The sequence below is a fragment of the Aythya ferina genome (assembly GCF_964211825.1).
Source record: "Aythya ferina genome assembly, chromosome: 33".
In the NCBI taxonomy this organism is placed as follows: Eukaryota; Metazoa; Chordata; class Aves; order Anseriformes; family Anatidae; genus Aythya; species Aythya ferina.
Window position 1 is genome coordinate 245334 of NC_140330.1, and position 70686 is coordinate 316019.

The following is a 70686-nucleotide window of genomic DNA, read 5'->3' on the forward strand; positions in this document are numbered from 1 at the left end:
TGATTAGCATGAGAAACGAGGGAAGGTGGGGATAGGTGATGAATATGTATAGGCGCTTGTAGAATATTAATAGATTGATTGTATAAATTCAAGACTGCTTTCTGCTTTGGGTATGCATGATAGGTGGAGAGATCCCCCATGCATCCAGCGCTGCAATAAAGAATATACCACTTCAAGGAATTTCGGCTTCAATCTTTGAATCACCTTTGAGGGAGGTACTCCTTGGGGGGAACCAGGGGGAAATAGGGTTTGTAGTGGTTCCTTTGAACACGTCAGATGTAAGAAATTTTAAGAAGGAAATGGGAAACCTTTTAGATGACCCTTTAGGAGTTGCCGAAATATTGGACCAGTTCCTAGGTCCAAACACGTATACCTGGGAAGAAATGCAGTCCATATTAGGAATCCTCTTCACTCTAGAAGAAAGAGGAATGATCAGTCAAGCAGGAATGAGACTGTGGGAAAGACAAAATCAGGGAGGTCCTCCAGGGGATGTGAAATGGCCAAATACCAACCCTAAGTGGGATCATCAGGCTGCTCAGGGGAGGCAAAATATGAGGGATCTTAGGACCATAATGATACAAGGGATAAAGGAATCGGTTCCAAGGGGACAAAATACAAATAAAGCTTTTAACGAGTGTCAGTGCAGAGATGAATCTCCAACTGAAGGGTTAGACAGGCTGAGAAAAAGCCTTCAGATGTATTCGGGGACAGATCCTGATTCCCCTGCAGGAGGGGCACTGTTGAGAACCCAGTTGGTAGCAAAATCCTGGGAAGACATCCGAAAGAAATTGGAGAAACTTGACGATGGGCATGAAAAAGGATTAGAAGAATTATTGAGGGAAGCACAAAAGGTCTATGTGAGGAGAGATGGGGAAAAACAGAAGGCAAAAGCAAATGTTTTTGTGGCAGCAATAAGGGAAAGTCAAAAACCAAGTGGACAGGAAAGCAGGAAAGGATCAGGAAAAAAAACAGGGTGAAAGAGAACCCATGGATAAATGGAAAGGACAAGATGGAATCCTTATCTGTTACTATTGTGGCAAAAAGGGGCATCTTCAGAGGAACTGTAGAAAAAAGAAACAGGATGAAGAAATGTTGAAGGAAGACTAGGGGTGTCAGGGGCTATATCTTTTGGGGACCCGAACATCGAATGAGCCCTTGATAAAATTATTAATAGGTCCCCAGAGGGAAGAGGTGTAGTTTTTGGTAGATACTGGAGCGGAGAAATCACCTATGAGTAAATTACCCAAAGGGGTTAAGGAAGGAAAGGGGTTAAGGAAGGAAAGGGGAATTACCCAAAGGGGTTAAGGAAGGAAAGGGGAAAGGGCCATGGTAGTAGGAGCAAAAGGTGAGCCCTTTAAGGTTCCTATATTGGAAAATATAGAAATAGAATCAGAAAAGAAACTATGTCTCAATGACCTATTGCTGGTGCCTGAGGCTGAGCACAATCTATTAGGAAGGGACTTAATAATAAGATTAGGGTTGGAAATCAAGAGCCGGGGGGAGAATTTAAAATTCAGCTATATACCCTAACCCAAGAAGATGAGGGAGAAATAGACCCACAGGTATGGTACCAAGAGGGAGATTCAGAAAAATTAGATATGAAACCCTTGGTAGTAGAAATAGTGGATCCACAACAGCCAATAAGGATTAGGTAATATCCTATCCCATTGGAGGGGAAAAGAGGACTCAAACCAGTGTGAGGAATGTTTTAACAATTCTTGTCAATATAGAGCTTGAAGGAAAATGTATTTGTAAGTTTTTTCCTTGAAGTCTCTGATATCCAGGAGTTTCAGAACAACTGCTAACTATTATGACTTTTGCATGGGACACTATGCAAGCCACTGATATCTGGCCAGGAGATGAAGGAGAAGGGAAAAGCTGAAGGACGGCTAAAAGACAAAGCTTGCAGGGAACGCTGTGCAAGCTTTTGACATGCACCCAAGAAGTACAAAGAAGAAGGACAAGAAAAAAAGCCTGAGAGGAAGACTATGAGCCTTCAGCATGGGAGACCCCCAGAGACCCCCAGAAGGACCACCAGAGACTGATACGCATGCTCCAGTAGGGGGGTTCAGATTCTGGAACTAATTATAATAACCCTGTTTTTTTTAGAAGTAGTAATGAATATGTATTAGTCTAGGAGCAAAAAAAAATCATCATCTTGATGTGACGGGTGTGCATCTAGGTGGAGCGGATACTCCCAGCACACTCAGCACTGTTTGCTTACCTCTATTCCTTTAATAAATTGTAAACGTTGATTATAATCCTATTTTGGGATTTAGCCATTTATAACACCAGTTATAGACAGGTTGCTCCAAAAGGGGATGCTGGAACCATGTATGTCCCCACATAATACCCCCATTTTGCCAGTAAAAAAGGCTGATGGATCATACAGGTTGGTTCAGGATCTTACGGCTGTGAATCAGCGAACCATAACCAAATTTCCAGTGGCGGCTAACCCATATACTTTATTAAACCACCTAACACCTCTGCATAAATGATATAGTGTAATAGATTTGAAGGATGCTTTCTGGGCCTGCCCATTAAGTGAAGGGTCTTGGAATTACTTCGCCTTTGAATGGGAAGACCCCGAAACAGGAAGGCGGCAACAGCTTAGATGGACTGTACTTCTTCAGGGATTTACTGAATCCCCAAATTTATTTGGCCAAACGTTAGAAAAATTATTACAACTTTTTGAGGTAAAGGGGGAAGTGAAATTGTTGCAATATGTGGATGACCTATTAATAGCTGGGGAGACTGAAAAAGAGACACGGAGAACCACTATCGAATTACTTAATTTCTTAGGGAAAAAGGGTTGAAGGTCTCAAAATCTAAATTACAATTTGTGGAAAAAGAAGTAAGGTACTTAGGACATGGGCTTAGCCAAGGAAAGAAAAAATCGGATGCTGACATGGTATCTGGGATTTTAGCCCTATCATCACCCAAAATGAAGAAGGAAGTGAGGCAACTGCTCGGGCTCTTGGGATATTGTAGACCCTGGATTGAAGGGTTTAGTGAAAAGGCAAAGTTTTTATATGAAAAATTGACTGGAGAAAAAATTAAGTGGAACGAGGAAGATGAGGAAAAGTTGAGGTTGATCAAGAAAATGTTAATAGAAGCTCCAGTGCTGAGCCTCCCAGATTTACAAAGACCCTTTTATTTATTTGTAAATGTTTCTAACCAAACTGCATATGTTAGTTGCAATTACAGCTAACTCAAGAATGGGCAGGAATCAAGAAACCTGTGGGATATTGTTCCAAACTATTAGACCCTGTGAGGAGGGAGTGGCCAGTGTGCTTCCAGGCAATTGTGGCTACTGCCTTACTGATTGAGGAAGCTAGAAAAGTCACTTGTAGGGCACCTCTGAAGATATATACTCCACATAATGTTAGGGGAGTACTCCAGCAGAAGGCTGAAAAATGGTTAACTGATAGTAGGATGCTGAAGGATGAGGCCATCCTGATCGACTCCCCTGATTTAGAATGAAAAATAACTGCTGCACAGAGCCCTGCACAATTTCGATATGGGGAACCCCTAAGAGAACTACAACATAACTGCGTGGAAGTGATTGAATTGCAAACCAAAATCCGACCCGATCTCGAGGAGACAGAATTAGAAACAGGGGAAAAATTATTTATTGATGGATCATCCAAAGTAGTAGGTGGAAAAAGAAGATCAGGGTATGCCATCGTAAATGGGGATATGGTCCTAATAGAGTCAGGACCACTCAGCGCTGCCTGGTCCGCTCAAGCACGTGAACTTTATGAATTATTACGAGCCCTAGAACTATTGAAAGGAAAAAGTGGCACTATTTATACAGACTCTAAATATGCTTATGGAATAGTCCACCCATTTGGGAAAATTTGGGAAGAAAGGGGACTCATAGGCACACAGGGAAAAGGGCTGATTCACCAAACTTTAATTACTCAAATATTGCAGGCACTGAGAGGACCTAGGGAGATTGCTGTGGTACATGTCAGAGGACATCAAAAGGGAACTGCCTTCCACATAAGAGGGAATAACCTAGTGGATAGAGAAGCTAGGGAAGCAGCTCTTAGGAAGCATGATGTAGTCCTAACCCTACAAGAAACGGATAACGGAAAAGGGCACAAGAGAAAAAGTATACAGAAGCAGAAATAAAAATTATAAAGACCATAGGAGCAGAACGGAAAGAAGGAAAATTGATTCTGCCTGATGGAAGAGAAATACTGCCAAAGGAACAAACTAGGTGTCTACTTTTACAGCTACACCTACAAACCCACTGGGGAACAAAAGCGTTGAGTGATCAATTTCTAAAATTTTATGGGTCTGTAGGAATATATGAGATAGACAAACAAACCGTCCAAGGATGCTTAACATGTCAAAAGGTGAATAAGAAGGTGATTAGGCAAGCACCTGCTGGAGGAAGACGAATTGCATATCGACCATTTGAGAGAATACAGGTGGACTTTACTGAACTACGAAAGAGACGGCTATAAGAACGGTGGAAAAGGGGTGGACACATGCATCACGACTAAAGGGACCCGTAACAGGAACCTGGAAGGTTGAGTCTACTTCTGGAGATCTGAAAGTTAAGCTTAAAAGAACTTGAAGCATATCAGGGCATAGCTACCCTTTGGATGCTAATTGTATGTATATTAAATCTTGTACTGATGAGAATATTAGCAATCATTGGAAACTCATATAAAGGCCCTAATAGAAGGATTTGGGGACCCCAAAATCCCATAGGGGGAGTGCCACCTCCAGTAGAGATACCCACAACATCTTGAATTACCTGAAAATTTTAAAATAATAGGTGGGAAAATTTACCTAGATGATTGGTTATCTGCTTTGAATCGAGCCCCCACTAACTCGTGGAAAAGGTGAACGCAAATAGAAGAACCATTGCGCGTGTAAGTCTGGACCATTTCCTAAGAAGCATCAGGGAGAGGGCAAGACTGGAGAAGGGACCTGTACTGCGGCTCAAGAAGGTTTACCAAGGGCTGCAACCCCTTAGGGTAATAACCACTGGGTAACATGGCCTTTACCAGACCTCTCCTGATTACATGCTATTGGTCTCAGAATTGTAGTGAATGTATTGTTAACACCCGGAGGGGAAGAATTCAGGAACAAACACTACTATGCCTGTTAAACGTATGCTATGGAAACCAGAGTATGCTCGATGTAATGAAAGCAATAAGATAACCAGTTACGAGCCAAAAGAGGTCCCCTATCAATGGCGGATAAAGGTAAGAGCTAATAATGAAGGAGGGTTATTTGGGAAAAGTACAATTATTATACACCCTGCGGAATCATGAAATTGAAACACGAGCTAACTATGGGATTCCAACCATTGCTAAAAACTTGTTTATAAATCTTACCGAGAATCTTGTGAAAGCATTCTTTTATGGTTCAATTGGCCTTGGCCAAATTCAAAGACAAGACACGAATTAATGACATTCAAAAGAAGAGGAGGGATTGTTATATATGGAGTGGTAATTTGTGTCAGAAAAATGGCTGATATTAATAAAGAAGGGGGAGATTTGGGAACGTGGCGATGGGGGCCGGAAAGCCTCCTGGTTGGTGATAACATCAGACTCTTAATGGTGAGGTCATCAGGAATGTAAAGAGGTTAGAGGAAATAAAGAAGGGGGATTGAGGCAACGCCCTGCTGTCTGGGGTTGCTTGTTTTCCTCTCTGTTAAGGCACAAGGCACGGAAGTTGCTGGGGGGGTTGCTGGTTAGAACTGTTAACATGTATTGTTTTATGTTATATGATAATACTATTATTAGTGTGGTTTCAAGGGTTAATGAAACGCGGGAAAAGCAATCCCGTTTTGTTGCTTTTGGGAACCTTGTGGTGGGCAGAGCATGTGCAGAAGAAGAGGGAGACAGTCGAAGCCGCTCCTGCAGTCTGGAACAAAAGGTTGCTAATGGTGATGGGGAAACCGTGAGCCTTTCACCCGCAAGGACCACCACAAAGAGAATTCTAATATGAAGCGGGGATAGGATATCCATATGTATAGGCGTACTTGGGTTTCTTGTAAATATGTAACAGCAATGCCCTCTATATATTTGGAAAGTTTGACGGTTGGGTGCGCGTGGTGGTAGAGCACAGACTCCCCACACACCCAGCGCTGTTTACTTGCCTTTTATAAATATTCTTATATGTTACTAAATTCAGAGGGAGTTGAGACTTCATTTAGAACATGATGAGGTTGCATCATCGGTTGTGAAGGTAAAAGGCAGTCAGTTTTGACTGTAAAAGGCAGTCGGTTTTGACGGTAAGAAGACGTTGGGATTGACGGTAAGAAATTGTAAGAAGTTATTGGGTTTTTGATGGTAAGAAGTCGTAAGACGTTGTTGGGTTTGACGGTAAGAAGTTGTTGCGTTTCGATGGTAAAAAGGTTGTCGGATTTGATGGTAGATTTAGTCTGAGTATTGAAGGCTTCCAGCAGTAAGCTCTGCATCTGAAAGACAAAGGGAAGAAATGTCATTCCCTGCTGTGATAGTCTACATGGAACTGTCTGACTCACTGGTTTTCTTTCCAAAGAGAGAAGTCACAACCCCGTACACGGATTGATCTGCTCTCTGACTACAGGGCTGAACTGACTGGAGAAGGTGGCTTCCAAAGCCCTCCCATTAAACGGACTACATTTGAATTCTATGCTAAAATTGGTGAGCTGTACAGAATATTAGGACAAAGCTACCTGCTTTGATAGCAAATGGTTGACCTTAGGTAAGTTACAGTCATTTGAAGGTTTGACTGGATGGCATCCTTGTTTTACTAGTGATCAAAGCTGACCAAATCCTAGACACAGAACAGAAGCGTTCAGAAACTTGATAGAGTGACCACTTAGGAATGCAGGAATTTAACTGCTTTAATGCTGCTCTTTCTCTCATGTATCTGGAATTTCCTTAAATCACAAATTGTCACTAGCTATCCTTGTTCATTTATTCAAAGGAACATGATTCTGGTTGAAAAGTCACTCTAACAAGTCCTCCGTTGTTCCTAGTCTGTCCCTAGCTTCTTTGAGAGGTTCAATACAGTAGAAAATCAAAAATAATAAACTAGCAAATAATTAACGTGTGGAAGTGGTCTTTTTTCAGATTAGATTCCATCATTCAGAAAATCCTGCTTAAGAGACATTTTTTCTTTGCTTTGAAAGACTGACCTTCCCCAAAAGGAAACTAATTAGTATCTTTAGGCTTGACGAAATACTTGAATTCCTCAATTTACCAGAATTGCTTTGCACAGCCCTCCTATCCTGCTTACGTTGCAAGCAGCGTAACCAAGTGAGGTACTGCTGTATTTATCAACGAACATCTTAGCCCAGGGATCCCCATGCCCTGCACCTGTGTAATGCATGCAAGACGTTTACTTTCTTCCTATACTTTGGACTGGTTTAGGAAGAACGAGTTTGCCATCTGCTGGCCAGAGAATTCACTGAAGCCCGAAGAGCGGTAGAGCAGAGGCATTTTCGTCTGTGCTGTTCCTGATTTTTCAGCTAGAAGAGATACTTCCAGTCTAGTACAATCAGGATTCTTTTGACATTAGTATCGTAAAAAGTCTATTTTTGCAACACTGGTATTTGAAAGACCTACGTTCAGTCCCTAATTTTGTTCTTGATAATGGGACAGATTGCATGAATGTTGGCAAGAATGTGTGAACAACCAGCCTCCCCTCCATGTCATATTTTAAGATGACAACTTCTGGTGCTCCCTGTCTCAGAAAAGAAAAATGCTTGGAAACAATTGCACTCGCTCTTAAGCTTAAAGAAACTTGTCAGTGCCAGAATCTACTGACTCTGGCAATTTACTTCATCATCCAAACAAGGCAAAAGTTTTGAAACACCCTTCCAAGATTTCACTTCTCCAAACATTACGTAAAAGGCATTCAGATGTACAGCAAGAAGCTGAAATAGCTGAAGGTAGTATGTTATTCACATGAATTATTCAGGCAGGTTTTTTTTAGGAAGGCTGTGATTCACTAGAACACTACGAGTCTGTAATCCTCATGGCATCACCTTCCATCTTGACTGCTAAACCTCCTTGCTACCTACTATCTTCTTTGCCAGGATACAGCTGTCCACATTTACTTTTCCTACTTGGCTGGACTGAATTTAATGAGGTATCTTGCAACTCTTCCTCTTGTTTGCCACTTAATCATCAAATCAAATGAAAACTATATGCCTTTAACCTCTTTATTTCAGGGCTTCTTTCCTAGTGGTCATTCAAAACTGGGAAAAAAGATAGTCTACCAAGTTTTGTTTGTCTCTTTGTTTGTTTTGACTTGATAATAAATCTGCAGACTGTTAAGTCATCAAGCACTTCAAGATTGTTTGAAATAATCTCTACATTAATATAAAAGGAGTACTACACACTTCTGCTCAGGAAGAAAACCACGGAAAATGTAACCTTTGATTTTAGATGTTGAATTTGTTGCAGTGACATCTTCCTCATCGCATGATTCTATTTGGATTTAAACCATATTATCACAGAATCACAGAATCACAGAATTTCTAGGTTGGAAGAGACCTCAAGATCATCGAGTCCAACCTCTGACCTAACGCTAACAGTCCCCACTAAACCATATCCCTAAGCTCTACATCTAAACGTCTTTTGAAGACTTCCAGGGATGGTGACTCCACCACCTCCCTGGGCAGCATGTTCCAGTGCCTCACAACCCTTTCAGTAAAGAAGTTCTTCCTAACATCTAACCTAAAACTCCCCTGGCGCAACTTAAGCCCATTCCCCCTTGTCCTGTCACCAGGCACGTGGGAGAACAGACCAACCCCCACCTCGCTACAGCCTCCCTTGAGGTACCCATAGAGAGCAATAAGGTCGCCCCTGAGCCTCCTCTTCTCCAGGCTGAACAAGCCCAGCTCCTTCAGCCGCTCCTCGTAGGACTTGTTCTCCAGGCCCCTCACCAGCTTCGTCGCCCTTCTCTGCACCTGCTCAAGCACCTCAATGTCCTTCTTGTAGCGAGGGGCCCAAAACTGAACACAGTACTCGAGGTGTGGCCTCACCAGAGCCAAGTCCAGGGGGACGATCACCTCCCTAGCCCTGCTGGCCACACTGTTCCTGATACAAGCCAGGATGCCGTTGGCCTTCTTGGCCACCTGAGCACACTGCTGGCTCATATTCAGCCGACTATCCACCATCACTCCCAGGTCCTTCTCTGCCAGGCAGCTCTCCAACCATTCCTCTCCCAGCCTGTAGCTCTGCTTGGGGTTATTGCGCCCCAGGTGCAGGACCCGGCACTTGGCCTTGTTGATCTTCATGCAGTTGACCTCAGCCCATCGGTCCAGCCTATACAGATCCTCCTGCAGAGCTTTCCTACCCTCAAGCAGATCAACACACGCACCTAACTTGGTGTCATCTGCGAACTTACTGAGGGTGCACTCGATGCCCTCGTCCAGATCATCGATGAAGATATTAAAGAGGACCGGCCCCAGCACTGAGCCCTGGGGGACGCCACTAGTGACTGGCCTCCAACTGGACTTGGCTCCATTCACCACGACTCTTTGGGCCCGGCTATCCAGCCAGTTTCTAACCCAACGAAGCGTGCGCCAGTCCAAGCCAAGAACAGCCAGTTTCTTGAGGAGAATGCTGTGGGAGACGGTGTCAAAAGCCTTGCTGAAGTCAAGGTAGACCACATCCACAGCCTTTCCCTCGTCCACCCAGCGCGTCACTTTGTCATAGAAGGAGATCAGGTTCGTCAAGCAGGATCTGCCTTTCATAAACCCATGCTGACTGGGCCTGATCGCCTGCTTCCCCTGCAAGTGCTGCGTGATGACTTGACTCTCAGGCGGATCTGCTCCATGAGCTTCCCCGGCACTGACGTCAAACTGACAGGCCTGTAATTTCCTGGGTCTGCCCTCCGGCCCTTCTTGTAGATGGGCGTCACATTTGCTAGCCGCCAGTCAACTGGGACCTCCCCCGATAGCCAGGACTGTTGATAAATGATGGATAGTGGCTTGGCCAGCTCCTCTGCCGGTTCTCTCAGTACCCTTGGGTGGATCCCATCCGGCCACATCGACTTGTGCACATCCAAGTGCCGTAGCAGGTCACCAACCAGTTCTTCGTGGATAGTGAGGGCCACATCCTGCTCCCCATCCCCTTCCACCAGCTCAGGGTACTGAGTATCCAGAGAACAACCGGTATTGCCGCTAAAGACTGAGGCAAAGAAGGCATTGAGCACCTCCGCCTTTTCCTCATCTCTTGTAACTAAGTTTCCCCTCGCATCCAGGAAAGGATGGAGATTCTCCTTAGTCCTCCTTTTTGTGTTGATGTATTTATAGAAACATTTTTTGTTATCTTTAACGGCAGTAGCCAGATTGAGCTCCAGATGAGCTTTGGCCTTCCTAATTTTGTCCCTGCACAGCCTCGCTACATCCTTAAAGTCCTCCCTAGTGGCCTGCCCACTTTTCCAAAGATTATAAACCCTCTTTTTTCTCCTAAGATCAAGCCACAATTCTCTGTTGAGCCAGGCTGGTCTTCTTCCCCGCCAGCTCTTCTTTGGGCACGTGGGGACAGACCATTCCTGTGCCATTAAGATTTCCCTCTTGAAGAGCGCCCAGCCTTCCTGGACCCCTCTGCCCTTCAGAACCACCTCCCAAGGGACTCCACCAACCAGTGTCCTGAGCAGCTCAAAGTCAGCCCTCCGAAAGTCCAATACAGCGGTTTTACTGGTCCCCTTCCTGGCCTCGCCAAGAATAGTGAACTCCACCATTTCGTGGTCACTTTGCCCAAGACAGCTCCCAACAATCACATCCTCCACCAGTCCTTCTCTGTTTGTGAAGAGAAGGTCTAGCGGGGCACCACCCCTGGTAGGTTCACTAACCAGCTGCGTCAGGAAGCTATCTTCCACGCTCTCCAGAAACCTCCTAGACTGCTTTCTCAGGGCTGTGTTGTGCTTCCAGGATATGTCAGGGAAGTTGACGTCCCCCACGAGTACAAGAGCTGACGATTTTGCAACCTCTGTCAGCTGCCTGTAGAATTCCTCATCCGTCTCCTCATCCTGGTTCGGCGGTCTATAACAGACCCCGACCAGGACACTAGCCTTGTTGTCCCTGCCGATCCTAACCCAAAGGGACTCGACCTTGTCATTCCCAGCCTCGAGTTCTACAACCTCGAAAGACTCTCTAATATAGAGAGCCACACCACCACCCCTTCTGTGCCGCCTGTCCCTTCTATAGAGCTTATAGCCAGGCATTGCAGCACTCCAGTCATGAGACTGGTCCCACCACGTCTCCATGATGGCAACCAAGTCGTAGCCTGCCTGCCGCACGATGGCTTCCAGCTCCTCCTGTTTGTTACCCATGCTGCGTGCATTGGTGTAGATGCACTTCAGCTGGGCCATTGCCTTATCCTCCGGCCTTGCCATTGTTCCCCCTGGCACAGCCCCAACAATCCTAGCTTCAGCCCCATCCCCCTTCCTACCTAGTTTAAAGCCCTCTCAATGAGCCCTGCCAGCTCCTGGCCCAGGATCCTTTTTCCCCTAAAAGATAGGGACCCGTCCGCGGCCATCAGGCCAGGTGCTGAGTAAAGTGCCCCATGATCAAAAAACCCAAGATTTCTGCGTTGGCACCAGCCCCGGAGCCACGTGTTTAACAGGTGGGCTTTCCGTGTCCTCTCTGAACCCCTCCCTGCCACCGTAGGGATGGATGAAAACACCACCTGCACTCCCGCTCCATCCACTAACTGACCCAGTCCCCTAAAGTCTCTTTTGATAGCCTTGAGGCTTCTCTCTTCGATGTTGTCACTGCCCGCCTGGACTATCAAAAGAGGGTAATAGTCAGAGGGGCGTACCAGGTTGGGAAGCTTCCTGGCAACGTCCCTGACCCTGGCCCCAGGGAGGCAGCAGACTTCCCTACGGGTAGGGTCAGGCCGACAAATAGGGCCCTCTGTTCCCCTAAGAATCGAGTCTCCAACAACAATAACCCTCCTGTCTTTCTTGGTGGAGGCAGTCCTGAGGCGTGGAGTCGACCTCCTCGCCCTAGGCATCCTACTGGGAACACTTGCTACCTCTTCCTCAGCTACTGGTCTGTCGAGCTCCAGGGCCTCAAACCTGTTGTGTAAGGGCACCTGGGAATGCGGGGCCGGAAGGGGAGGGCATCACCTGCGATGTCGAGCAGGGACCTGTTTCCAGTCCTCCTCAGCTCCCAGATCCCCTCCCTTTGCCCGACGGCTACAGGGCAGGGGGTCCACCCCCATTTGAGGAGTCTCACCTCGGTACCTCCCCTTGAGGCCCTGCAGGGAGTTACTCCAGAAGTCTATCTCTCGCTCACACTCCCTGATGGCCCTCAACCTCTCCACCTCCTTCTTGAGCTCCGCCACCATGCGGACCAGGTCATCCACCTGCTTGCACCTCACGCACGCAGTTTCTCTGCCTCCCACCGATGGCAGCAACAGGTTCAGACACTCCTTGCATCCGGTGACCTGAACTGCGACATTTTTTAACGGGTAGTCGGTCTGGGTGTGTACCGACTTCCTGGAGAGGGCGCCGTGCCTGGTGGAGACCATTAACACCTAGTTACGGCTGTTGTTAAGGAGGTGTTGTTTGTGTGTAGGGGGAGCGCTCTGCCCTGCCTGCGCGAACTGCCGCACTAACTGCCGCGCCACTCCCTTCTGACGCGCCACGCCCTGTTTGCCCGCCCTGTTCGCCGCGGTCCTGGTCGCTCGCGCTCCCTAGGGGCACCTTTTGAACGCCTGGGGAGGGGGCACTACTGGCTTCGCCTTCGCCTCGTCAGCCTCCCTCACGAGGTCTGCCAGGTCCTGGCGGCTCCCTCAAGTAGGCTCGATGCCGGAAAAATTAGCCCTGCCTGGCCCGATCCTCCGCTCCGCTGCAGAACTCGTCTGCCCCGGAGCCGATTGCCTCGGCAAATGGAGAGAAAAAAAAAAATATTATCTATGGAGAGACCAAGATTAGGACAAGAACAGCACAGAGTGCAGCATGAAGCCAAGCAGGAGCTCAAGTTTGTATTCTTTGCATTCAACTTTATCCTTCTCTTGCTGGAAGGACCTGCTTTTTGACTCTCCTTCTCTTCAGTAGGAGCATGTTCCCTCTTGCTTTGGTAATGCTCTTTGTCAGTGTTTTTAGTCTCGTCCTTTGTATCTTGGCATCTATCTGCAACAGCTAAGGAGGAAAGGTTTTTAGAGCTACATTCAGTGTCAGACTTGAGAGAGGAAGTTTGCCACAATTTCTGCACAAAATAAAAATCCATTTCTCACTTCTGCTGAAGGACGTGAATATTAAGAGGAAAACCTTCCAAAGTCAAACAAACTAACAAAAACCTCCGGACTACAGGAACATTCTCAAAGATATGCCATTTAGAAACCTCTCCAGTGGTTAGGACACCTTCTCCAGCTCCCAGAGAAAGTGTTTTTTCCCCTCTTGCTTCTGAAGCCATTGCACTAAAAAAGCAAACGCATCCGTCTCCTTCCACCTGCTGCTCTGAGAAAAAAGGCATAGGGGCTAGCGGGGAACAGCCATTGTTTCTCCAGACAGTGGAGAAAAATGGAAAAATATTCTATAAAGGAACACAAGTTCTCCTTGAGGCACCAACCTGCATCAGAGTGATATGCTCAGTGCTGATCATTAGTTCTGTTCGTAACACTGGACATACAGTATGGAATTGTACTAATTTAAATCCTTCCATTAAATACTATCAGTAGACAGAGAAAAACGTAACGAACTTCCATAAAATTTTGTCTTAATCAGACTGTGCTCATTTTACCTCATTTCCTCTGACAAGCTGTTCAGCTGGCTGGCTGTGAGGGACTCCATGATGACTTCTCAATTGACTGAAGGCATAGCTCCAGGCATCTGCAATTAAAACGCACAAGTCAGCAGACAAAAAAAATACTATTTGTAGTAGTACTGAGGACTAGTCTTGTCAGAATTTCTCCATTAAATGGTAAGCAAGACCGTTTTGAGTTGTATGCATTATCTACACTTCAAAGATAACCCCAACTCACCTCCCAAAATCTACTTTATGAAACTTAGGAATTTTTATGTCAGCTGAGCTTAAGTTGACAAGTTCTAATGTAAGCTCAGGTCTGCAAATTCTAATGGAATAATACCACAAAGTTTTATGATCACATTTGTGCTGTGTTTTCTCAGTATTTCACCTGAATTAGGAACACAATAAACACTCCCGAATACATCGTAGGTGAGAAATTCTCGATGGAGCAAATCTATGTTTCAAGCAATCCATTTGTTTTAGAAAAGAACATCTCAGAAGGTTTAACAGGTTCAACTCGGCAAGTGGAATCATCAAGTTTCAGTCCATTTTCTTTAGATTCATTAACTAACCTAATAGCACCATTTAGTGAATCTGTTTTTGGCAGCTCATGCTGGGATCTTCCTTTGTCAGCATTCTAACAGGAAGAATTGGAATGCTGCAATGTACGGACTACCTTTCCAACCAAAATTCCATTAGAGGACATTGCATTGCAATTCCTTTGAAATAAGCCCTTTGACTCCTCCTCAGATTTTCCTGAAGATTCTGCACCATAAGGGACTGTGTTATCAGAGCTGAGTTTAGGATTTTCATTCACTGTTGGCTCCACAAAAATTTCATCAGAAACTTTTTTGTTTGTTTGCATTTGCTTCATTTGCATTACCGAATTTGTAATTGTGGATGAAGGAACAGCCTGGTAGAGATCTTCATCCTCCATAGCACTACTAAGACTGTCAGGCTGTGACACAGTCTGACGAGCAGGCAATTTATTGTGAATACTGATGGTGATCTTCTGTTTTCTTGACGTATCAGTCATTGAAGGCCTGGTAATTGCCTGGTTTTGAACACAGGCCATTGGTGGTGCTGAAGATGGCCTTTTTAGGGTGACACCAGTGGTCTTTGCGTCCTCTTTTATGGATCCATTTCCATGTAAACGGCTTGAATTCTGTATTTAAAAAGAAGAAATTGCAAGATGGATTAACGCAAACACTGCATGTAACATTTTGAAACACAAAACTCTCCTACTGAGTGTTTCTACAAATGGTCTTAACACCTAAAAAGAAAAACACACTGCCCTTTAAGGATAAATGCAAGTCCAATAAGCGTATTCAATTCCTGCTTTTGGTTTACTGCAGATTGGTATCAAATTAACATCATCTTTGAAAACCAGCCAAGCAACTTAACATTACCTGCTGCTATTCCCAAATATATTTATTTTCCCCTTTAAACATACCCTGAAAAGCCTGAAGTAATTGTTCTGGTGCTCAGGAATAAGACAATTAGTTTTCACTGTCTTAGCTAAAGTGACAAGGATAGGAAAAACAAGTCCTCTTTTAAATGATTTGGGGATTAGTACACTGCTTAAATTGTCAAAGAGCGTAGCTCTCTGTGCTTTAGAAAGCTGTCTTGGAGGTATAAAGTAATGGAGTCGCATGGCTGCACAATTTAGCAGTAACCACTGTTTGAATGACTCTGGCTGTAGCATGAGGGCTGTGAAGAAAGCTGCAGCGTGGGAAGGAAAACAAAACTAAGATGCCGAAAACCAAACAAAAAACCCCACACCAAACCCCAAACCCACTAGCAGTTTGGTGCCGTTATCTGCCCTCCCGCTTCCCTGAATTACCTTAATCATATGAGGAAGAAGTCGTGGTCCCATAAATCCAGCCTGCTTACTATTAGCCCCCTGCTGACCAGGAGGAAATGAACAGGGATAAGATGGTGCTGGCAAGTAAATGCACGTTCTACAAGTGTCAAATCATAGCGCCTTCAGAAAAGAGCAGTGATCGTAGTTTAGTTTTTCTTTCAGCCTACTCTTGGATTAAATCCCATCCTATAATTTTAGAGGAACAGGTCATACGATATGGAAGCCTTCTCTACAGAAGGCTTCGCCAAGACTACAAACTGAAAAGTAGAGAACAGTCTTCCTACTAAGACTATCACTTGCAGAGCAATAATTCATTCTTACACCACAGATGACCTTCATTTCTCTCCTTCTCTAAATTAGCCAGCTACAGATAACACATAGATAGCAATTTACACAAGTGCTGCAGTTTAAGGCCAAGCAACAAAAGATAATAAATGACACAGAGAATTTCAGGTTAGACAGAACTGAATTAGACAAATAATAATCTTTTCCTGGGATAGCAAGAAAAACACTTGCAAAACAGAAAAATATCAATAACAGGAAAGTAAATCTCTTCTGAACACATTTTAAGATTTGTTATTACCTGATATAAAAAAGTATGTAAGCTTGCTGACCAAGAACTCTTTTAATGTCAGTACAGACTACTTTAGCATCATTCATCTGATACCAAAGTCCATTACCAGCCTGCAAATAAAGGCAACAATTTCTTTAGGTGAATTGCACGTTTTCCAAATGAAATCACGGATAGGAACAAAATACACACATGTCAAATAAAAATATAATGAAATCTTTTTCCCTAGAAACAGTAGCTGCTAGTCATGCTTTAATTGGTTTGCCAGCACAACCTTTACCCTGTTAGAAATGCTGTTGACTTCTACCTGTACATAGCATATATAGTGTCTTGAGTGACAGTTGACACAGTGATGTACCAGCACCGCATATAAGGCATAGAGCAGTGGTTCTCCCATTGACTGCGACATGTAGGCTCTCAGGTCCAAATACTCCGGATATTTCACCTCCTAAAGAGAGACCAAGAAGATAGAAAAATTATCCCAGAGTACTTCGTGGACTAGCCAGAGAAAAACACTTCCAAAAAACACAGACTAGAAATTATTTCTAGAATATATTTCTAGAATATATTTCTTGATTCACTACAAATAAGTCTTCCCATAAACAATGTTTAAGACTAGAAGTTGCAGAGAACTATTTCCTGATGAATCAGCCTTCTCAGAGGAAAGCATATGCCTCTTGTCAAGCGGGAACTTTATTGATATTAAGAGAAAGAATAAGCCATAGTCATTAGTCTACAATTACTGTCTGAAAATATTAACAACTTTCAGCTTTGGGGGATGTCCCATTACACGATAATATAGTTGCATTACAGTGGTAAATATACCTTGTTGATCTTTCCACCTGTGAAATCTGCAAATCTTTTCAGTGATATTGTGAGAACCTTGGAAGAACGGTGTATGATAAATCTCTTGGACGCAGGAACCATCTTTTTACACCTTAAAAACAAGCAGAGATAAGTGTTTGAAGGCATCTTCTTTTTTCGCCCCCAAAACAAACTCGTTTTAATGTCTCACACATGCCTATGCTATTTGAATGACATTTACTTGCATAATAGGTTGGTCTTTTTTCTTTTCATAAACCCATGCACTGCGTGTCAGGTCTGTTAATACAGAGAAGAAGGTAAATTTTCCCAACAACTCAGAGCATAGCGGGAACAGGAATCTCTCATGAAAGGGTATTACCAGGTTGGATGGCAAGGTACCATTTCTTGGTCTACAAAAGTGGCTATTTGAACTCCAATCCTGGATACATTCTTTCAGCTTTCAAGGGAAATACAAATACTGAAAGTGGAATGAGAGAGCCTTGGTCCCCAGGACTAGAAATTGCAAATAATCTCCAACATAGGTCGTCTATCAACATCAAAAATACAACAGAAGCACATGGTCATTCTACAGGAGGGAGACATTTAACAGTAGGAAGTCTTCATGTACTGAGCTTGTCTGGAAAGACACTGAAACCATCTGCCATCCTTTGAAACAAAATAGTTAAGTTTGATACATTGCCCGCTCCAAGGTAGGACCTACAGTGTAAGCAGTGAAAATTAGCCACTAGCCCAGAGAACAACGGAAACTAGGCAGTTTACATCAAGAAAAGTACTGTCGAGAGCTAATAAATAGAAAGAACAAAAGTAGCTCTTTTTGAATTCTGATGGCAAAATACAAGCCAGAGAATTGCAAACCCATAGGGAATGCCTATGAACAAGACTTCCCCCCTCCAAAGAAACAAAAATCCAAGTCTTTTATAAACTTCCACAAAACTCGTAAGTAGATCCAAAGTTTAGAGGTAGTCCAACAGAGTCATGCAACATAGAAAACTGACATCTAGGATTAAGACCTAATTCGTCAAAATCTTACTCACTACATTTATAGCAATTCTCTCCATCCAGCTCTTCAGGTTTCACAAAGAGTTCCAGAGCTCTGGTAACAGATGAAACCGCCTAGAGCAGCGAGAAAGAAGAGCGTAAAGTCACCATAATTCAAAATTCCAGAGACATACTAGTAGTTTATAAGAGAATCTTACTAACATACTCAAGCGATCTACTAGGAGCACTGTGAAGAAGGAGGCAGAAAGAGCATGCTCAGCATTGACCTCACCTGGAAGTCATTTGACTTCGGAACAAATACTTTTCCAGTAGCCTAGACAGCATCTATAGTGTGCTTTGTCATCAATACTGGGGACAAATTCATCAGTCTAACAATTAGATGTATATTGAGGTAGAACAAAGAAGTATGACAGCATTATAATTTTTGCAGAAAGAGAATTCTTTCCCCTTAAACCCAATGCAAATGTGGAGACTATTTACATGGGTTCCACAGAAGGACAAAGTCCAATCCACTTCCTTAGTACCACCAAGCTCTTACGTTTTAACATTATATGTGTTTTTTTTGTTTTTTTTTTTAAGTTAAACAAGTTTAATTTAGAAAGTTATGCATGTACTTAAACATCATGAATTATATTTAGAAAACATCTTACCTTTATATCCAAAGTGATATCAAGAAATGCCTCATACGTATCCGAAACTGCTTTGCAATTCAAGCACTTCACTGGAAGCAAAATATAAATGCTTAACATTATGTGAAGGAGACTAACTGTCCAAATTCAAGTTGTTGACAGATACTACTTTAGACAAACTACAGACTGCTTTACTACCTTCAAAAGACACAGATCAGTTCTAAGGACAGGAATATTTTTTCAAGTACCTCTCGATCTTAGAAATCCTCCAAATATTTGATGAATGATGGTGGTAGCTTGAGAAGATCTGTCCAATCTGGAAATAAATTATAATCAGACCTCAGAAGATTTAAGGCGCAGAGTTAACTCTTCAAAGAGTTTTATGAAAACCAAGGATGATGTAGACTTTCATTGCTGATAGTAAATAAGGCACTAAAAGGTGCTAGAGATCATTTTTGATAGTAAATAAAGGACTAGAAGGTGCTAGAGAATGTATGAAAGTGAACTTGTTTATGCTTACTCGGTGCTTCCGTTCAAGCACGCTTCCTGCATAGCATCAACAGTATAGCGCAAGAACTCGTGTGCGTCTTCTTGACTGCCAAAACGGAAATGTTGTCCTATTCCTAAATAAGAAGATGATAGTATTTACCTCATTTAAAAATGAAATCGTTCTTGTATTTCTAAAATCTCTCTTCTTTATAGTGTTAAAACCCCTTATACACATCAAATAATTATTTGAAGATTACAAGCTATCAAAAAGAAACACATCTGAAGCCACTTATGACTGAGATTACAGATAACATGCGTAGGCTCGATGGCATCAACAGTGCAATGCAAGGCCTGGTTAATGTGAGTCTCCATCGTGTACATCATGCAAAAATCTTGTTCACGACCTGAAGAGTGAAAGAAGCATCCCAGTCCAGCAAAATCTCCATAACTACAAACAAACATCTAAGTACAATTTAAACTATAGATACAATATCCACTCTCCTTGCTACATTCTATTCTCCCAAGATGCCAATGTCCCAACAGTCTTGTAACATTTCATTTCACACAACTTTACAGAATAAAAATATCCACTAAGCCTGTATTCAAATGCATTTTGTGATGAGAAATCTAAAAGACTACTGCAAAGTCGCATTTGTAAAGGCTGACAGGAATGTGAACTCCACAGGCTGCAAAATGTATTACTCTCTAAAATTACTACTAAGTGCATTACTGTCCAATGCACTTCATTATTCCCATGAAGAAATAAATGATCCTTTAATAAATTAATTAATTAATTAATTAATTAATTAAACAAACACGGTGCATGAATTGCACTCCATATGCTATTCGGAGCCCACTGCTAATACAGTGCTCAAAGCCAGCTTCTACAGGTAAAATCAGGCAAATAAGTTTGTCTCACAGAATCACTGCTGTTCTTTCACCTTCAGAGCTGTCCAACAGATTAGAAATACTGTTAGAAAGTACTCACATGACTGGCCGTGCTCAAGAGAAAGCATGTAATTGGCAAGTGGGGGTGTGTAGGTCAAACACTGTAGAGTAGCATTAAGAAAACATGTGTTGCCAAGATTGTACAGGCCAACTCCATCACTTTGTGTTTCTCGCCAATCCATACAAATCTTCTCAGGTGGAAAAAGAATGCTCTGTGGCAGAGCAATTCCATCATTAACAACTGCAAAAAAGTTAAATTTAAAAAGAGATATTGTTTGTTTGTTTATAAGAAGGGTATTTAAAAAAATACTATTCTGCAGGAGCACCTAGAGGAGCTAACTACAATCCAAACCAGAAAAACTTATTGCAGACAGCTTTAATACCGCCAAATTCAAATTGGCTGGTCAACACAATGTTTTGGGGAAAAAAAAAAAACAACTTTAGTCAACCATTTTAATTTTTCTAAGGCAAGGCTAACTGCCATTCTGTTTGTAGTACCTAATTCCAAGTTCCTCTCCATCTATAATCTTTAACCTGATTAACTCAACTACTGTTTTTTTTCCTTATTATAACTTAAACCACAAACTTAGACTTGAAATTATATGGAAAAAAAGGTAAAAACTAGTAACTAGGAATGACAGTACCCCTACAGATACCAGATCTTTTCCTGAGCCATGTTATCATTCAAAAAACGTGTGAAAAATGGAAGCTGTGAATAGCAACAATCAAACACTTTTCTTTGCAAAACGGAAAAGACATGGAGGAATCTGTGCATTACAAAAAGTTCCCCATATTTCTCTGTTGATTGTAAATATATCAAAATTAATTTCTGTAACATCAGTCACTTCAGTTGCCTTAGGGGATTCGCTTTTGAAGTCTTTGTTCACAGTAGTCCCCTTCTCTATCAGTGCAACAAGTAAGAACTGCATTTTCTACTTTTGCTTTGAAGAAAATGGAGGCAGGATAAAGCGCACACTTACTTAGATCTCTTGGGGCAAAAGCCTTAGATTTTTCAGATGATCTACAGTAAATAGCACCTCCTCGTCCTTGGGCCACAGAGACTTGGCTTAAATCTTCTGCAGGCGGTATCCGGCCCCAGTTTGCGGTGCGTGACATCAGTATTTTAGTACTTGGTTTCTTGGATTTGCCAGACCGCCTTGAAGAGGGCTTTTTAGGCTTTGAAGATTTGGGCTTCTTAGCTACGGTCATTGTTGACATCTGCGACAGAGACAGAAGTTCTGGTTGACGTAAGAATATCAAGAAGCATTCCAAGAAGAAAAGAGTAGCAGAAATACTGTCACTTAATCTCAAAGAAACAGCCTTAAGAACTAAATCGCTGGTATGAATGATTTAAAAAGAATCCCCAAACTAAACACACAAAGTGAAAATTTCCATCTAAACTCTATCAGTATTACTTTTAGCTTCTGCAGAACTAGTGGCTGATGCCATTTCTTTCCCTTCCGTAGGATTTTAATCCATTACAACTCTGGAGTCTTTTAAATATAAAAATGTAGAAGACATTCTCTGAGGGGAATCAGTTATTTATTGATTTCCGGAGTTGCTCAATTATCTGTTAATTATTACCTATGATCTAACAGATAATTGTTGCAATTATCTATTGCTGGCGTTAGTAACGGAACACTATTACTTCACTGCCTGCGTTTTTCTGTTTCGTGTGCACAAAGGTACCCAGAACTCACTGCTACTTTTCTTCTGTCTTTCCAGGGCTCGCCCTCTACCTCACTGTCTACTGCACCAGTCATGAGGGGTTTGTTGTGATTCTATAATGAGCCTAGCTTTTAAATACACCTTTTCTGGGCGTCACTTTGTGATAGCAAGTTAATTTGTGAGGGCTCCTCAGTCTACAACATGTGGTCGCTTTTTCCAGGTGAAAAAGCGGAGCCGTAAGTGGCAGTACACTAAAGCCCTGGCATGTTGAGATCCAAGAGGAGAGATGTTTGGCCCTCCTTTTCACTCCTGGGAACCATATACCTCAAAACCCACAGAGGATGGGCTATATCTCAGAGAAATCTTGGGAAAGGAGAGCATGAAGAGCATGTTTGCAAATTTATTTCTCCCTGGGCTTCTTCTGCTTCTCCAAGAAAGACGAGTTTGAATATAACTTTGGCAGCAGTACTTCTGGTGTTTTACTCCTACCACATTTAAAACTCCTACGAAAAAATGAAAAGTTAGACTAAAAAGCAGCTCTTTCCATTCTACTTTGTAAAGTTGCACGTTTTCCTCATGCAAAACAACAGGGGAATGTAAGCTAGAAATGGAAATGCTGAATGTAAAACAAAACAAAACAAACCTCAGCCCTCCAGGAAAAAAGCCAATAACTGCTACAAAGTCCTTTTTAAAATGCTGATTAGGTTTCAAGGTGATACTGCTTTAAATAAGCGTAATTGTGTGTCCATAGGCAGAAGCTGAATAATGACAGGATGAACTTCTATACTTCATGTTTTGTTACTGTCTTACTGTAGCACACAGGGACTTGTTACCTTTAGGGAAACCACTAACCTCATGGAGGGTTTAAAACATAACCTAGTTTGTTATACCAAAATGATGGAGAGAACAAAGCATAAAGTGCTTTCAGATTTCTAGCACGCCTTGATTGCTGTCCATTAAACTTCAGACACGTTAAACAAAACACAGTAAATAAGAAAACTCCTAGTCCCACAGCTGGCAAATTGTGTGCAGAGGTTGTAATTAGAACTTTTTTCCCTTGACATTTTACATTTAAGATTGATTTTAAATCCATTCTATACACACCTTCCATTCCTGAAAAAACAATACGCAAACCTGAAAAATGCATTTACATGAGAAATGAAGTCATCCTTGTCCGATTGGAAGACTAAGGTGACAGCTCCTGGGCTCAGGGACTTTCAGATAAGCTCCAATCTTCACCAGTGACAGCTCCTTTTTTTGGATTGAAAGGGAAAATGTTTCAGCAACACATTGAAAACATACTTAAGGGACAAGAAACAAAATCAAGACTGCAGTGAGAAGGAGAACAGAAACACAATACTGGGGGAAAAGAAAAGAAAAAAGAGAAGAGAAGAGAAGAGAAGAGAAGAGAAGAGAAGAGAAGAGAAGAGAAGAGAAGAGAAGAGAAGAGAAGAGAAGAGAAGAGAAGAGAAGAGAAGAGAAGAGAAGAGAAGAGAAGAGAAGAGAAGAGAAGAGAAGAGAAGAGAAGAGAAGAGAAGAGAAGAGAAGAGAAGAGAAGAGAAGAGAAGAGAAGAGAAGAGAAGAGAAGAGAAGAGAAGACGAGACCTTGGTCTTTATACTGACCAATGAGATAAGCCTTACACATTTTTAAGTTTATTTTTGACAACTGATTGAGGCGTTACCAGGTATTAAGTACGATTCAAGAACAAATATTAACACTAGAAAGAAGAAATCCGATCCACCACCACTTTTTCAAAATACATCCATTTCTAATTTGGAGATGACGTCTCTCTGACAAGGTAGTAGAAAAACTGTAAATACCGATAGAGCTTCCTCTCCCGATGTTCCATATACATACCGATGCTGTTCCTACACCTATGCTCTGAGCATAAATTTATGTTGACGTGAGTATCGGGTGTTACTCCTCTCTTTGTTTGCCTTGAGAGACACACCTCTTTTCCACTGAAAAGTAAACTCAGGATTCCAGATCAGTTAAGACAGTTGCTATCCCCCCATTCAGAGTTCTGCAGCAGCACTGTTCAGATGTGTTTAGCAGTCTCTTTAGAAAACGTTATCACTTAGGACCTGCTTCTCAGTAGGTACACGTTTGGCCTCCTCCGCTTAGCAGAGAGTCAATCCCAGCTTAAGCTTTCGTACAAGAGCCCCTTCACGAAACGGAGTTGAACCCTGACATAACTGAGTTGAACCTTTAACCTTGAAGCTTCCTTAAAGAAGAAAGCAGCACCCAGGCCAGGAAATAGAAATTAATCGTCACTTTACCCTGAAACGCAGTGAGCTATTCTGTGCTGGCAGGATTGCTGCCGGGCTGGCCGACGAGGCGGCGGGCAGCTCCCCGGGGCCACAGGGCTTGTCACAGGGAGCCGCCGGGGGTCTCCAAGGTCCGGGAACAGCGGCAACAGCGGCAACAGCAGGGACAGAGGGGACAGCAGCGACAGAAGCAGCCACCTCAGCCAGGGCCGTCTCCGCAACCGCCACAACGGCCTCGGAACGCGGCCGAACTCGGAGCTCCAGCGTGACGCCTTTTGAACCTGGCCGCGCTGCTCACGGCTAAAACCAGAGCGTTTCCTCCGGCATGTGTTTACTGTCGGTGCCGGATCGGCCCTCACCCCGAGCTCTCCCTGCTGGGAGGGCTTTGGGGTTGGGGTTTCCCTCCCGCCGCCGCCGCGGGCAGGCACCGCACGCAAGGGGTCCGCGCTGGGGAGCAGCATCTCGCCCGCGGCGAGAGCCCGAGGGCGCAACACGAAAAAGCCCCGACACAAAAAAGCCCCGACATGCGGCCGAGGCGGCGGGGAGACGGCTCTGAGGGAGCCACCACTTCGCCCCGCATTCCTCCCCTCCCGGGCCGCCCCGCCGAGCCCCATGCGCCTCAGGTGCTGCGCTGAGGGGGTGGCTGGCTACTGAGACAGCTGCCCAGGGCACTGCTCATGGCACCGAGCCTGACAGAGGTCAACAAGTGTTGAACAATGCTCTCAGACATCGAGTCTCAGTTTGGGGTGGTCCTGTGTGGAGCCAGGAGTTGGACTCGGTGATTATTGGGAGTCCTTTCCACCTTGGGATGTTCTCTGATTCTAGGTCAGCAATCCAGTAGCTGATGAGAAGTGTGGAGTCATTCAAAGGGAAGAGAGAACTGATTAAGGAGGTATTGGGGAGGTATTGGGGAGGCAAGGACAATCCCCAGACATGGACTGTATATCTCAAAACAAGACACTGGAACTCATGATAAGGAAGCGGCAGACGGACAGAGAAACAAATGTAAGGACTATAAATCTCAAAACTGGACATTGGAATTCATTATAAAGATACAACAAATGGAAGAATTAGCAACAACCAGCTCTTACAATTAAGAAACATGCCAATTCAGCAGATTCCTGACCAAAGGTGAAAAGTACACTGTGAGGAAGACTCGGGGTCTTCCTCCCAAAGACCCCTGCCCACGTCCCAAAGACCCCTGCCCACAATTCTTGGGAGGCTCTACGCAGGCGCAAGGTGCCAAAAGGCTAATTGGCATGAGAAGCGAGGGAAGGCGGGGATAGGTAATGCATATGTATAGGTGCTTGTAGAATACTGATAGATTGATTGTATAAATTCAAGACTGCTTTCTGCTTTGGGTATGCACGATAGGTGGAGATATCCCCCGTGCATCCAGCGCTGCAATAAAGAATATACCACTTAAAGGAATTTCGGCTTCGATCTTTGAATCAGAACACACTTCTCGTTTGCAGAAGCGGCTATTTGTTAACCAAACCGATGATTCCTTTTCTTCTAGAGCAACTAACAGCAGGGATCCGCTTTACAATAGAGGGAAAAGAGTTGTTGGCATGTCATGTGAAGTAAGCTTCAAATCCCAGAGGATGATTTTGTTGGAACTTTATTCAGCTGAAAACACGGAAGCCTTGCTTCTGCTTGTGTTAGTTACAGCTCCAGTTTACTTTGGTTGGGAGGGAAGGCATTCCAGACTAATGTGCTGTATCTGTTCCTTCAGCTCATTGTCCATAAACGGAGGAGCAAACGAAATCAGTTTAATCTCCATTAAATGCAGCAGACAAAGCGGAGTAGAGGGCGATCTAGCACTTAATTTTTCCTGTAAGCAGGAAACCCAGAACTCAACAACAGTTTTCAAATCTTGTCCTGCAGTAAATGACCAGCTGAGTGAAGCTTGCATTTAGAGGATGTGCTCCTACAGTAGATGGAAATAGCTTTTCCTCTTCACAAGTGCAACTGAGTGGTGGACTGGCAGCTATGTGGTTAACTAGTTGTGCCAAAGGGTTTGTGTTGAATGCACAGAAAAATATGCAGGTCCCAACAGTAAAGGGTTGTCTGTAGGCATGACACTGAGTACAGATGTTGTCCACAGGTTCGTGCAGAGTGCACCGCGCCAATAAGCACCCAGAGTCGGAATGCACACGAAGGTCTTTTAATTATATAATTACTTATAGAACTCTGCAGAGTCAGGTACTTGGCCATCTTTCGCAAAGCAAGCACACCTCTGACTCGAGGTCATTTATACACAGGAATATAAATGTGTATATCGCCGTCATTTATACACAGGAAACTTGTGAAAACTCTCTCTTTGGCTCCTTTGGATTGGTTATTACAGCTCACCTAACTTATCTCGACTGAGTTTGTGCATTACAGAGAAATACCGGGGGGGAGGGGGAACAGGAGGGGGGGGACACACACCGAATCCCACATTAGCATAGATTAGCATTTTGACAGGTGTGATTTTTAATGTGCTAATGACCCTTAATGAGAAAAAGGTTACTATAGGTCAGTCTGGAGCTCGTGTTCTCCTTCCTGTTTTTTCCCTTTTAGCCCTTCTCTTCCTTGCTTCTGCTAGCTCAAGGCTACCTGTCTCTCTCCTTCTTTATTTTCTCAGCTAAGAGACTGCACAAGCTACAGGCCTCCCTGTTTGCTTCAACATTTCCTTGTTTCTGTTTTTTTTTTCCCAGCTTTGGGACGACACAGGTGTGGTTTGATATTTGCCAGTATAGCTAAAACTCACGCCAGTCTGCTCAAGCACAATAAGCAGTAAGATTTAAGGACTGGTTTCATCGGCTTCTTCCACAGTAACATCCTTCTTATGTTTTAGATATGCTGTAGTTAAATCCACACTAAGTTACTACTTGTGGAGTAATTGCCTTAAGCGACTAGGCATCATAAGCACACCTCCATCCCAAAATCTACCCACCTCCAAGGTGCGACCACCCCTCACTCGGAATTTCTCAGAGCCTGTACCTTTAAACACAAGTGAGATAATTTCTACCAAGCACAACCAAGATATGCATGACTAGAGTCACTCAAGCTCCACCTTAAAGATAGAAAATAATATAAATTGGTTTAAGAGAAAGGGGATATTAGGGAAGATACTATCAGGAAGGATTCCTTCTGACTTCTGACATCAGTCAACAGGCTGAGCCTCTCACCCCGCCACCCCGACTCCATTGGGACGCCGTGGGGTAAGATCTGAACGCTTGCTTATACCAGGCGTCTCTGTGGAAATCTAAGGAAATCTCTAGAGTTTTGATGCTTTTTAATGTCTTAATACCTAGGCTGTGTACCTGTGCATTTCATGCATGCTAGCTTGCTTTTGCAGACAGTGAATTTATCACTGGCAATCCAAAGAACCTGTGTACCTGTTGCCATAATAAATTGCACTTAATTGCATTCTTCCTAGCTGTGAGAGTTCTCCTTGAATGTGACTCGAGTGAGGCCATACTGCGTTGTTGGTGAATCCGTGACCTTGATAGTTCAGCACCCTGAATCCGACGGGACCTGTGACGGTCAATCGGCTACACCCCTTAACACAACACTACTAGAGGAAGAAGATGACAGGGCTTGCATGCACTGCATTAAGCTTTGCATGTGAAAACACAAAAACTTCTCCCCCCCGCCCCCTGCCCCCACCCACCCACCCACACTCTCCCTTTTTGCTTCACTCTAAGTTTTTTCCTAACATTAATTTTTTTACCACTACCTCCTAACACTTTTATTTCCTAAGTGTCCCACCCTGGGATGACAATTAGCATGATTTGGGCAAAAAGTTGAGTATTGGAGTCTTGTATGGTTAGCATGTACTTCCATGATCTCATTATCTCATTCTCTTATTAAGAGTAAACTTTAATGTTCCTTTTATAACTAATGAAGGAAAAGGCTTGACTTTGGGCAGCGCAGACTTGAGCATTCTGTTCTGATGCCCAAACAGGGTTTGGCACACAGCAGGTATGCTGCTTTTGTCCAGAACTAACGCATGGAGGCCAAACTTTTCCAGTCTGCTCCAGGCACCTGGCAGGACACCCTGGGGCAGGACAGCCAAGCCATGAGCTCCAGGGAGCTAGGCCATGGATGTCACGGATGTGGACCTTCTCAGGAGCACAGGTATGGTGGAAGCGAAAGGCAGTGTTCAGCTCCAGAGGAAAGAGCGAGAAGTCCACTCTGTGGCACTTGGGGACTTGTGGACTCGCACGTCGCTCAGGACCAAGCATGGGGACCCAGCTCCTTGGAGTCCAAGGACAGGGACCGTGACCTCATGGCAGCCCTGTGCTATCAGGGGCAGGGCATATTGTGACCCACAGTGGTGCTAGGCAACTGCCATGTGTGACTGCGGGGCTGACAGCCACAGCCTCAGTCACCCTCAAGCCAGAGCTGGCCCCAGCCCAGACCTGCAGCTCCCAACAGGGTGCTGGGGCACTGGTGCAGGTGGGCTCGAGCTGGATGGTCTTTAAGGTCCCTTCCAACACCAGCCCTTCTCTGATTCTATGCGGGAGGCACTGCACAAGGAAAATGGGGTGATATGCTGATGTCTGAAAAAAGGAAACAACAAAATTAAGAGGATTCAAACTAACACAACTGGTGGGATTGAAGGAAAGACCAAAGAAAGAAAAGGTCATAATGAAAAGAAACAACCGAACAAAATAAAATCAAACAAAAAATGTCTATTCCATTGTTGCAGGGTTGGGAACCTACACGGACGGACACAAACGTACTAGAGCAACAGCCCTGGAGGAGTCCGCGGCAGCAAGCCAAGGTTTCAGCTCTGTTCAGAGAATGCCAAAAGGAAAGGCTTCAGGAGATACTTGTCACAAGCCTTAAAGGGCAAACAGGACCAGACCTCAACAGACAGAGAAACAACTGGAAAACCTGCCTACAATTTCAGCTACTCTGTGAGTTCTACAGGACATGCAGACACAGGGAGAATACAAATATCAGACAGGTATGCAATTTGTGCTAGAACTAATGCAAGTAAGCCAAAATTCTCCTAAGTCCAATTTGGTGGAGGCCAAGGTAGCTACTGGGAATGTACCAACCTCCAAAGTAGCCCAAATTCTCTGTTGTGAGGCCTCGAGGTATCTGAGGTTAGGATCCCTGGAGAAAAAATCGTTCTTGGCGGTAGCCAAACCTTTCGCAGAAGCGTGCCAAGGTGAGAAGGCAAGGGTAGCTACCAGGCATACTCTTAGCAGTCAAGCTGGCCAGACTTGTGGCGTCCCTCCCCTGAAGGGCTTTGCAACTGGTACCCAGAGATAAAGCTCTCTCAGAAAGAAGCCAAAGCATTTTGAGAAGCTTCCCTGGAGGAAGCAATGGTAGCTAGCAGGCATGCAGCTACCTCTAAAGGAGAGGCAAAATTAGGAGAGACCAAACGTGGAGGGGTCATCGGCTGGCAATGACAAGCAATTGTGCATGCGGAGCTAGCCCAGAAGGTTTGGAAAACATGATCAGCGAAGAAAAGTGAAGGTACCCTGGCAGGTACCTCCCTGCAAAATTGGGCAAAGCTCTCAGGTCCCTACCCTGAAGCAATCTGAGTGCAGAATCGCAAAGTAAATCTGTGTCTCGTGGTAGCTGCTAAATTTGGTTGAAGCAGATGAAGAGAAGGCAAGAGAAGCCTCTTGGCATGCGGCTGCCTCCCAAATTGGCCAATGCTCTCAGGTCCCTAGCCTGACGGGGTCTTCGGATTAAATCCACAAGTGACTCTCTCTCTCTGGAAGAGGCCAAAAATTTAAGCAAGTATGCCTGGGAGGAGGAACGGGTAGCTACTGGGCATGCAAGTAATTGGCAGTTTGGCCCAAATTCAGGTAGCTATCCCAGACAGGTACGCTGCTTTTGTCCTGAACTAAGGCAGGGAGACAAAACCTTTTCCTATGTCCAATCTGATGGAGGCCAAGGTAGCTACCGGGCATGTAAAACCTCCAAAGTAGCCCAAATTCTCTGTTGCCTGGCCTAGAGGTATCCGAGTTTAGTATCCTGAGAGAAAAAGTCTGTCCTTGCAGAAGCATGCCGATGTGAGAAGGCAAGGGTAGCTACGAGGCATACAGTTCCATAAAATTGACAAAGTATGCCTGGGAGGAGGAACGGGTGGCTACTGGGCATGCAAGTATTTGACAGTTTGGCCCAAATTCAGGTAGCTATCCCAGATGGGTACGCTGCTTTTGTCCAGAAATAAGGCAGGGAGGCAAAACTTTTTCATTATTCCAATCTGGTGGAGGCCAAGGTAGCTACCAGGCATACTCTTAGCAGTCAAGCTGGCCGGACTTGTGGCGTCCCTCCCCTGAAGGGCTTTGCAACTGGTACCCAGAGATAAAGCTCTCTCAGAAAGTAGCCAAAGCATTTTGAGAAGCTTCCCTGGAGGAAGCAATGGTAGCTAGCAGGCATGCAGCTACCTCTAAAGGAGAGGCAAAATTAGGAGAGACCAAACGTGGAGGGGTCATCGGCTGGCAATGACAAGCAATTGTGCATGCGGAGCTAGCCCAGAAGGTTTGGAAAACATGATCAGCGAAGAAAAGTGAAGGTACCCTGGCAGGTACCTCCCTGCAAAATTGGGCAAAGCTCTCAGGTCCCTACCCTGAAGCAATCTGAGTGCAGAATCGCAAAGTAAATCTGTGTCTCGTGGTAGCTGCTAAATTTGGTTGAAGCAGATGAAGAGAAGGCAAGAGAAGCCTCTTGGCATGCAGCTCCCTCCCAAATTGGCCAATGCTCTCAGGTCCCTAGCCTGACGGGGTCTTCGGATTAAATCCACAAGTGACTCTCTCTCTGGAAGAGGCCAAAAATTTAAGCAAGTATGCCTGGGAGGAGGAACGGGTAGCTACTGGGCATGCAAGTAATTGGCAGTTTGGCCCAAATTCAGGTAGCTATCCCAGACAGGTACGCTGCTTTTGTCCAGAACTAAGACAGGGAGGGGGGAGGGTGAGCAAACAGCTGTGTGGTGTTTAGCTGCCGGCCGGGTTAAACCACTACAGGTCCACAAATGCCAACAGGACATGAATGCACAGCAGCCCCAGCAGGGCTAATTGCAGACTTATCCTTCACAGATGAAAAAGGTGACCCTGCTCAGTCTCTTGATAATACTGCGCCTATCTTCTGAAGAGGATTCACAAAGAATGGCTTGATATATCTAGAGATTAAAATATAGCCCAAAAAGGTTAAAAATATTATATTTGTAGATTCATTTATAACCCCAAAACAGAAGCATATGCCACTACATCCCAAAACCAAGTTAGCCAGCAACTGATACTAAATATCCCCCTATTAAGAGAATTCCAAGCACTTAAAATCCAGAAGGTTACAAGGCTCTACAGCCAGCAAAAGAGCAGGAAAAAGCTCCAAAAACAAAAGAAACTGTCTCCAACCCTGAAAAAGGCTACATCTTACATGCCTACTGCTGTTGTTTTCAGATACACCCTGGCACAGGGAACTTGGATGAAACATTTCCCCTAAACCCTGCTCCATCACTTTACCACCAATGTTGCAACTTTGATAATATTTGAAATACAGGTGAAGGCATAAGGTCACAATTGCAGTAAGCCCCGTAATTCTGCAAAAATCATAAGGGACCTAGAACCACAGAGAAAACACGCAAAATAACATCATTTGTTAACGACGACGTAAGAAGTTGTTAACAAAACAACAACTATCCATAAGCACGCTGTAAAAATTACTCACTTGAAGAAGAGCTGCATGCAGGAAAGGCACCTACTACTGCAAAGATTGCTTTACTCTCAAAGATCCTACAAGTTGTTACCTCAAAAAGACGTGCTTCTCTCTCTCAACTTGGAAACGCATCAGCCCATACACTCTGACCCACCTAAAGAACCCTGCACGCTGGCAGGATGCAGCGGTGCTGCAGGATGGGGACATTTTCTGCCTCTGCAAGTGAATTCTGAAGCCTGCTGCACGCACTCAGGGATTTCCCCACAACACTGCGCTCATGGCATTAATGCATGCCATTACCAATGCTGCATGCATTAGTGGAGATGCACTTCACTTGGGCCATTGCCTTCTCTCCCAGCCTTGCCATTGTCCCCCCGGCACAGCTCTAACAAGCTTTGTTTCAGCCCCATCCCCCATCTTACCTAGTTTAAAGCCCTCTCAATGAGCCCCACCAGCTCCTGGCCTAGGATCTGTTTCCCCCTTAGAGATAGGGAGATACGATTATGTAAGGGGCAATATCTGGGTAAATATGACAACCCTCACCCCTCCCCATCTACCCCCAAATGTACAGCTCCTCCAGGACGTACATGCAGGAGGAGCAGGCAAAAAAAGGCTAATTCAATTAAGGCTAATTTAATGGGCACCGTGTTTCTTCTTCAGCCTTGATTTTGTGGCTAGAACTGAGTCTTATATACAAAAGCAAGGCGCGATACAAAAGCAAGGCCGATACAAAACTAAGGCCGATACAACAATTTATCAAGTTCAGCAATCCCTTCAGCTTGCTATGTTACATCTTTTCTGTTTTATCCTCGTTGTTTCAAAGAGAAGAGAGAAGCCACAAAAGGCACTATGTCCCTTAAGGTGGAGTCAATCTTCAACATTGACCCTTGCGGAAGGGGACAGGCAGGGCTCCACAGTGTGCTGAAGGGTGTTCCCCGGGGTATGGGACACGCTGGATGGCAAGAGACACGAGAGCAAAGGGGGGCCTCAGCAGACCCTGAGAGGAGCCCGGTGCCCACAGGCAAGCTGACTTGAGGAAAAAGGACTCCACAATCAGTAAGACTGAAAAGCAGGTATGTTTATTCAGCGCTGGGCAGAACGGGGGGTAGTCCTACCAAAGATGTGCGCACCCGACGTGGCAACTTGCCTTGCTTATCTACAGCGAAGAGTTACATAGGCCTGAAGCTTCACATACTCATCACCTGTCCCCGTTTCGTCTTAAAATGAGTCCCAAGCAGTCATTGCTGGAAACTCTTCCCATCTGCGCTTGCGCAGTGTGTCTTGGTGGTGGTCGTCGGGGGTTGTGGGGATGAAGGTTGGTGACTCTTCCTCGTCTCCGCTCCTTGACCTCTTGTCTCTGCGCAGACTCAGTTGCTCCTTGGCTCTTGTCCATCCGCAGGACCAGTTTCTGCCAGTTTCTTAAGACAGGCTCCCAGTCTTCGTGGGAGACTGACCTTGGGAAGGGGCCCACGGCTTCTTGCTTTAGGTAATTTGCACAATGCACCACGGTTAGCAAAGACACTGAGTAGCATCCTAGCTTAATGCCGTCAGCGCTCTATCTCGACTCGATGAGATTCCCCCACCTCCCTCTCTCCAAGCTGCCCCTGTGCCCCTGCAGGGGACACCCGGCCCTCCCCGAGTCGGCAGCGGGTCACAGAAGGGCCCTTTGTGACGTCATCGGGGCACTCCCCACTGCTGCCTATAAAAGCCAGAGCAGCCAGCCCCGGCCACCCAGTGTCCGGCACGGCTGTGACGGGACAGGGCAGGAGCATGAGGCTGCGGAGCAGTCCCCGAGCGTAGCCCGCGTCTTCACACAGCGCCAAGCCATTTCCATGAGATTGCCTCTTCTCTACCCTCAGCCTGCAGGATGGGGGAGAGACGACCACCCAGTAGCCCCATGCTGGCCTGGGTGGAGCCCGAGGCTCGTCAGGAGAACACAGCTCCCACTGAACACCATGAGCACGTCATGGAGCTGCTGTTGAACGGTGAGCGAGGGCTCCCGTCAGGGGGAGCAGGGCTGGGGCTAGGGAGCGGGGGGGCCAGCAAGAGCGCCCTGCTCAGCGTCAGGACCAGCATGGCAGCCCAGCCCCCGGACACCCCCAGGGAGGTTGTGCCAGGGGAGCAAGCACAGGGCTGGAGGGAGGCCAGAGCTCCTTCCTCTCCTCCCTCCTGCCTTTGGCCACCCTCTACAACCCTCCTTCTTCTCCTGCCTTCTTAGAAGCTGACAAGTTAGCTGTCTACAAGAAAGAAGCGGAGAGCTTGCACAGCATTCTGTCCTTCGTCAGCAGCACGCAACAGGTAGGTGTGGCCTTGCCATGGTGGCTGTGCCTGTGTCTCCTGAGGGTCGCGCAGCTCTGCTGCCAGGATGCTGGCGGGCTGCTGGCGAGGCAGAGCTGCCGCCCTCCAGGAGCCCCGCACAGCCCTGAGCCCCTCGAGGCTTTGGTCCTGCTGCCGGCCATGGGTCTCCCCTCTCACACTCCCCGTTGGTCTCTCTGCCACCCGGCTGCCAGGATAAAAGCCAGAAGATGAAGTTCCTAAGGAGCGTCATCAGAGTGTTCAGAACTGCCAGAAGGTGCGGCCTGTGGAGCGGCCTCGATGCCTTCTGCAGCAAATACCAGCTGGCAGAGCATATTAAGGTGAGGGGACACCCCCTGGTGGCTCTGGGAGGGGTGCAAGGGCAGGCTGTGGGGACGGGACTCTCGAGGGCTTTGGCGGGGGCAAGCGCTGCGTGGACACTCAGCTGCCGCTGACGGCCTTGGGGCCATTGAGAAGCCCCGTCAGCAGCAGGGAGGTGGCAGGGCGGCCCTCTGGGTGCCACAGCTGGCTGGGGGCACTGGGGCTCCACCGGCCCTTCTGACCTGGACCAGCTCTGCTGGCGCTGCGCTGCCCGATGCCCGGTGCCATCCCGGTTGTGCTGTGCAGGTGCTGCTGGAAGACGAGCCCTTGGACGTTCTGAACACAGCGGTGCAGCAGCAAGCCATGCTTGCACTTGGCCACTTGAGGTACGTGCCCAGCCCCTGCTCTGGCCCTGGGCCCGGCTTCCAGGCTTCCCCTGTCTAGGCAGCAGCCTGGCAGTGCCGGCCGCGGGGCCGCTGCTCGCCAAGCCTCGGGGCTTCTGGAAGGTAGAAGGCAGCCCCCATGGCAGGGACCGAGGCCCCGCAGTGCTGCGTCCTCCTCCCTGAGGCCCTGAGGCCCTGCTCCCAGCACCGTGACAACAAGGCCCCTTGCTTTCTTTGCAGCTATGTCAAGTCAGTGCTGGAGGGCAAGAAGAAGAGCATCCTGCTCGTGTGCTTTAATAGCATCTTCTTGCTTCCTTCACACGAGCACTTGGAGGGCCCGAGCCGTATCAGCTACTTGGAGGTATGCTCTGGGAGAGCTCTTGGAACACCCATCCCTCTGGGTTGATCCCTGGCTGCTCTGTGCTGAGATCTGTGCAGATCCTGGCAGAGGGAGAGGGACTGGAGATCCACTGCCACCCCTTTGTTGTCCTTGCAGACCCTGGACGCCATGGACCGCATGCTGGAGCTATTCATCAGAAATTCTCCTGTCTCCGGCTTCTGTGAGCTGCAGGACATCTTGCAGGTCTGCCACTTGCCAAGAGCGGTGTTCCCAGGGGCGCTTCCTCACCCGGAGGGAATTCAGCATCCACTCCGGAACGGACAGGCCCTACTTCAGTGCCACGCACAGGCAGCACAGGGCAGGAAGGGTGCCCGCCTCCCTTGGGGGAACCGGGGGCTGCCCACTCAGGTCTTCTGGCAGCCCCGTATCCCCTGGCTGCAGACCTTTCCCCTCCACAGACTCCTCCTGTGTCGGAGAAAAGCCTTGCCCATGGCGCTCCTGGGCTTCCTTTGCGTCAACGCAGCAGCAGGAATTGGACCCCTCTTCCGAGGCACTGCACTGGTCACCACTGGTGCTGCTGCTGTCCACCTGCCTCCCTGTCCGCGGTGCTTTCCTCCCGAGATCGGAGTGCTGCAGGAGCCCAGCACTGATGCTCCTGCTTTAGCGGGCATCAGCCCCCAGGGCAGACCAGCACTTTCTCCCCTCACAGATTCTGCTGCCCTTTGCCAACTCCCCCAGCGAAGCTATTTGCGAGAGGGCCGTGGGGAGGGCCGCGAAGCTGACCAGCTGGCTAGCCACAAGCTTCTCACCGGAGGTAAGGAGCCACGCACCCCTCCAGCCAGCCCACCTCCCCTTCCCCGCAGACCACATCAGCCTGCAGCTCAGGGGTGCTGCCGAGGCAAGCCCGGCTACAGACCCTCAGCTAGGGCTCAGCCCTGAAGCAAGGGCCTTCAGCCCTCCTTTGCCCATGGACCCCGAGTGGGGGATGTTCCCAGTCCCTGAGAGCACTCTCGGGAGCCAGCTCTGCCCCCCGTCCTGTGCAGGCCTCAAGCGCCCAGGGAGCACGGTGGGAGAGCAGGCATGACTCACCTGGGACCCAGCCCTGGGCACACTCTTGGCTCCAGGACTTTGGCCCCAGCTGCCTCCCACAGCACTTCCCTCCTCTCTCTCTCGCCCAGGACCACAGCGCTGATGGAGGACACACTGAGTGCAATGTGCCGCTCCTGGGACAGTTGGTGGGATGTCTCCTCCTTTGCCACACTCGCAAGAATAGGCAGCTACAATGGGAGGCTTTGGAAGCTCTTCATTACCTCTTCCAATTCATCCAGAAAAACAGTAAGAGAAGCTGTGTTGGGCTTCCTTCCCCTCCAGACACAGGCACTGCCTGAGGCACTTGCTTCTTTTCCTAAGTAGTGCCATGGAGCGCTCTTGTGGAGACCTCTAAAGCGGTCTTCCTAGAGAGAGGATCCCTGTATGTACCCCTCGTATCCCTGCACTACAGCGCTCCAGCCCTTCGAGCCACCCCCCACACCTCAGTTAGGCCAAGAGCGTTTTAGTTGTGTGATTGCACGCAGGGCTCTCGTTCCTTTGCGTGTCCCAGGCTGGGAGCATTTGCATGCATACCCCTGAGGCACACGTCACCCCTTGCTCTCTTGCCATCTCCGTTGCTCCCATCAGCTGTCTGCCTTTGCTTTCCATCTCTGTCCAACACTGCCTCCCTGGGCTCTGCAGCATCTCCGCCCTCCTCAGCCATTCCTACTCAAAAGCTCTTTTCGCCACTTGGTAAGCCTCCTAACAAAAGTGGCTTGTCCTTGTGAATCTTCTTCTTTTTGTCCCCCTCCGCTGCCGTGTTTAGGAAGAACAGCACCAGAAGATAATCAACAGCCTCAGGGGAAAGCTGAGGCCATACCAAGGCTTCCTTCGCCCACTACCACGGACATTGCCACGGTAATGAGTTCCTCCCTTCCTGGCACACTTGTCCCAGCAGCAGCAGGAGACTTGTGGGAACACAGGGCTCCGGCATCAGTGTGGCTGGTGTGGCCTCGCTGTTCTGGCCCGCGCGGTCCTGCTGTCCCTGAGTAGGACCTCTCCATAGGCGGTACTCCAGCCTCACAGCAGCAGCTCCTCTTGGCCCTCCTGGCCACTGGCAAGCCCCGCATATCTGCAGGGCCAGCACCCTGGGCCCGTGCCTCCAACCCTGGTCCCTCACCCCGAGGGCTCTTCTCAGCCCCCACCACGCAGGGACTGCAGCCCCTGCTTCCTGCTTTCCCGTGGGCGCTGCTGCCAGCACGGCCAGGCATCTGTCTCCAGAGCTGCTCTCACCGCTCAGTTCTGCAGCACCATCGGGGCACTTGCTGCAACGTGTCTTACGTCCCTTCCTCCTTGCAGAACTTTGGAAAATACCTCCAGCAGTCTCAGAGGACAGACATCATCCTCCAGGTCATTGAAGCCCTGAGAGACTCCAACATATATGACAAGCAGGAGGCCAGCGGTGTGCTGGATATGGCCATCGAAGACCCTGCCTCCTGGCTGACCGACGTAAGTGGCCTGTAGTTGGATTGCCCTGCCCGTTAGCCCATGTCAGGCCCCGCTTCCTCCCTGCCACGTCCAGCCCTCTCAGGCACCTCAGGCAATCCCTGGAAGCCATCCCAGAGCGATGGGAAGGGCAGTTGTGTGAGTAGTGGCTGAAAATACATCTGCACTCCACTTTTTCCTCTCCAGGTGCCAGAGATCGTGAGGTGCATCTACAGACACGTGGAGTGCATCAACACGGCATCAGCCCGGCGCAGCCTGGACATCCTCATCCTCTGGCTGGCCAACCAGCGGCCAAGGGAGGTGGCCAGCACCCTGCTGCAGATCTCGCCATCATCTGACAGGCATGCCAACCTTCAGGGCTTCTTGTATGGGAGGGGAGGGGACAGGACACATCCGCCTGACACATCCACAGCAAACTGCACGCTGCGTTTCCAGAGCAGGGGCCTCCACGCCGCCATGCTTTCCAGCCGTGGTTCCTTGGCCACAGCCAGGGCAGCCGGAGCTGAGCAAGCCAGCCAGGATCCCTGCCACCACAGGGAACGTCATCTCTGCCCTCTCCTGCTTGCCTGGACAAGGCTCCCAGGGCACCCCAAGGGAGGGGGGCGGCAGGGCCAGGGCTGCAGGACAGCCTGGGGCCTGCGGGGCCTGTGCAGGCCACGGCGCTGGGGCGGAGTGTGCCCTGCTGACTGAGTGCTCCGTCCTTGCAGCGCTGCCCTGGCCATGTGGGAAACCATGTTCTCCCAGAACCAGACGATGGAGAATGTCCTGAGGGAGACACTTAGCATGCTCCAGGAGTGGAAGCTGCGCAGGCTCCCGGGCTTCATCCCTGACGACAACTGCATCCCTCACTTGGCGGTGAGTTACTGGACGAGGCCTTGCTCCTCTTCAGGGCCGTGTGTGTGCCTCTGCCCATCTACCCCCAAACTGGCAGCTCCTCCAGGACATCATTGCGGGAGCAGCAGGCAAAGAAAGGCTGCTGGGTGTTGCCAGGAACAGGGCACTCAAGGGCCCTGTGGCCCTCCACAGCCACAGCTGCCCCAGGACAGGCTGCCTGGCCCCGGGGCCCCTGGCCTGAGGCGCCGGGAGAGCCGGGAGCTGCCTGCAGCCTCCGACAGTCTCTCAATGCTGTGTTCCTTTCAGCTGCTGGCCCACCCAGATGTTGGAGAAGACGACTCGGGGGCCCTGCACCATCTCCAGAGGCTCTTGAAGCATCCCAACCGAGTGACATACTCGCTGGTGCTCAGCGCTCTCCTCCAAGCATCAGAGACACCTGTCACGGTGAGCAGGGCACACTTCTGTGAAGGCCGGTGGGCCTTTGTCCTGAAGGTATCATGGCCTGCTCCCGGCCAGCTGGGAGGGCTCTGCTCTGCCCGCAGCTCTGTGGCGCAGAAGAAATGGCCAAGAAATGAGCTGGCCATGGAGGGGCCCAGCGGCTCTCTGGGGAGCTTTCCATGCATGCCATGTACCTTTTGGGGCGGGTCTGAAAGGGGGCACAGAGTCTTTGCTCAGCTGCCCTCCTTTTCGTCGTGCTGCCTCTGCGCGAGCAAGATGGCAGCCTGGTGCTCTGGCACCACAGGCTTCTGGCCAGGGTGGCCTTTCATCGTTTCACCAAACGGAAACTCTGTCCTTCCTCCAGGCAAGAAAACTTCCCGTGCTGCTGCCAGGCATCATTCAGGGCCTGCAGGTTGCCAGGGCTGACACCAAGATGAAGGCCCTGCTTCTCATCGGAAACGTGATGGATCACGTGAAGAGGAAGCAGGCCAGCTCCATCGCTCTGCAAGTGGCTGGGGACATCCTGCCACTGTTTAACGATGTAAGGCTGCTGCGGGACCTGAGCCCACAAATGGGCACTCTCATGACAGCTGCCCCCCGTGAAGGAGGCCTCTTACGTTCCCTCTAGTGGGGCTGCGTCCTTTCACTCTGGCTACAGATCTGGCCACAGCTCCTTTGAGCACACTCTGATTCTGTAGCACCTCCGTTCACGTCAGCCACCCTAATGCCCCTGCTCACCGCGGGCAGGGAGCAGCTCTTGCTGAAGTCTTCCTCTCTTCCTCCTACCAGGAGTGCAGCCAGCTGCAAGAGCTCTCCATCTGCCTCTACAACAAAGTGATGCAGGCTGCGTTGTGGTGCCACAAGAGGCAGCTGAAGAAGGTCGTGCAGAGGAGCCTGCTCCCACTCTTTTTTCACCTGAGTGACCAGACCCAGAGCGTGGCCAAGGTGCGTATGGCATACCTGACTAGAGGGACTAGCAGACTGACACCACAGGGGTTGCCTGGGTGTCCGGGGCCAGGGCTGAAGGTAATTGGGCACTTGGCATGTGTGTCCCTTCGGGGTGCAGCCGCCTGCGTCATGGAGAATGGGGGCACAGCTCCCCTCCTTCCTTATGCCAAACGCAGTTCACACTCACCCCCCACTGCATTATCCCACCGTGGGCTGGGAAAGGCCTGCAGCCCTGCCAAGAGGTGGGGGTTGCCAGGTCCCCTTCCCTGGGCTCTGGTGCCATCTCTCAGCCTCTGCTGCTCTGCAGGCCTCCCTGGAAGCCCTTGTCACCGCTGCAGACTTCCTGAAGCAGGAAAAACTCAAGCACCTGGCGCAGACAGAGCAGACCTGGAGGATCGCAGAGTGCTTGGTAAAGACAACAGCTCTCTCCATACCTCAAAACCCCAGCCCCACAGGGCTCGTGGCTGGGAGATGGGAATGGCCTGAGGGGAAGGGGGGGTGTTGGCAGGAGGGGGTGGTCTGTCCAGCTGGGCAGGGTCTGCAAGCCCTGTAACCTTGCGCTCTCTCCAGCTCATGCAGGACAAGAGAAAGGTGGAGAAATACCTGCAGCAGAGCCTGCCGTACCTGCAGCACACTCAGGTCGCCTTGCGGGAGGCAGCCATCAGATTCATCGGTGAGCCACAGCCCCCAGGGTCCCTCTTTTGTCAGCCTTTGCCAGCCCCAGTGTCCCTAGAGTCCCCCCCGGGACTGGGTCCCCATGCAAGTGGGCTTGGGGGGCACCTTGCAGGCTTCTGACAGCAACTTTGTGCCTAGGTCTTGCCGCACAGCACTGCAAGGACCAGAGCGAGAGGAAGATCCATGAAATCTGCAGCAGTGAGTGAAGGCAGCGGGGTGTGGGTCCACGACCAATGGGGCAGGGGGCATTCACCTTTTTCAGAGGGAAGGGAGAAAGTTTGTATGGCCAAAAGCTCGGCTGGGGTTGAAGCTGGCCAGTACCGGGGTGGCTAAGAGAAAGGGCTTTTCTGGAGTATGTTAACAGCAAAACACGTCTGTCTACAACTTCCTTGTGACGGGGAGCAGACAGGGAGGCACCGAGCTCTCCTCTCAGGCGACCGGTGATAGGAGGCGAGGGAGTGGCTTAAAGCCGGGTCAGGGGATGTTCAGATCAGATTTTGGGGAAAAGTTCCTCCCTGAGAGGGTGGTTGGGCACTGAAGCAGGCTCCCCAGGCAAGCAGGCATGGTGCCCGAGCTTGTGGGTGTTCAAGAAGCATTTGGACAAAGCTGTTGGATATGTGGTGTTAAGTCCTGTGCCGTCCAGTGTGCAGTCAGGAGTTGGGCTCAGTGATCCCTTCCAACACAGGATAGTTAATGATTCTCTGACTCTAACCCCTTGGTCCCTCTGTGTCTTTGCGGGAAGTGATGGGTGGAGGGGTGGCAGGCTCTGCCCGCAGTCTCTGCAGACAGGTGGGTTTCATTTCTGCTCTGTTGCTCTCCATTGCAGTCCTCCAGCCCTTGCAGAATGACGAGGAGGAAAGTGTTGTGTCTCTGGCCACTCAGACCATCTTCATCCTGACACGTCCAAGGGAGCAGCTGACATCGAGCTGGTGCCGGCGGGCACTGTGCTGCTGCCTCTCCTAAGCCAGGGAGAGGCACAAAACCTTCAAACGCCTGCATTCCATTAAAACTCCAACAACACGTGCAGGGCCGGGGAATCTTTTGCGTGGTGTGCTGAGCATTCCAGCCTCTACCATGGTAGGCAGCTGTAAGGGTTTTAGGTGGTGTGGTGGGGAATGGCTTAGCAGAGGTGGCTTGTGGAAAACGGACTCCACAATCCATAAGATTGTAAAGTAGGTGTGTTTATTCAGCGCTGGGCGGCACGGGGGTAGTCCCCCTGTGAGAAACAAAGTTGCTCACAAATACCAAAAACAAATATCAGCTGGTATTTGTTGCAGAAGGCATCGAGGCCGCACCACAGGCCACAGTTTCTGGCAGTTCTGCAGACGCTGATGATGCTCCTTAGGAACTTCATCTTCAGGTCTTTATCCTGGCAGCCGGGTGGCAGAGAGACCAACGGGGAGTGTGAGAGGGGAGACCCATGGCCGGCAGCAGGACCAAAGCCTCGAGGGGCTCAGGGCTGTGCGGGGCTCCTGGAGGGCGGCAGCTCTGCCTCGCCAGCAGCCCGCCAGCATCCTGGCAGCAGAGCTGCGCGACCCTCAGGAGACACAGGCACAGCCACCATGGCAAGGCCACACCTACCCGTTGCGTGCTGCTGACGAAGGACAGAATGCTGTGCAAGCTCTCCGCTTCTTTCTTGTAGACAGCTAAGCTGTCAGCTTCTAAGAAGGCAGGAGAAGAAGGAGGGTTGTAGAAATTGCCTGCCCCCTTAATTAATTTTCAGAGAGCATTGCATTAATAATAGAAAGGAATTTATTGAGTAAGCAACAGCAAGCAAAACAGCGCTGGGCGGCCGGGGAGTCTCGGCTCTGCCAACGGCGCGCACCTCACCCCCGCCAGGGTCCCTTTTTATATTTTGGTAATTCCGGGATTACGCAGCACATCTGGTATATTCTGCGACTGTGCGCACTGTTGCTAGGGGGTCGTCTCTGTCCCTCTGGTGGTTGTGAAGATGAAGGCCATAGTCTTCCTCGGCGTTGTGGTTCAACTTGTTTTTTGTTTTTTTTGGTCATGTTGGGCCAGCGTGAGAAAGGAAGGCAGGATGTTGATACACTAGTTTAGCAACTTATCAGGAGATGGTTACATGAGCTTTGCAACAGTGTCTTTGAACAAAAGAGGCAGCTGAGATGCAGAAGGAGAGAAGGGGAGGGGCCTTCTCTTTTTTGTTGCATTAAGCAAAAGAATTTTCATAGTGTCTAGCCAAGTATTATACAGCTCCTTACTTCAGCAGGGAGCTTTCACAACTCCCGCTCCTCAAACGGAACTCCTTGTTTTTATAATACAAAAGACAATGAACAAACATTTATTGTGTATTACATAAGCTGTCAGCTTCTAAGAAGGCAGGAGAAGAAGGAGGGTTGTAGAGGGTGGCCAAAGGCAGGAGGGAGGAGAGGAAGGAGCTCTGGCCTCCCTCCAGCCCCGTGCTTGCTCCCTTGGCACAACCTCCCTGGGGGTGTCCGGGGGCTGGGCTGCCATGCTGGTCCTGACGCTGAGCAGGGTGCTCTTGCTGGCCCCCCCGCTCCCTAGCCCCAGCCCTGCTCCCCCTGACGGGAGCCCTCGCTCACCGTTCAACAGCAGCTCCATGACGTGCTCATGGTGTTCAGTGGGAGCTGTGTTCTCCTGACGAGCCTCGGCCTCCACCCAGGCCAGCATGGGGCTACTGGGTGGTCGTCTCTCCCCCATCCTGCGGGCTGAGGGTAGAGAAGAGGCAATCTCACAGAAATGGCTCGGCGCTGTGTGAAGACGCGGGCTATGCTCGGGGACTGCTCCGCAGCCTCGTGCTCCTGATTAAGGAGGTATTGGGGAGGCATTGGGGAGGCAAGAACAATCCCCAGACATGGACTGTATATCTCGAAACAAGACACTGGAACTCATGATAAGGAAGCGGCAGACGGACAGAGAAACGAATGTAAGGACTATAAATCTCGAAACTGGACATTGGAATTCATTATAAAGATACAACAAATGGAAGAATTAGCAACAACCAGCTCTTGCAATTAAGAAACATGCCAATTCAGCAGATTCCTGACCAAAGGTGAAAAGTACACTGTGAGGAAGACTCGGGGTCTTCCTCCCAAAGACCCCTGCCCACGTCCCAAAGACCCCTGCCCACAATTCTTGGAAGGCTCTGCGCAGGCGCAAGGTGCCAAAAGACTAATTAGCATGAGAAGCGAGGGAAGGCGGGGATAGGTAATGCATATGTATAGGTGCTTGTAGAATATTGATAGATTGATTGTATAAATTCAAGACTGCTTTCTGCTTTGAGTATGCACGATAGGTGGAGAGATCCCCCGTGCATCCAGCACTGCAATAAAGAATATACCACTTAAAGGAATTTCGGCTTCGATCTTTGAATCAATCTGGCACCCCAGATGGGACAACCTCTCTGCCGGACTGCAGGACCCGCTGGGAACAGGACTCCCTAGGGTACCCCCGGGATTTCCCGGAGGGACTCCTCGACTTACCGGATCACTGCGGAGGCAGACAAGGACCCCATCATTGTAAGTGAGTATATTCTTTATTCTGGTTTGGTTTTCTGGTAGACCGGTCATCTGGAACTGTCTGTAAGTCAGAATGTGATCTTCTGCGAGGCAGTGTTTGGTATATACTCTGTGGTTAGCACCATAAGTATATGTTTGGGGACCTTAAGGAAGGAGCTCGCTTTAAGGTCCATCTGGAATTGTGTTGTCTATTTCGGTTTTCTGACTCATGGAGTATGGTATTTAACTCTGGTTATTGTTACTGCGATTTTGGCTATTTTCCTGGTGGTAATAGTAGGTTCGTGGCATTGTTATAAGAAAGATATCGTTACGGTGTTACACAGTTCGGTTTTCTGACTTATCGCATGTGGAATTTGACTCTGACTATTGTTATTGTGATTTTGGCAATATTGCTGGTAATAGTAGTTTTGTGACATCGCTACTGAAAGATAATGCGTGCCCGTATTTTTGTGAGTGATACGTTTTGTGATACGCTTTTGCAAGTAACATGTGTATTCTGAAAGTGTAAACTGGAAAATGGGGGGGCAAACAAGCAGTGAAATTTTAAAGAAAAGTGTGTTAGGATGTGTTTTAAGTCACTGGAAGGATATTGGAGGATCTGCCGGTGGAAGTGTGAACAGGAAAACATTGATAAAATATCGTAATCAGTGGTGGCCGCTTTATAAGCTGGAATGTGGAGAAAAGTGGCCCCTAAATGGAACTTTAAACTATAATATTTTGCTACAGTTAATGTTGTTTTTTGAGAAGCAGAACAGGATGAAATGTTGTATACTGATGTTTCAGCATCTTGGTGGGAAAAGGTACGGAATTAAGTTGGCCCCTGACTGAACCTTTGATGTTGGCATTAGAGAAGTACAGGCTGGAGAAAGATAAAGGAAGTGTTAAAAGGGTTGTTGAAAGTGTTAAAGGTGTTTGAAGTTGAATGAGCAGGGAAAGAGGATGTAGGAATGTTAATAGTTCTGCCTCTGCCCGAGGCAGAGATCTTAAAATCACGGGTGTTAGCCCTTTAGGGCAAAGGGACCATGATGGGTCCCAGAGAGTTGTCACAGAAACAGAAAAGCAGTTAACTCTTAAAACAACCTGAGTTCATGTGCGAGCTCAGATTGCCGATGGGACCGCTCAAGGAACTGTGGACAATTGCATTCCCCTGACCGACCCCCGCTAAGACCCAAATCATCCTGAAAATTATGAACGGTTAAGTAAATACTAAAACCTGGATGAATTGGGAATTGAGAATATGCTTCCAACAAGGTCTAAAAGAAACCCCTATGGAACTTTTAGACCAACTCTGAAATGTAATGAAAATAAATAAATAAATAAATAAAACAAAACGGTTTGGACCTGGCTTCGGAGGACAAATTGACTAGCCTTTTCCTAGGGTAATTGACCCCTGATTTCAACAGGAATAATGGGGACCTGGGGAATCTACCCTAGCGGATCCTCCACTGGTTATAATGAAGCTAGGGGAGGAATGGAAGTGAAATTTCTTATTGATATGGGGCAACGTATTCAGTTCTAAATCAAGCATTAATGCCTTCACAGAATTATTATGTTAGGGTAAAAGATGTGTCGTGGTTTAACCCGGCCGGCAGCTAAACACCACACAGCCGTTTGCTCACCCTCCACCTCCCTCTCTGGGACGGGGGAGAGAAATGGAAAGTGAAGCCCGTGAGTTGAGATAAAGACAGTTTAATAAGACAGGAAAATAATAATAATAATAATAATAATAATAATAATAATACAATGATGATAATAGTACCACTACTAATAATGTGTACAAACAAGTGATGCACAATGCAATTGCTCACCACCCGCTGACCGATGCCCAGCCTAACCCCAAGCAGTCTGGCCCCCTCCCCCCAGCTAGCCACGCCTATGTATTGTTTAGCCTGACGTCAGATGGTATGGAATACTCCTTTGGCTGGTTTGGGTCACCTGTCCTGGGTCTGTCCCCTCCCAGCTCTTACTGCACCCCCAGCCTGCCCATTGGCAGGACAGGGCAAAAGGCTGAGATGTCCTTGGCTTGGTATAAGCACTGCTCTTTAACAATTAAAACATCGGGGTGTTATCAGCACTCTTCTCATCCTAAGCCAAAACATAGCATTCTACCAGCTACTAGGAAGAAAATTAACTCTGTTCTAACTGAAACCAGGACAAGGTGTAACCGAAAAGGCTTATTTTTGTGAACCTTTGAAGTACAAGTTAGGGAAACAATGGGGCATACACAGATTTTTATATATGCCTAGCTCCTCATGGGCACTCTTAGGTAGAGATTTATTAGAGCAAGTAGGAGCAGAAATTGTCTTTGAAAAAGGGAAAATGGAATTAAGTATAGGAGAAGAACTAACAAATGTGTTAAGCTTGGCACTAATACAAACTGACCCTAAAAGTGAAATACCTTTAGAGATCACAGATCAAGTATGTCCAGGAGTTTGGGCTACTGAAACCCCTGAAAGAGCTAAAAATGTGACCTTAATAATTATTAAATTAAAGCCAGGAGAGAAACCCGTTAAGGATAAGTAATATCCTTTGAGGATAGAAGATAGGAAAGGAATTAAAGAGATAATTAATAAATTTTTACAGTATAGATTATTGATTGAATGCGAATCAGAATACAATGCACCCATATTGCCAATTAAAAAGGCAGATGAAAAAGCTATAGGCTAGTTCAGGATTTGAGGGCCATAAATAAAATCACTGAGGATATACATCCAGTAGTGGCAAACCCTTATACTTTGCTGACTAAATTAAAGAATAGTCAAGCCTGGTTTACCGTACTGGATTTAAAAGATGCCTTCTTCTGCCTAGGCTTAGCCACAGAAAGCCAAAACCTATTCGCCTTTGAATGGGAAAATCCCGATTCAGGCAGAAAGACGCAGCTTACGTGGACATTACTACCTCAAGGATTCAAGAATAGCCCCACTATTTTTGGAAACCAATTAGCAAGGGAACTCAAAACATGGATGCCTCCGGACACTGAAGGTGCTTTGTTACAATGTGTAGATGATCTCTTAATAGCTACCGAGACTAAAGGGAGTTGTATTCAATGGACTATAAGTCGTCTCAATTTTCTGGGTTTAAATGGATATCAAGTCTCTTGACAGAAAGTCCAGCTGGCTCAACAAAGTGTGACCTATCTGGGATTTGAAATTTCGGAAGGACAACGAGAACTAGGAACTGAACATAAGGAAGTCATTTGCCAGACTCCAGAACCTCAAATGGTAAAGGAGCTACAAACCTTTTTAGGAATGACAGGTTGGTGTCGCCTTTGGATTTATAATTATGGACTATTGGTAAAGCCTCTATGTGAATTGATAAAGATTAACCAGTCAAAGTTAGTCTGGACTGGAGAAGCACAAAAAGTCTTTAAACAACTTAAACAAGAATTGATGGTTTTGAAATATCAAGCAATATTGGTAGAACAGGACAACGTGGAAATTGTGATAACTAATATTGTGAATCTAGCCTCTTTTCTTAGTGATTCTCCGGCACAACCTGTGATTCACGATTGTTTAGAAACTATAGAGACTGTGTATTCCAGCCGACCAGACCTTAAGGAGGAGCCCATGGAAGATGCAGAAGAAACTTGGTTCACGGATGGGAGCAGTTTTGTTATGCAAAGACAACGTAAAGCTGGATATGCTATAACAACTACTCAGCAGGTAATCGAGTCTAAGCCTTTACCCCCTGGAACATCAGCTCAAAAGGCGGAGATAGTTGCTCTCACGAGAGCATTGGAACTGGCAGCAGGAAAAAGGGTAAATATTTGGACAGATTCTAAATATACATTCGGCGTGGTACATGCTCATGTAGCAATTTGGAAAGAACATGGATTGCTGACCGCTCAGTGAAAACACAAAGTATGCTGAAGAAATTTTAAAATTGTTAGAGGCTGTAAAACAACCAGAAAAGGTAGCTATCATGCATTGTCAGGGACACCAAAAGGGGAACACCGATTTTGAAATTGGAAATCGATTGGCAGAGGCTAAGCAGGCAGCTGAAATAACTGAGGTGAAGGCATTGTCTTTGATACCAGACGGTAAAATCCAAACTATATCCAAATTATACAAAAGAAGACTTAAAATTAATTGAAGATTTGAAAGGTAAAATGAAACCAGATGGATGAGTATATTTAAAAGATAACCACATAGTAATACCCTCTAGTTTGACATGGCCCATAGTTCTTACAGAACACAATAAAACGCATTGGGGAGCTGGCACACTGCATAAGAGCCTGAGTCAGACATTAGTGGGACGATATGATAAAACAAGTAACTCAACAATGTAGCATTTGCTTACACAATAACCCCAATACCAAGAATAGAATAAAATTTGGAATAATCGGTAAAGGAAATTATTCGGGGCAACAGTGGCAAATTGATTTTTCAGAACTCCCTAGAAAAGGGGGGTATCATTATTACTGGTTCTGACTGACACGTTTTCAGGAAGGCCTGAAGCCTTTCCCTGTCGAACAAACAAAGCAAGAGAAGTGGTTAAAGTCTTGTTAAATGAAATAATACCATGCTTTGGGATTCTAGTAGCAATGTCTTCTGATAGAGTTTCACATTTTTGTGCACAAGTGGTAGAACAGATAAGTAAGATTCTAAAGATAGATTGGCAACTGCATACTCCTTATAGACCACAGGCAAGTGGACAGGTAGAAAAAATGAACCATTTAATTAAACAATAAATAGCTAAAATTGGATAAGAAGCTAATTTGTCATGGCCTCAATCCCTCCCTTTAGCATTACTTGGAATTAGAGTTAAACCTAGAATAAAAGGGAATTTGAGTCCCTTCAAAATCTTATATGGAAGGCCATAGCAATTTCTATTTAGTGGAGAGGACCTAACGCAGTTAGGATCAGAATATTTATATGCTTATATATCTGAACTTCAGAAACAATTAAATAAAGTACATAAATTTGTTTTAGGGACCAGGGCTAGAGGGTTGGATCAACCAATCCACCCCTTTAAGCTCGGGAATTATATATATATAAAGACTTTTTCAGGACAACCCCTACAGGAAAAATGGAAGGAAAGTGGATGGGACCATACCAAGTATTACTGACAACACACACCGCCATTAAGATTAAGAAGCAAGCAGCTTGGATCCACAATTCAAGGGTGAAGAAGGTCCCGGCGAGGATATAGACCACCACTCCAATTGGACCAACAAAATTACGGTTTTCCAGATCCTAATGATTGCAGGGGTGCGGTTCTCGGATTCGGGGTGGGCAACTTGGGATGAGAACTTACACCTGACCTTAATACAAACAATTTCTCAAGTAACTAATAAGACAAACTGTTGGGTATGCACCCATCTGCCACAGCATGGGAATAAGGGTGTATCGTTAATCGGGATTCCCTTGCCTGCAAACTTATCTTAGACTAATTTGTGGGAAAACACATCTTGGGGTCGAAAATATTAAGCAGTTTTGGAACTAGAAGTGAGTAGCTTCATGCCGTTAGAATCCTATTATGTATGTGTACAAAGGTGTAACCCGCCTAAGGGTATAGGAAAACAGCATTGTATAAATACGGATACTACTTATGTGGGAAATCAGACATCTTGTAATTGAACAATTGATATTAGTACGACTAGCGGCTGGGCAAATTCAACCAGCTGGACGGTTCCAGAAGGAAAAGGGTGGTATTGGCTATGCAATGATACAGCCTGTAAGGTCTTGCCTGAGAATTGGAAGGGAAGTTGCACTCTTGGAGCGGTAGTCCCCAATATGACAGTACATGATGTAGTGCCTCGAGGTTACTTGAGAAATCATATCCGGAGAATCAGATGAAAAATTAACAATACATTGGTAGAGAGACACACCCCTTTTCATAGTTTTGTGTGATGGTTTATCACATGGTTAGGAGTGAGTGAATTGGAAAAGGCAATAGTTAATATTTCTGCAATTATAGAGAAGTTAGAAAACAAAATTCTGTATGCTATAAAGGCTCAACAAGAAGAGATATCTAGTTTATCACAGGTAGTATTACAAAATCGGATGACCCTAGACTTGTTACTGGCCACTCAAGGGGGAGTCTGTACAGTAATGTTGCGAGGACATTTGTTGTCGACAGAAAGAAGACACAGACGCTCAATATGAGTGATCAGTGAACTTCAATTTATTGGATAGCTCAGTCGTCTTTTATCTAATTCAATATAATTAGCTCATACATATTGCAAAAGTTAAGCTCATGATTGGTTAGTGCATTTCTCTATTTTATCAGCTAGTTTCTCACGCCCATCAACCGAAATAACACAGTTAGTACTTTCCCAAACCTCCAACGGATATCGTGTCCTTGTGCCTGATTAGCTCCCAGACGTTATGTACTTTCTCAGACTCATATGAGCTGCGTTCGATACTTTCTTAACTCACGACCTCCTAGCTGCTCAACATGCACATGACCTACTTCACTTAACCATTCCTCCACAATTCCCCCGTTTTTAATTTGGGCTACAAATGCCTTTTCAGTGAGTTGTTCAAGCTTCCTAGATAAGCAGTTAAAGACTACCCGCGCAGCAATTATAATCAACATAATTATAAGCAAAAGGCGAAGTCCCTCTTTGATTAAGTAAAAAACCCATCCCCCTGCATTTCCAAAGACAGATTTAAGCCAATCATCAAACCAATTATTCTGTATCGTAATTTGTTGTGTATGATCCCTTAGCCATTTCAATTGATTGTGAATTGATTGACCATGACCAGAGAGATTAAAGCAACACATTCCTTCTACATCTTCCTTTCTCTTTTTTGTTGCATTAAGCAAAAGAATTTTCATAGTGTCTAGCCAAGTATTATACAGCTCCTTACTTCAGCAGGGAGCTTTCACAACTCCCGCTCCTCAAACGGAACTCCTTGTTTTTATAATACAAAAGACAATGAACAAACATTTATTGTGTATTACATAAGCTGTCAGCTTCTAAGAAGGCAGGAGAAGAAGGAGGGTTGTAGAGGGTGGCCAAAGGGAGGAGAGGAAGGAGCTCTGGCCTCCCTCCAGCCCCGTGCTTGCTCCCCTGGCACAACCTCCCTGGGGGTGTCCGGGGGCTGGGCTGCCATGCTGGTCCTGATGCTGAGCAGGGTGCTCTTGCTGGCCCCCCCGCTCCCTAGCCCCAGCCCTGCTCCCCCTGACGGGAGCCCTCGCTCACCGTTCAACAGCAGCTCCATGACGTGCTCATGGTGTTCAGTGGGAGCTGTGTTCTCCTGACGAGCCTCGGCCTCCACCCAGGCCAGCATGGGGCTACTGGGTGGTCGTCTCTCCCCCATCCTGCGGGCTGAGGGTAGAGAAGAGGCAATCTCACAGAAATGGCTCGGCGCTGTGTGAAGACGCGGGCTATGCTCGGGGACTGCTCCGCAGCCTCGTGCTCCTGCCCTGTCCCGTGCAAATTACCTAAAGCGAGAAGCCGTGGGCCCCTTCCCAAGGTCAGTCTCCCACGAAGACTGAGAGCCTGTCTTAAGAAACTGGCAGAAACTGGTCCTGCGTGTTATAAGTTGCCCCCTTAATTAATTTTCAGAGAGCATTGCATTAATAATAGAAAGGAATTTATTGAGTAAGCAACAGCAAGCAAAACAGCGCTGGGCGGCCGGGGAGTCTCGGCTCCACCAACGGCGCGCACCTCATCCCCCCCCACGGTCCCTTTTTATATCTTGGTGATTTCAGGATTACGCAGCACATCCTGGTGTATTCTGCGACTGCGCGCGCTGTTGCTAGGGGGTCGTCTCTGTCCCTCTGGTGGTCGTGAAGATGAAGGCCATAGTCTTCCTCAGCGTTGTGGTTCAACTTCTTTCTTTATTTGGTCATGTTGGCCCAGCGTGAGACAGGAAGGCAAGATGTTGATACACTAGTTTAACAACTTATCAGGAGATGGTTACATGAGCTTTGCAGCAGTGGTTTTTTAACAAAAGATGCTACTGAGATGCAGAAGGAGAGAAGGGGAGGGGGTTCTCTATTTTGTTACATTAAGCAAAAGAATTTTCATAGTGTCTAGCAAAGCATTATACAGCTCCTTACTTCAGCAGGGAGTTTTCACAACTCCCGTTCCTCAAACAGAACTCCTTGTTTTTATAATACAAAAGACAATGAACAAACATTTATTGTGTATTACACTGCAGATGGACAAGAGCCAAGGAGCAACTGAGTCTGCGCAGAGACAAGAGGTCAAGGAGCAGTGACGAGGAAGAGTCACCAACCTTCATCCCCACGACCCCCGACGACCACCACCAAGACACACTGCGCAAGCGCAGATGGGAGGAGTTTCCAGCAATGACTGCTTGGGACTCATTTTAAGACGAAGCGGGGACAGGCTATGAATAGGTACGGGCGCGTTGTGAAACTTCAGGCCTACGTAACTCTTTGCTGCAGATAAGCAAGGCAAGTTGCCACGTCGGGTGCGCACGTCTTTGGTGGGACTATCCCCCGCTCTGCCCTGCGCTGAATAAACATTCGTACTTTACAATCCTACTGACTGGGGAGTCAATGGGGACGCCTTGGGGGGTCTCATTTGGGGCCGGGGTCACTGGTAAAGGTCAAGAAGAGGTCAGGGGCCGGGGGTCAGGCTCGCAGAGCGGGACCAGGCCCCGTCTCCATGGCGACCGCTCTGCTCCGGCCCCCACAATGCGCCCCGCGCCGCTGCCCACTCAGAATCGGGTCCGGCTGTGATTGACAGCGGAGAGGCGTGACCACAGAAGGGCCGAAGGGGCGGGACCGCAGGAGGCTCCTCCACGAATCGGACCGCGGGGGCCCCGGCGAGGGGCGGGCCGCGCGGTCCAATGGGACCCCCCCCCGCTCGGGGGGAGGAGGTGGAAGAGGGTGGATGGGGGGGGAAGGTGCTTTTGGTTTCTTTCCTTTGTTTCTCACTTCTCTATTATCCTATATATATATAGGATAATAAAAAGAGAGCTACATATATAGAACAAAAATATCAAATAAAAGTACTTAAATATATTTAAGAAAGGTCAAATAAACAAATTTATTTAAAATATCTTAAAATACGTATATATTAAATTTTATATACCTATATGAGATACTATTTACTAAATTGCTTACAAATAACAGAACAGTGTGCAACAAAAGCCTCTGGAGAGTAAAAAGTATGTTGAAGACTACGTGTCGGACCAGAAGGCTGAGATTTCTTTCTTAATTTCCTAGTAAGAAAAAAAAAGACAAAATTATGACTCAAACTACTATCACTGATCCGGGGCACAATCAAATGCAAACACGTCCCCTATTCATTCATAAGTGAAGGATTGAGACCAAAAACACAACTTCATGATGAAAGCGCCCAAGTGGACTAAATAATTAAGTAAACAGGTACAACTTTGGAAATGAAAGGTTTGGTTATAGAACTAACTACTTGGTGGTATCATCCTGACCATATATATCCAGTACCAGATTTGCCCTCCATGGAACAAGGCAGTGTCTCCACATATCACTCTTTTGTTCAAGTTGTCATTTTTTTTTTCCCTATAAAGTTGGACTTTGCCATGGTAGCACTAATGTTGAATTTAAGTTCTCACCTCTGTATTTAGCAATTTGAAGAGGAACTCTCTGTCAAAGCGTCCTGGTCTTCGTAAAGCAGGATCTATAGAATCCAGTCTGTTGGTAGCTCCGATTACCACAATCTCCCCTCTGTTATCTATGCTGTCCATAAGCGTCAGAAGAGTTGAAACAATGGAACTAATAGAAAAATATAGGTTTTACTTACCGGTTCAGTAAATTTTGTTCCATTCCACATGACTTTTTTCCATGAGTAGTCATAATGGACAAGCTTTTTAAGGACAAGACTCATTTTAAGACATAAAAAATAGGTAAGTTAACACAGACCACTTGCTGATATCAGGCTTAGTAAATTGGTTTCAACTATCGTTTAGAATCACCTGTTTTGGCATTGAGTTACAAGTTTTCAGGATAAATTAACGTGTTCACAGTAAATTAAACAGGTCATCATCCTTTTTTTTTTTTTCATTCCCCAAAGATCAAGCAGATTTTATGTAGGTGCAAAACTGTAATACCTATGAATGTCAGAATTGCATGGAAGTGCACTTAGAACAGTTGCAGAAATCTAGACTCAGGCCAATCTTTATCACAAAACTTTGTCATAGCCAGAACCTAGAAATCCCTACCCAACCACTAGCACATTGTAATCTCTTCACAGACCAAGCATTAGGAATCACCAACCCCATAACACAGTACTTTTCCCACACTGATGTATGTTTTCCCTAAGACTAAGATTGCAGTCACCAAGCAGATACCTCAGTGAGAATCTATACCAGCCTTACCACATTAGGGAAAGCACACCAAAACCAAGTTAAATATATTAGAAGCCACAAACTTGCTGGACACAAAGTTTAATCAAGATGTTTTAGCTGGGGTGCGTTTCATTTCTTAGGGGTAAGGCTATGCTGCAGTCTGCAGAGTGTGAAGTTTATTGGTCAAATAAATTGATTAGTACTCAGTTCTGTGGTGATGCAGGTCCACTGCTCCAATCAGGCATGCCAAGTTCAATGAGACCAGACATCTCAGCACTACTACTCCAATTTCCAAGCTCTGTTCGGGTCTCTGAGACTGCTTGATCTCAGCATATTGACCGTGCAATTAGTGTTAAACTAAAAATGAAACTCTACAATGAAAGTGTATAACTGAGTATCAAGTATCCATTGTCTATGAATTCAAACTTGTTTATATTTTACATTTTCTTTGAAAGCTATACCTCCATCCTGTATGTATATGGAAAACAATCTAAGTACAGCTTCAGCTACCTTAGCGATGTTTAAGTAAAAACAGGAATTCAAAATACTTGTTAGAATCTGCAATGCAGAAGGCAGTGCTGTGCAAGTGCTACGGGTTATAAGTTTTGCTACCAGCTTGCCTTGAGGGATGGAACAACTAGGAATATATATATGAAATTTTTAGTTGACATAAGATACGGATATTGAAAAAGCTTCTGAATTCCCCTACAAGCATAAGGCTTAAGATTCCTAGAAAACCGATTTTTTAAACACCAATTTAATAAGGCCAACAAATGATTAATATTTGCTATAACAGTTGAAAGTTATGCATTTTAGCTAACACCAAAGTTCTGTTTTCCAGGCAGGCTAGAAATTATGGTCAAAGTATGGAACAAAATCGTCATCAGGTATAGAACTAAAGTGTTTTGAACTAGTTTCTTACTCAGCTTCAAACATTTTTGCTAAGGAATGTTGCAGTTTGAAGACATACTGAAGACATATTTTCCATATAATTGAGAGGCTGCCTGTGAGAATTCACACACTGGTAAACATCATGAAATCACAGGCATCATAGGCCAGTTGAAACAGGAACTAATCTGGTGAGTTAGCACCTAGGGGTCTCACTAAAGGAAAAGAGCCACAAAGACACCTCTCATACTATCATTTAAGAAATGTAAACAAGATCAGGGGAAGAAGAGGTTTACCAGCTAGTTCATGCCAGTCAATTTGGAGTATTTCTGGCTTTAGTCAAACTAGCACAACTGGCAGAAAGCAATCAGAAAACAGGCAGATGTGAAGGAAAACAGAACTGTCTCCTCCACACTGACCTATAAATAAGCTTTGTGTGAAACAAAAAAGAAAATTAGCCTTACGTGGTTGAACAACATAGTCATATTAATAAAAAACAAGAATGATACCAAAAGATCAAATGGGGATTCAAAACTAAGATTAAAGTCTTCCATATTTCTGAATGCCTGAGTTCATCTTGGCATGGACAGGGAGAAGTGCAAGAATGCTGGCCATTTCCCTCTCATGGAAGCTTGGTTTGACAATTAGTCTTCTTTTTTATTTTATCTATCCCGCAAAGAACGCATCAAAACCTGTGCCATCATATCATCTTCATCAGCATCATAATCCTATGAACAAAGGGTACAGAAATTCTTTTACTGCCAGGGCCATATTGGTTAACACAACACAAAACCAGCTGTCTCCTCCTCTGACTTAGCAGTAATTCAACTTCTCGCATTATACCATCTGCAAGGACTACATTTTACAGTAGTGGCTACATAAAAAAAGCTGGGTTTTAAGAGTCGTCAGGCTCACGTATTCCAAGGATGAAGAAACACGTACCACAAAAGTATCGTATGAAAACCAGTGTCGTCTCTGAAGGTGTTCCATGAAGTTAGCACTCCTGTAATTTGGATCTCCCCATGGCATCGAGGCACAAATTGGGCAAACCACTTGTTTTGCATCCATGCTGTGCAATGTTTTTCAGTGCTCAACTAGTCCTTCTTGATCAAAGCTTTTCTTGCTGCAATATGGACAAGGAAAGGTGAAGCGATTGGGGAAGTTCCTGGTGTTGTGGAGTGGTTCTTTAGTCACAGCTTTCACACCTTCCATGATATAGTTCTGGTACTTTGAACAAGAAGCTGCGTGGCTGCGCATCTTTGAGAGAAACATCTTTTTGTTGCAGCCGTTACAAGTGGTTTCTGTCGCTTCGAACTGCTTTTCCAAGTCCAGAGCCCTGCTGCCAGGCGCCAGGGTGCTGTGGCAGACACCACAGACTGGCTTTTTGAGCTTGAGGCACTCCTGCAGGCATGGTGTGCAAAACACGTGTCCGCAGGGGACGTGCATGGGGCTGTCGAACACCTCGAGGCACACGGGGCAGGTGAGGCGCGCCAGCGGGTCGGGCCGCTCGAGGCCGCGGGCGGAGGGTGTGCAGGATGCCGAGGATCCGCCACCGCCCCCTGCCACCGCCATCTCGCCGGCAGCCGCCGCACGGCCACGGCCCTGGCGCACGCTTCGTTGGGTTAGAAACTGGCTGGATAGCCGGGCCCAAAGAGTCGTGGTAAATGGAGTCAAGTCCAGTTGGAGGCCAGTCACTAGTGGCGTCCCCCAGGGCTCAGTGCTGGGGCCGGTCCTCTTTAATATCTTCATCGATGATCTGGATGAGGGCATTGAGTGCACCCTCAGTAAGTTTGCAGATGACACCAAGTTAGGTGCGTGTGTCGATCTGCTCGAGGGTAGGAAAGCTCTGCAAGAGGATCTGGATAGGCTGCACCGATGGGCTGAGGTCAACTGCATGAAGTTCAACAAGGCCAAGTGCCGGGTCCTGCACCTGGGGCGCAATAACCCCAAGCAGAGCTACAGGCTGGGAGAGGAATGGTTGGAGAGCTGCCTGGCAGAGAAGGACCTGGGAGTGATGGTGGATAGTCGGCTGAATATGAGCCAGCGGTGTGCTCAGGTGGCCAAGAAGGCCAACAGCATCCTGGCTTGTATCAGAAACAGTGTGACCAGCAGGGCTAGGGAGGTTATTGGCCCCCCTGGACTCGGCTCTGGTGACACCGCACCTCGAGTACTGTGTTCAGTTTTGGGCTCCTCGCTACAAGAAGGACATCGAGGGACTTGAGCGGGTCCAGAGAAGGGCAACAAAGCTGGTGAGGGGCCTGGAGAACAAGTCCTACGAGGAACGGCTGAAGGAGCTGGGCTTGTTCAGCCTGGAGAAAAGGAGGCTCAGGGGCGACCTTATTGCTCTCTACAGATACCTTAAAGGAGGCTGTAGTGAGGTGGGGGTTGGCCTGTTCTCCCACGTGCCTGGTGACAGGACAAGGGGGAATGGGTTTAAGTTGCGCCAGGGGAGTTTTAGGTTAGATGTTAGGAAGAACTTCTTTACTGAAAGGGTTGTTAGACACTGGAACAGGCTGCCCAGGGAGGTGGTGGAGTCACCATCCCTGGAAGTCTTTAAAAGACGTTTAGATGTAGAGCTTAGGGATATGGTTTAGTGGGGACTGTTAGCGTTAGGTCAGAGGTTGGACTCGATGATCTTGAGGTCTCTTCCAACCTAGAAATTCTGTGATTCTGTGATTCTGTGAATGTGGTCTTGTTTACTGGAGCGCACAGGAGCGAGACCATCTATCTCGTCAAAGAAAATAATTGAAGGTCGCATCTGATAGGCCTAGCACAAAAACACAGAGTAAAACAGCATTATTTAAAGGAAAAATGCACAAAAACATCATGGTTGGAATGTCATCTAAACTAGATCTTTCATTTTAGCCTCTGGGACCTCTACTGATAGAGCTACTGGAGTATCTGGCATGACTAACAGAAGACAGTCTGTGTCAACCCACTGTATCCGGGTGACAGGAAGCAAATCGTTCCAGTAGTTCTTACAGCTGACATTCACAGCAGAAACACTGGCATTTCCATTTCAGTGGGAAAAAAAAAACTAACAAAATACAAAAAAAAGAGCAAGTTCTACTTAAAAACGTTGACCACAGAAAATAATGGTTTCAACTCTGACAGAATACACTGTGCATTTCAACCTTACCTGTTCAAATAACACACGAAGTTGGCATTCTGATTCCCCCATGTATTTTCTCATGCAGTCCGAAGCATTTCTCATAAAAAATGATATTTTCCTGTCACTTCGACCATATTCACTGGCAAGTGCACGAGCAACTAGTGTTTTCCCTGTTCCTGGGGGGCCATAAAATAGACAGCCTCTGCAATAAAAATGATCCAGATAGGAAAAAAAACATCATGATGAGTACCTCCTACAACCATCGTCTCTAGAACAAACTCATCCTTCCTAACCAAAACACATCATGTACAAGACAGCAGTAATAGCTGAAGTGTGGGTAGAGGCAGAACAGATAGAAGTTCTGCGTTTTTACAACGTTTCACAAGAAAATTCATTTTTTTCACCTAAAGAAATGAATAAGGGGGTAACTCAAACGTATAAAACCTTCAAAAGAGAGCATACTGTCCCAGAAGGGCACTTCCAAAACTGCTGACAAACAGGGTGATTACAGCAAACCGGAGACAAACGGGCAAACTTCAGCACAGAATCTGAGAATGGGCTGAATGGTGAATCACCAGTTCCTTCTGCAGCAATAAACTGCATATTCTTGCTTTCACAATATGCAGAATCTGTTAGTAAAGCATTTAATGCTCCTTTCAAAAGCATTAAGTTACTGGGTTTGGTCTCTCAGACCATCTATTGCTGATGGCAAGTGAGGAAGCCTAAAGCCGGAAGGAAAAGCGATGCCTTAGCACTCAGAGGAAAAAAAAAAAAAAAAGAAAGCAAAAGTAGGCAGGAAAAACAACTGGGCTTCCAGGCAACATATTACAATTGACTTCCACTAGATAATCCCTTCTTGCTTACAAACTAATCAAGCTGACTTGTACATAAAACTGAGAACAAAACCACTCCAACCCAACTAACCCAACTTTTTAAAAACACCAGATGGTAAAACTTAAAATTTTAAGACATTGCTTATATTTTTAACCTACAAATATTCTTGATTCTATCCGTTTTTAAGAAACCACTTTTTGCTACTACTAAAACAAATGTTCACCGCTGCCAAAAATGTTGAAGCATGGAAGCATATTGATACCTTAATTGAACTTTCTCCTGAAAACAGCTGACTTAAGATTTATCACTGGAATGAGTTACCTTGGGGGCTGAATATTGAACCGCTGAAAAACTTCTGGATACAGGAAGGGAAAAATCACCATCTCTTTCAAAGCTGCGATGTGTTCGGAAAGACCACCCACGTTCTCAAATCCAATCTAAAGAGAAATTCAACACAACAGAGTTTGTATGTTAAAGAAAGCAGCAATCTAGATCAAGGTTTCATCAGAAATTACCTCAGCACAATGGAAACATTCTGGGCAATTTTTGAAGTTGCTTTAGAGAAAACCATCAACAAAGGTAGTTGTAGATGGCACACTGAGATCTTTCATAATCACTGGAAACACTCACTGACATGATGATTAGTTTACGACTTACCACACTATTTGCATTGCATCTCCCTGACTTCTTCCAACTTTCTTTTGATCCCTCTGAACTCTCTTTAGGTCCCATTTCTGACGTTTCACTCGAAAAGTCCTGATTTGAATTAAGGAGAAGTTATAGGGCTTCTTTTTCTTTAAGATGCAGCTCGAAGATTTGTTTTTCGTAATAATGCCAAGCAAATGTAGAAGACATTAATTAATATATAGAAGACCTAATTAATTGACATAAACTTACACAGTTACATTCAGATAAACTTAAACATGGCTAAATATTCATTGGAAGGAGGTTCATCCCTCCCCTATTCTCTAACGACAGCAACCTTCTTGGTTGCTCTCGCCATCCTCACTGCTCTCACCACCATCCTCCGTATCACACGTGCTAAGCAAGGGAGATGAGCAAGAGGGTGTAGAATCACTGATGTCATCTGCACGTCTCTGTCTGCAAGCAAGCATATAGACCAGAAAGTTAAAAAGAAAATAGAGCAGATACTAAGTAACACCAAAAATTAAGGGAATTCTATCTCAAAATTTACTCTGAGATCTATTTTCCAGTCCATTGTACTCCTTAGGAATCTGATTTCAAAGGCCATGACATGATTTTCCTCGTGACAACTGTCTGCTTTCAAGAATGCTCAACAAAATATCTGGCAATCAACAGCATTCTCTATGCACTAACTGCTTACAGAATCCAAAAAGCCTTTATCATTACTAAGGCAATTTATCATTTCATTTAAATCTTTTATTGTTTAAGGTTAACTTCATATAGAAACATTAGTTGATTCCAAACAGAAACTAGAGTCAGTATTTGAGTGATAACTTTTTCTTTTTTTTTTTTTTTTTTTAAATCTAACAAAACTTCCATAAAGCCTCTCCCTCTAAATTGAATAAAATTATTTTCGGTTTTAAGAAAATCATTTGTATCCTTCAAGATTAAATAGTCTGACTAAGATTTTTAAGGGGGGATTCTGGCTTCAGTTCCAGAACCAAAGAATTTCAGTTACAGAAACTCAGACACTACCTCCATAATCATCTTATCAGCGACCCACAAATATTGGAGTTAAAAAAGAAACCAACTTAAAAGTATCCACCTCCTCCCCTCCAAATATTTCTTTCCTCTCTACCTTAAGACTACCAAAGTACCGATCATAAACTTACTCTGTAATTACCACTAAACTGAAAACCCTTTGAAGCATTATGCAGTAAGGAGACTGACAGCTCTACAGATAAGTAAGAGCTATCACTAGCCATACACCAACCTGGCACGTCTTCTATATTTTTGTGACCCAGCATTTTCAAGTGACTCTTTCTGTCTGACAGAATGGGGCTGGCCCGAGTTAGTCCTCTCTCGATCTCTTTGTCTTACTGAAAGGAAAGAATTTAGAATAATGATACAGATACATTTAAGAGAGGAGGATATCAAAAGATAAAGAAAATGCCACGTGTTTCACTCATCCCTAATTCCAGAAGAATTTTTAACTGTTTTTGCTTTTCATCAGTGCATGGCACAAGTGGAAAACTACGCCCTGTTTAAAGGTGAACTGAAAATCACAAGAGCAAGACTGTTAAGTGTGATTAATTACTGTTATATCAAGGATACATAGCACTAAGCATGCCAAACAGCAAAGAAATACAATGTGCACAGGACACACGTGTCTGATAAAAACAGTGAAGTTCATGTGCAGAATGAAGGTACAGAACTGAAACAGAACTGTGTGTGCAAACACATGTATTTACATTCAAAAATTTTATCTCACTTATGTGCAAGAAATAAGGTTTTAAGAGAAACTGTGCGTTCAACCTACTTTCCATAGGAGCTTGGTAGCAGTCAACAGGTTTACTCTGTCGAAGGTTGTAACGCCTTGGAACATCTTCACCATCATTTTCTTTGTTCTCACTTCCTTTTGATGTTTGTAGTGTACCACAAAATGACACCGAATCGTTAAGTACTTTTGCAAATTATATGAAATCCAAAATGCATTACACAGATGCCTGTAAGTTTTATTATTATCGTAATTTTAATGACACAGTGGATCCTGCAAAACCTTAAGATGAATTTATGCAAGTCACGTTTCAGAAATCACAAATCCTAGCAGATGAGCATGCATCTAGACATTGTTCTGTCCTCTCTGAAACTGCTGATGGACTTGTCGTCAGCCTCAGTGTTTAACAACAGGCAAAATTCTGTCATATTGCTTAGCTAAGATGCAGATCTTCTGAAAACAGCTATTTCAGAAAGTCACTTCTTAGTTTGAGAAAGTATTTAATGGAAAGGGTTTTAATAATCTGTAGTGCTAAGACTAAGCGTAGTAATCTAAGTCCAAGTCTAGCTCTGCCACAAATTCTGGGAGCAATAATGGGCCAGACACAGGCTTGAAGCTCACCAATGAGAAAACAATGCCAAATGCACATAAGCTTAGGCCATTAGCTTCTGTCAAGTAACCTGAAGTTGTTTCATGAAAGATGGTAAAAAACACAAGAACCAGAGTGCAATTATCTACTGGGTTCTGGAGAATATCCTCTCACGTTTACAGCAGGACACCGAGGAAGGAACATACATACTCCGTTCACCTACCTGTTTGCCAAAAGGACTTATCTTTTTTTCTTGGAAAGCACTGCCCTCTTTGGTTTTTATTTTTTAACCCTAAAGGTTGCATTGCTTTCTGAATGCAAGGTAGGTGCCATGGGGTATACAGACAGCACACAGAAAACTGAGCAATCAGTAAATGAGTTTGTGATCACTACCATCTCCAGTCCTTGGTGTTCCAACACTTCTATCACAAAAGCATGAATTTCTCTGCTTTAGTGCTCCTCTAACCCTTTCCTTTTTCCAATAACTTCCTTTATAACAACGCTGACACTTTCCTCACTCTTTTCTGGCGTATTTTTCATTATAAAAGTATATTCTAGCTCTTTCCTGATTTAAAATTGTAGTTTGCATTTTGATCATCAATTAATTTCCCATTCAACATGCTATTTAAAATTCCTCTCTGCAAGTCTCTACTGCACAGCTCCCTGAAACCCACACACTTTGACCAAGCTTCTCCCTCTAGACTGGCCCCCTCCTTGTATTCAAGCTCCTCTTATTAAGACTTTGAGCTAATGTTTTCCTAACTAAACCTCCAAAGGAGTCAACTCTGCTTCTCCCTTACTAGTCCATGGCCCAGCCATTCTTCCTCTGAAGAACTTCCCTCGGGTTCCCACCTGCCACTGTGCATCTCTCTGCTCCTCTGGGCCTCTGAAGGGAGGAGCAAAGTATTTTCTGGGGCTCAGCCTCCTGTCACTGTCTCTCTGAGCTCCTTTGCAGGTGTGCAGCTGAGCTCTATCACATAATCTAACTCGTCAGCTCGTCTACTGCAACACCCTTTTCGGTCCTTAAGTACAGTCTTGCCCTGTTCTGATCTGTTTAGAAAGCTCCTACAAGGATGATCTAATTTACTGCCTTAATCACAACTAACGTTCTTCTCAAAAACTGTAAGTTTTCCCATCACTTCCAAGTTAATATGGGCTTTCGTGGCTTAACCTCATTCCACAAGTCACTGAGTACCCAGATGACAGCTCCTAATTACAGGCCCTGACAGCAGCTTACGGTGACTGCCTCCTAAACACAGAAATGCACAACGCTATCTTCCCTCCTGCTGAGCTTCACGCTTGGGAGGAGCTTTTCATACACTTCTGGCAGCCTATCTATCTTGCTTCCTGAAAATTCTTGCTGTGCTGCTCAAAACCATGAAAACTGTCACGCTCCTGCTGTAGCGGTATCGCCGTTTCACATGCTGAGTAATGCTGTCCATTTCTTTCCATTCCCACCTGTCTACAACCATCTGTTGCCTTTTATCTTGTAAGCAGTTTGGAAAAGCGCTGTTTGTTTGGTTTTTTTTTGTTTTTTTTTTTTTTCACCTGTTCTGAGCTCACTACAGTACAGCCCTAGAGCTCATACTAAGGCTTGTGAAGTCAATAGCAACACAGAATTGTTACAGAAGACAAATACCCAGTAGATTAGCTTGTTTCAATTGTTTAAGACAAGGCTTTTGGTTAGAACAGAGTAAAGAAAACTTAAAACCAGAACTCACCAATCTCATCTGGACTGCCAGGTCCAGTTCTTTCAAAGTCCGACTTCACACAGGTCAAGATATCAAGGTTCTCCTAATTCCAAGCAGCAAGAAAGATCGGTCACAAACGTGCAGAAAAACAGACGTGCATACATGTACATCCACTGACAGACACGTCTGTCTGTTGATGCTTACACAGTAACATTATCGAGGCACCCCGTATACACACAAAAAATAAATTATTGCACAAGAGGAGAGAATGGGAATATGATTGCGTGCACCCACAATCAGTAACAAGAATTTCTGCTCTAAACCAGGCCTCAGTACATGCAGTGGTTAAATACTTGCCCAGATACAAAACTGAGTGCATTAGTTAATCATAGGTTAATAACCTACAGTGTGACAGAACCAAGGAAAAAGAACTACCTTTCTAGCAGACATACCAAAAGAAATCATACAGGCGTGTGAGAGATGCTAATAAAAAGTACTGTGGACAATTCTGGATTCATTTCACAGCCCTGGGCAACCAGCTCTAGGTGTCCCTGCTTGAGCAGGGGAGGGTTGGACCAGGTGACCTCCAGAGGCCCCTTCTAACCTCAACCATTCTGTGATTTGAGAGAAAAAGAAGGCAATTCAGAGCTAAACAAAAAGCTATGAAAGTAGGTTATCGGGAAGTTTTAAAACGATGTGCCTATCATTCATAAGAAACAGTAATTTAATAAAATAGTTTAATTTAATAGAGCAAAACTAAGACAGAGGAGTATGATTGCTGCATACAGCTTTAACAGGGGTTCCTCTAGAGACAGGGGTTTATTTAAGCTCTCAGGCAAGGCCAGCACACGAACAAATATACATAAAGTAGCAATCAGTTCATTCAGCTGGAAATTTGAAAGGCTTCAAGTTCCTGAAAACTCTGGGAGCAGTTTCCAACCAAGGAAGAATTCTAAAATGCAAGTTAGGTCAATTAAAGAAAACAGCTCCATTTGCCTGTAACAGATGATTAAAGCTACATGATACTGGAGACTCTTTGTGAGCTCTCGGGAAAAAAGATGTTAACAGGAATCAAAATTCGAGCGAGTGACCAACACAGGAAGCCATGCACTGCCTTTTGTTAAGCTTTCCAAGTAAGTGCGTTCCTGAGCATGACGAGAAATATGATCTAGGAGTTACGGATAAAAAGCTAAACAGCTTAAACTGCCAAGCTGATGGAAAGCACCAGTCTTTTTGCATATTCAGTCACCCAGGCAGAGGTTTTAGTAACATTTGGAGTAAAAACCCAAGTCCAAAACAGCTGTTTGTAAACAGTGTCTATTCAAAATGCAGAAGGCAATTCAGAAACTGGAGTGGAAGACATGCATTTCAGCATCTCCCCGTTATCCCACATCTTCTGCAGAAGATGCTTCCTCCACTCTTAAAAGATATCTGGAGCACAACCGTATCAGTAAGACATGAAGATATAACCAGAGAGCAAGACCAAATGGTAGTTTAGACCACACTATTCTTTGGAAGGAAGTTATTTCAGTTCAAATAAAAATTACAACTAAGTTACTTCCCTACGTGAAATACTCTACAAAAATGGCAAACTGACGGAGTATTTGCTCTGTCATTTGTACCTCAAAATCTTTCCAACGTCTTTGGCATCTACGCATCTGCTCCATTTCATCCATTTTTTGTAGCACAACTTCCGCAGTACTAAGATACAAAGTTGACATGTAAGAGCAAAGTTAGGCATGTATGAACAAAATAAAACAGCACACATAATCAGTAAGAGATTTTAATGTAGTACGCACAAAGCAAAAGTCATTGACACTTAGCCAAGATTTTAGACATTACCAAAAAATTAGGTCAAATCTTTATTTTTGATAGAGATTTAAGAACAAGCTTTTGAGGATTTGCAAACATATGCTGTTTTCAGGTTTATTTTCCCCTCTTACTGAGCACATTTAAAATATATATATATTTAAATGCAGGAGGAAAATAAGAATTCTGACATCCTACTAAGATGTTATAAAAAAAATTATGTCAACTTTTAATCCTTCTTAAGTTGCTCTGCACAGTAGCATTAAGTCATTTTTTGTTAACCGAGGAAAGGCTGTTTGTTCTTCTCTACATGGGAATCTAAGTTTCGTGTTGTAGAAAATGATGAAATGCAAGGAAAGCAAATTCTGAAGCAGAAAACAATTTTGGCTTCAGAAACAGAAATAAACCATGGACAGAAATGCAGAATCGCTAGGACTACTTTGCTTTGACTGTATCAAACCATCCTCAGTTTCTTAATCAAGCATTACATTCACTTTTGTGAGTATGGAACAAAAAGTTCATTAAAAATGAAGGCACTTCTGATGCTAAGAAAACTGCCAAATGGGGAAAACTCAACAAATCGAACTCTCAATGCCAGGAGCAGCCATACCTCTTTGCTGTCAAAATACAGAGCAAGTCGAGGCCAACATCATGCCATAGTGCAAAGGCTTGCTAAGAAAGATCATTTTAAGAGGTCTGCAAGAAAAGATGACTTACTTTGTTATAAGTTTGTCAAATAGAATGGACGAGTTAGTAGTAGAGTACCGACTGCGTCCGACTCTACAGCTGCGGCGCAGCTCCAAGTCCCTGTTTTCTCCGTGGACTCGTCTCACAGTTTTTGCACCAGCTCTACTCCTCAATGTTCTGGTGACTGAAACGCAGAAACAAAGTATTTTGAAACAGTGAAGATGGGATTCTCCTTATTTCACCGTTGCTCTTGTAAAATGGAAACAGACAAACAAAAAAGGCACCCTGAAGTGGATTGAGTTTTCTTTACATTTCAGATCAGAAGTTGTTGTCACAACCACTGCATTCCACTTACTTATCGCTCTGCACGTTTAAACCGTCTACTTAAAACTGTGACCTGTAGAGAAATTCTTAAAGAGACTGAAAGCTAGCCAGACAAAAAAAAAAAGGTGCAACTTTTGTTCCATGCAGGAGGGAAATCTACTCCAGTTATTTCTGTCTTGGAAAAGTGAGAACAATCAACACCTTTCTCTAAGGTGTTTTCACTCCATTCATGTCAAACTGTATCTAACAGTGCTCAAAACAAACACTATTACATTGCAAGCCTCTTCCTAAGAGGTGTATGTTTGATTACTCTGTTTATGCATGCAGCACTTTCATTTCCTGCATTATGATCTAACAGCTCAAGGAGGTAAGAATCGTTTCAAGAGAAACACCCAAACACCACATAACTCAAACTCGTGCTTTTTAGAAAAAAGCCTGCCCATTGTTTACTATACAGCACCCTTTGGCACAGGTTTGTTGCTTGCACTGTCATTAAAAGAGCCAAGAGGACAAGGGGAAGGGAAGAGCTACACCACTGTGCTGGTAGGATCACAGCTAAGGTTTACTTTTGTGGTTGCCAACTATAAAACTAAGTTTGAACTTACCAAGTATCAATTTACTTTGCACAATTAGAACAGTTTGCTTTGTGCCTACGAAGCTGCAATTCACACTGCTCCCTCCCCAAGGAATTCATAAAATCTCCTGTTTGCACCTACCTCTCTTCACAGAAAAGTCACTGAGGAGTGAATTCAGATGACTACAGAAGGCTTTGGGGCCAAATGAAAGCCATGGAGTGACCAAGTGCCATCCTCTTCAGTAACCAGCGTAAATAGGTATCCCGGGGACTTACAGCCACTTACCTGTGTTTTTCTCAACTGCCTACATTAAGAAAGAGGACAGGGGAGAGAAGGGAGGAAAGACTTGTTGTATTAGACCCATCGAGGATGGGAAATTTCACCATGTTTACAAGCCAGTGCTCCATGGTATACAAAGAGAAGCCTGTAGGCCTCACGCAGGATCCACATCCCAAGTCTGTTGCGTACCATATACACGCGGTTCTGTATGTACCCACATTTCCTAGCTTGCTCATGTTGAATTCTCAAAATTATGAGCAATAGCACCCAAGTGGAAAAGATACATGTCCTGGTTTCAGTTAGGACAGAGTTAGTTCTCCTCCTAGTGGCGGGTAGGTTGCTATGTTTTGGCTTAGGAAGTGTGAAAGGATGTTTACAAGAGTGCTGATACCACCCCGATGTTTCAGTTGCTGCAGAGCAGTACTTACAACAAGCCAAGGAACTTTCGGTGTCTCACTCTCCTACTAGCGATCAGAATCGGCGCACAGCAACAGCTGCGAGGGGACAGACTCAGGATGGCCGACCCCAACTGGCCAAAGAATTCTATGCCTTATGGCAACATGCTGCACCATGGATAGGGCGGGGCAGCCAGGCTGCTAGGGGTTACGCTGGGCACTGGTCAGCGGGTAGTGAGCAACTGCATTGCACATCACTTGTTTTGTACACATTACTATTAGCAGTACTATTATCATCATCATCATCATCATCATTATTTTCCTGTCTTAATAAACTGTCTTTATCTCAACTCGCAGGCTTCACTTTCCCGTTTCCCTCCCCCATCCCAGAGAGGGAGGTGGGAGGGTTGGAGAAGGGCTGTGTGGTTTAACCCGGCCGGCAGCTAAACACCACAACAACACCTCAAAGGGGTTTGGGAAAAAAAACACATGTTTTTTTTAGAAAAGCAGAAGACTTCCACTGAGAAGAGGGATTCTAGTTTTAAGGTACTGGTATGCCATCAGCATGCTCATAGGCCTCTGCTGATTTTAGCCAGAGGTTTATCAGGCCACAACTCACTGCACATGCTTTCTCTCTTGCTTTTCAATCTACAGATCGAACAGAGATTGAACATACAGAAATACAGTACCTTGAAAAGCGTCTTCTGTTGACATTTCCCCTCAGTATCGCCATACTTTCTTCAAAGCTGGAGACTGAACACCGCAGGATGCTTTTTCTCATTGATCTTAAACGGTGTCTGTTGAAACATTCAATACTGGTAGAAGAATAATCCTAGGGAAAGAAGGAAATAAGAATATATTTATGCAAACCACGTAGATTCAGATAAAGAAATTCTGCCTCACGCAAGTTTAATTAACCCTCCTGACTTGGTAGTGGGGCAACTAATGGCAGGCAGACACTTAAACGCTGCTGTGCTCAAGAAAAACCTGGGAAAAAAAAAAAAAAAAAAAAAGCTTTCAAAACTAAAGCTTCCCTCTCCCCACCATTTTCTTGTGGATAACTTAAGCTTAATATCCTTGGCAAAAAGATATTGCAGCAAAACCTTTCACATAAACTTAGTGTTTTGTGAAAAACAACAACAACAAAAAAACTTTAAATTCAATTGGATTTTTTTTCATAAATTCAATTGGAATTTAAATTCAAAACTTTAAATTCAATTGAATTTAAATTAAAAAAAATAAACTAATTAATTTAAATTAAAAAAATTTAAATTCAATTGACTGTTCAGAGGAACAGTCAAGCTTGACATTATACATCCTAGAATTAAAATCTAGTTTGAGTTTTTCTCCCATCTCCAGACCTTGCGAAAGATGCTGATTAGGAGCTCTGTCAAAAAAAGTGTAAGGCTTGTTATATCAAAGCTTTGAACCCTTCTTACTGCCCTTGACCTTCTTCACATTGCTGCTCCTACAAGGGTGAGTACTATCATTTTTAGTACGGGAGGGAAGCTGTGATATCCTTGAGTGGGGGGTCGTTCTGTTTACAAAATGAAGTTCCAGTAAGAGTACATCAAACGAACCAACTTTCTTTGAACTTTAATTCATCACTATATTGAATGAATGACCTCTGGATTTCTCTCTCCCATTTGGAAGTCAATTTGAAAACAAAATACCTCTGGCATAAAGAGCCAGGCATCAGAGACACCTGTTGCGCCTCAAGAACAGAGAAGGTATGAATGACAAGAGCAGCTGAATAAAATGCAACTTGCCATTAGAAATGGGTGTACTGGCATCTACAGGTGCCGCTGGCATCTCCTCATTTTCATTACTCTCTTCCTCTGGTTTCTCGTCTTCAGTAGCAGGGTTCTGCCGTGGTGACTTGGAGTTGTCGCATGGAGCACACGCTGGAGAGGTGTGACCTTGCAATAAAGAATAGATACCAAAGATCTTTGCCGTGCATTTTCAGTTACAAATGCAGAGACAAGTCTTCAAATCCTTAGCGTTAAAGCATGTACCTCTTTTCTCACGAGATTCTTTAATTTGTTCACAAAGTCGTCCAAACTCTGTATCCATTTCGTTCCTCACCATTGAATATGCAGTGTCTTGCAAAACATAGGCGCTGTGACGATCTGAAATTTTACAGACTTTATCTGAATGTTGTCTACCAACCAATGAAACTGTTTTGATCACAGAAAAAATTGCTTTCTTCATAGGTTTGTTCCAAAAGATTATCTCAGTGAATATTTTCAGCATAACAACATCGAAGTTAATTAACACAAAAGCACTAGTTCCTTGGGAACACTTGTATCACAATTCCATACCCAAGTAGCAAAATGATAAAATATTTACAATGTGGTATGAGATGTTCTCTGTGGATGTCCAAAATCATCTAATCCATCCGAAGTCTATTGTCCACACACAGCATTTATCCATCTATACATCTGACAGATATTTTAAACTAGGGCTAAAAAGCACATCCTCACCTGTAGATCTTTGATCCGGGTAGTACTCTGAGGCATTGTTACAGATTAGATCGATGTCCTTCAGATAGTCTCCTGCAGCGAGGTACTGGCGCGAGTCAATTTGAGTCAGAACTGTTGAAAGATCCATCGGCTCTTTAATCCTTGTGGCATAGTCAGGTACCTGCAGATCAAATACAAGCATTCAGAGGTTTTCTTAACCTTGCACACTGTCTACCAAAATTATTCTGAAAACTTTAAATAAACGACTTCCTAAAAACTCTGAACATTTGCGATGCATCAGAAGATGCTGAAATTAACCAGTTTGCTTCTCAAAAATGGAAGGGCTCTTTCAACTGGCATTAGAGCTGCTAGGAGAGGACAACAAGAAGTAGGGAGGTCAGAAGCACGTGCATGGTAGAGAAGAAACACTGAGGGTGGGAGATTT

The 70686-nt window shown here is 45.5% G+C and overlaps 2 protein-coding genes, 5 long non-coding RNA genes and 1 pseudogene across 8 annotated transcripts; 4 read left to right on the top strand and 4 right to left on the bottom strand.

Moving 5' to 3' along the window:
* Positions 1–16434: 16434 nt before the first annotated feature.
* On the bottom strand, positions 16435–19216 carry LOC311425657 (ubiquitin carboxyl-terminal hydrolase 42-like; the record flags this gene model as incomplete). The annotated part of the gene is made up of 7 exons (XM_084501600.1): positions 19132–19216; positions 18860–18927; positions 18633–18703; positions 18014–18096; positions 16984–17095; positions 16477–16606; positions 16435–16439 (listed from the first exon to the last, which is right to left on the bottom strand). The coding sequence occupies exons 1-7, from the start codon at positions 19161–19163 to the stop codon at positions 16435–16437; spliced, it is 501 nt and encodes a 166-aa protein (XP_084357726.1). The 5' UTR covers positions 19164–19216.
* A 233-nt stretch (positions 19217–19449) lies between these two features.
* On the bottom strand, positions 19450–21223 carry LOC311425685. Its single transcript, XR_014686392.1, has 3 exons — positions 21029–21223; positions 20089–20289; positions 19450–19504 (listed from the first exon to the last, which is right to left on the bottom strand). It is a non-coding gene; the product is annotated as an uncharacterized lncRNA (long non-coding RNA).
* Positions 21224–27943: 6720 nt separating this feature from the next.
* LOC311425772 lies at positions 27944–30535 on the top strand. The gene is made up of 2 exons (XR_014686419.1): positions 27944–28112; positions 28687–30535. It is a non-coding gene; the product is annotated as an uncharacterized lncRNA (long non-coding RNA).
* A 5165-nt stretch (positions 30536–35700) lies between these two features.
* Positions 35701–36940, top strand: LOC311425773. The gene is made up of 3 exons (XR_014686420.1): positions 35701–35808; positions 36173–36329; positions 36850–36940. It is a non-coding gene; the product is annotated as an uncharacterized lncRNA (long non-coding RNA).
* A 440-nt stretch (positions 36941–37380) lies between these two features.
* LOC311425774 (maestro heat-like repeat-containing protein family member 7) lies at positions 37381–41444 on the top strand. Its single transcript, XM_084501773.1, has 10 exons — positions 37381–37532; positions 37716–37870; positions 38237–38384; positions 38670–38807; positions 39166–39342; positions 39591–39746; positions 40057–40158; positions 40320–40422; positions 40563–40622; positions 41251–41444. The coding sequence occupies exons 1-10, from the start codon at positions 37497–37499 to the stop codon at positions 41385–41387; spliced, it is 1212 nt and encodes a 403-aa protein (XP_084357899.1). The 5' UTR covers positions 37381–37496; the 3' UTR covers positions 41388–41444.
* Positions 41445–41804: 360 nt separating this feature from the next.
* LOC311425695 lies at positions 41805–53646 on the bottom strand. The gene is made up of 2 exons (XR_014686397.1): positions 51767–53646; positions 41805–42476 (listed from the first exon to the last, which is right to left on the bottom strand). It is a non-coding gene; the product is annotated as an uncharacterized lncRNA (long non-coding RNA).
* Positions 50835–52387, top strand: LOC311425698. The gene is made up of 2 exons (XR_014686399.1): positions 50835–50883; positions 51418–52387. It is a non-coding gene; the product is annotated as an uncharacterized lncRNA (long non-coding RNA).
* Positions 53647–55527: 1881 nt separating the features above from the next.
* Positions 55528–56898, bottom strand: LOC311425684 (E3 ubiquitin-protein ligase RNF114-like; annotated as a pseudogene). The gene is made up of 2 exons (XR_014698859.1): positions 56005–56898; positions 55528–55790 (listed from the first exon to the last, which is right to left on the bottom strand). The product of XR_014698859.1 is annotated as an E3 ubiquitin-protein ligase RNF114-like (transcript).
* Positions 56899–70686: the final 13788 nt, after the last annotated feature.

What these genes read in the sequence shown, in the direction of transcription:
- LOC311425774 (XM_084501773.1), top strand. Translation starts at nt 37,497, where the DNA reads ATGGCCATCGAAGACCCTGCCTCCTGGCTGACCGAC. An exon ending in GGCAGCCATCAGATTCATCG is followed by an intron (nt 40,423 to 40,562) that starts GTGAGCCACAGC and finishes CTTTGTGCCTAG; the next exon opens with GTCTTGCCGCACAGCACTGC. An exon ending in GATCCATGAAATCTGCAGCA is followed by an intron (nt 40,623 to 41,250) that starts GTGAGTGAAGGC and finishes TCTCCATTGCAG; the next exon opens with TCCTCCAGCCCTTGCAGAAT.